Genomic DNA, 72089 nt, shown 5'->3' on the forward strand with positions numbered 1-72089 from the left:
GAACCCACTTCACTCCCATCCCTTCCACCAAACATACCCCAACCGGGCCCGCACTCCAATCAGTAGCTTTTGGTAATACTCGAGTTTACCGGAATCAAGAGTCTCATTACTACAAGATTCCCCAGTACAGTCCCCGTGGCATGTCAATTTTCACGACCAAGCCCTCGCCGGCTCGATTCAATTGACAACCAACGGGGTTGAGCTCAGTAGTACAGTAAAGCCGTTGGATACTCGTCCAAACGACACCAAATCAGTTTTTCATGAAGTGAATTCAATATCTCATATAGCAAGTGCAGTATATCAGTGAAGCGGTAAACAGTCATTAACGCTATCACAAGGGGTGAGGGCGGTCAAGTACACCCTCACCTCAATCCATTCCAATAACCAAATAAGCCTTCAAGGCATCAAAATCAAATATAGCAAAGCCACATTGTAACATTCAAGTGAGTAGTATACTCACCAATCAAGTAGGTGATGTTTCATGCACCGTCGTTAAAAGGACGTCGTGAACCCCCGTCACGTCCTAAAACATACAAACAAATACAATGAGACTCGATAACGAGTCATAAAGCCATGCCAATCACAACCCCAATAGGGTTTCATATGCATATATCAGCATTATAGCAAACCAGAAAATCAGGAAATGTAACTAACTTGGCCCTAACAACAAAAACAGTTTTGTCCTCATTATGCGGTAATGGCACAAATTACGGTACGCTTATCGGATGAGGGTGAAACACCCACCATATCGAAGCTAAAAGACAGGGCTACAACAATGTAGAAGGCCACTCAGTCCAAATCCTAGCACAACTAGGTCAAATATGCAAAATACCAAACCAGAACCTTAATTACAGGTTTACAAATTAGTCTATGCTGTAATTAGTCCAACTCAGTCTGTACAAGTCCAAATTCATTGATTCCAAAGGAATACGGTAGCTAAGATATCAAGATACATTTCATCAGAAGACCTCAACAACTAAATCCAAAGCAATTACAGTCAAAACAGCCGATTACAGGCGCAGTTCGGCCATCCTGATGAACCCAGAACAGCAATAGTAATTTCGACATTTATCACTCTACACTACTCCAAATGATTTGAAATTTTACAGGCACCTCAAAAACATCAATACCTAAAACTTTCATGTTTTAAGAAAAGGCCAATTCGGCCTCTAACCATGCGATATAAAACCGGCCAGATCCAAAAATTGGTTACAATTATCTATCATATACACCTACTAGAGTCATTAAACATCAATTCCCATCATCAAGGATAGCCACAACATCACATTCATATGAAACCAGAAAATTCATCAATAAATTGAAAACTTCACCAATTCATCTCAAACCAAGAAATAAACCACAAATTTCAGCACTTTAGCTACCACTAAGCACAACTTAAGCTTCATTAAGTGTAGGAGGAAGTTCAATCACCACTTACCTAGAACACAAGAGAGGGAGAGTTGTAGGACACCTTAGCTTCCTTGGACACTTCCACAAAATCACTTACTAGCACCAAATGGAGGGATTTTATGGGGTAGAAACAAATTTAAGCACTTGGTTTGGATGATTTGCACTAGATGGAGAGTTTTTCTTTGAAGAGTTTTTCTTTCTTCCTTGCTAGAGAGGGCCAGCCACAATGGTGAAGAAATGGTGATTTTTGTGGTAATTTTGAGATATTTAATCAATGGGTCAATTAAGTCAAAAAAATGAATAGTTGTCATCCACTCTTAAAGTGACACTTGTCACTTCATTTAAAGCATTTCTATCCTTTTGTTTCCTCTCACATCAATCACATCACATCCTCTACTTATCTCTTAACACCCGATAAAGTTCAACCAGTATCCGAAACTTAACCTTATAGGCCGAATTTTTCTGAACTTTTCGCACTAGTGGGTCCCACGTCCATTATATATTCTTAATTTTTCAAAAACTATCCAATACTAGAAAAATCATCTAAAAACTATAATTACTCATAAAATTCACCAGGAAAATTTCCTAAGCCAGAAAATGCAGAAAACATGCCATTAAAGGGGAAAAACCCTAGGAAAATTATTAGGGAATTTACGGGTTCTCACACTCTCTCCCCCTTAAAAGAATTCCGCCCTCGAAATTCCTTATCATTGGCTACTCCGGGATTAAATTGAGCATTATACTTAGCAAACAGATCTGTACCCCTTCACTGGCCAGGTTCAGTAAATTATTACCTTCCACATTCTCTAATAGGTCAAAGACTTGATGTTGTTCTAAGGAGTACACCCGAGAGGACACTTTCGATCCATCCTTGTCCCCCTTCGGCTGGTCAGGGTGGGTCGTGGTTGGTGGCAGAGTCCCTCTCCGCTCAAGCAGGCGAGCTGGACAGTTAGCAATCTGATGTTCGGCACTTCCACAGCGCAAGCATTTTCCTCCTTTCTTCCAGCAATTGTCCTCCGAGTGGTTTAATTTTACGCAATACCCGCAGGGTCCGCGTGCTACAGAAGCCGAGCCTCCTCTTGACGAGCTCTCTTGTGACACTCCCGGCATCCTTACTCCTCCCGTTCCCCGCCCAAACTTGGGAAGGGTACTTTCATCCGCCTGCCCCGAACTACTTGCAGGAAATCCCCTCTTTTTCGCCTGAAAGTTTTTCACCTGGAGCCTAGCATTCTCTACTCGTTGTGCCTTCTCCACTGCTTCGCTGAAGGCGTTAATTTGGGCTGCCGCGAGGTCCTTCTGGATTTCTACGTTCAGGCCCTGGACAAATCGCCGTATTATTCGTTGCTCGGTCATGATGAGTTCGGGCACAAATATGGATAGGCGGGTGAATTGGCTCTCATATTCCGCCACAGTTTGAGCTCCTTGGCGGAGTCGAATGAACTCGTCTTCCTTCCTCTCCTGAACTAGAGGAGGGAAAAACTTCGCATTGAACTCTCTGATGAAGTTCACCCAAGTCCTAGGTATCTGTTCTCGTTCCCACTTCTGCCGAATTACGTTCCACCAAGAACGGGCTGCCCCCTCAAGCTGGAACACGACAAAAGTCACCTGCCGTTCGTCAAGGTAGTGTAAGGCTGCAAATATATCCACCATCTTTTCAAGCCATCTTTCGGCAACGTCTGGGTCGGGTCCCCCAACAAACTTTGGCGGAGCGAACTTTTGAAATCGTTCGAGAGCTCTGTCTTCGCTCTCGATATGGTTACCAGGGTTTCCAGGGTTAGGGTTTGGGTTCTGGCCTTGTCGTTGCACTACTTGTGCTAGTAAGTTTGTCATTTGCTGCATAGCAGCAGCTATTTGCACATTAGGGTTTACTTGCGGTTCCAGATTGGGTCCAGTAGAGGTTTCCCCCATACCCCTAACCGGTGTCGGTTGTCTAGTTCCGCGCCCACGTCCCCGACCACTCCGTGTACCTTCCATGAGTTTTGCTTGGTCTAGGCAATAATACTAAACCAAAATAAGCACGATGCATGTGAGTAACACTCAAAACTTTTATAATAACACACATTTATACATTCCAAACAAGACCAAAACATATATATACAAGAGAGGGAGAGTTACAATTCCTTCCAAATCCAAAATTGGTTACAATTATCTATCATATACACCTACTAGAGTCATTAAACATCAATTCCCATCATCAAGGATAGCCACAACATCACATTCATATGAAACCAGAAAATTCATCAATAAATTGAAAACTTCACCAATTCATCTCAAACCAAGAAATAAACCACAAATTTCAGCACTTTAGCTACCACTAAGCACAACTTAAGCTTCATTAAGTGTAGGAGGAAGTTCAATCACCACTTACCTAGAACACAAGAGAGGGAGAGTTGTAGGACACCTTAGCTTCCTTGGACACTTCCACAAAATCACTTACTAGCACCAAATGGAGGGATTTTATGGGGTAGAAACAAATTTAAGCACTTGGTTTGGATGATTTGCACTAGATGGAGAGTTTTTCTTTGAAGAGTTTTTCTTTCTTCCTTGCTAGAGAGGGCCGGCCACAATGGTGAAGAAATGGTGATTTTTGTGGTAATTTTGAGATATTTAATCAATGGGTCAATTAAGTCAAAAAAATGAATAGTTGTCATCCACTCTTAAAGTGACACTTGTCACTTCATTTAAAGCATTTCTATCCTTTTGTTTCCTCTCACATCAATCACATCACATCCTCTACTTATCTCTTAACACCCGATAAAGTTCAACCAGTATCCGAAACTTAACCTTATTGGCCGAATTTTTCCGAACTTTTCGCACTAGTGGGTCCCACGTCCATTATATATTCTTAATTTTTCAAAAACTATCCAATACTAGAAAAATCATCTAAAAACTATAATTACTCATAAAATTCACCAGGAAAATTTCCTAAGCCAGAAAATGCAGAAAACATGCCATTAAAGGGGAAAAACCCTACGAAAATTATTAGGAAATTTACGGGTTCTCACATAAATCCAATTCAACATTCTAGGACAAAACATATAGATATAAAGCACCACTTTATTCGCGATCTTGTTCAAAAAGGTGAAGTTTGTATGAATTATGTTTGTTCTAAAGATTAAATTGCTGATATTTTTACAAAAGCTTTGCCATTGGATCAATTCATTCATCTAAGATCAAAACTAGGGATAATCGAAAAATCATCTTAAAATTTTTTTTTTCTGTTCAAAGCTTTCGGACGTCCGAAAACAGATGAACGGACGTCCGATAATGTTCTTCAGCTGCTTTCCCAGAAAGCACCTGTTCGGACGAAACTGTCGGACGCAAGACTTCTTTCGGCCGTCCGACAGTGCAACGGTACACTTTTTAAAGTGACTTCCCTCCTCATTTGCTTCAGAACTCTCCTCTTCTCTTCTCACTCGGACGGAAACCTCTATCCTTCTCACACTCAATTCGTGCTGTTCTGAAGCACTCATTCCAAAATTGACTCAACCAAAAACTTCTCCTGATCATTGCGAGTTCAATTTTCGGATCTTTTCACCAAATCTCATCACATTTCGAAAGTTTCCAAATTTCCCTCAAAACCCTACTTTCTCATAACCGCTCTGCTCAATCATCTTCAAGGCTTCTTTAACCCAAAATTCTTGTGTGATTCACTCCCATACTACTGTGTGCATCATTAGCATCATACATCTCACGCATTTCACACAATGGTGAAACTAAGAGGAGGAAAGGTGACTGCCGGACGCAAACACACACTCAGGGATAAAGATGCTGATTCTTCTAGGGCCAAAAGATCATCCAAACGTGTCGAAAAGGGGGCAGTAAAGGTTCAAATTTCCCAGCCTTCCGCTCAGCCAGAATCCGGACAAGGAACTTCTTCTCAACCGACCTCCAAATCAACCACTGTCTCCCTATTCTTTGATGACGCTGCCAAAGAAAAACACTCCTGGATATCCCAAAAAGGTTTCATTCCTCAACGTACCGTAAATCCCTCTGAGTTTCACAAAATAGGTTTAGAGTCCATTCTGCGTCTCTTTGAATTTCAGAAATAGTCACATATCATTTCCATGCCTAACGTTTATTACCCTGAAATGCTATATCAATTCTTTGCCAATCTTAGGAAAGGCACTGATCACACTGAAATTATGTCCAGGGTAAATGGGGTAGACTTAGTATTTGATCCTGAAACTGTGAATGCCATTTTAAATACTATTATTGAACAGGATGCAAAAGTAAAATTGCCAATTTCTTTTCTTATGAAGAGCATCCTACTGCTGATAATCACTTTGATAATGCTAAAATGCTAACCTATTTTCGAAAGAAATTTTCTACCCCTGCTGATGCAAAACTAAATGACCTTGCCCCTGTGAATCTTATTGCTTTCTCAATCATTTCAAATCTGCTTGTGCCTACTGACGGTCTTAGAACAGATGCAAATAAAATGGAGCTGTATTTGTTTTATTGTTTTCAAGAAAAAATTCGCATTGACTTTGGCTTTGTCATGTGCAAGTTTTTACTTCGCTTCACCACTGATTCTCGTAGAAAACTGTCTTATGGAAAATTTCTTCAGAAGATCTTTGAGTTTTACAAAGTACCCATCCTTGGTGTTTGTCCCAAAGAAACGTTTTCTTCGGCCTTTACTAAGGCTTATTTTGAGCGCAAGAATCTTGTCTTTAGAGATAATTTGTGGGCTTATAATGGGGCTATGTCTAATGAACCTAGATCTAAGGCTGAACATGATCCCCTTCACACTCTATCCTCTATTGCACTGACTTCTATTCATCCTAGGAAGACTACCACTAAGGCATCTTCTTCTTCAAATTCTGAAGTGGTTGAGCTCCTTCGTGATCTTAAACAACATGTTCTACTTCTTGAACATGGTCTCATGCTCACCATGTCATCTGAGCAATAAGCAGACTTTCTGGATAAAAAGAGTCTTCTCTTTCCCCCACCTGTGGTTGAGGAAGTTCCTCATGGCAAAGAGCCACGCTCTAATGATCCAAGTTCATCAGCTCCTATTCGCTCCATGAGTCCTGCTCCCATCGATCTCACCTCTACTCCGGTGGCACCTCATGATCCTTCCACATCTGACAAAGGCAAGAAACCAGTTGGTGAACATGCTGAAGATGATGAAGACACTGAGGAGGAGGATCTCTCTCAGTATCTGCTTACTCGAAGGACGCCTGGGTCCACTTAGTTTACCATTTAGGATCTCTAGCCATATTAGGATCATTTGCATTCTGTTTGACTGTTTTCTATTTGCTAGGTGTTAGATGGTTGTCTTGATTTTTTTTGTTGTTTTCTTGGATTCTGGTGCTTGTAATGTTCAAAACTGGATATGTGGATGTAATGGTGCTTGTAATGTTTTGTGATGCTCGTAAGCTATTCTGTTAAGAATGTTTAGTCCTTTTTTTATGTTACTGATTCTTGACATGTCTCTTTACTTTTGACTTTTGTGATGACAAAAAGGGGAGAAAAGATATGAATTGACTGGATATGTGGATAACTCTGTGAAGTAGCCAAGTGAGGGGGAGTTTCTCAATTGCTTAACTATTTTTGGATAAATCAGTGAATAAATTGCTTAACTAAGTGAGGGGGAGTTTTTCAATTGCTTAACTATGTTTGGATGATTGAATAAATCTGTGAAGTAGCCAAGTGAGGGGGAGTTTTTCAATTTTTATTCTTCGATTGACTGAGAAAGGGGGAGCCTATTTGTAATCATCAAATTTCATTTCAAATCATTGTTTTGTCATCATCAAAAAGGGGGAGAATGTTATTCTTGATTTTGATGATCACAAAAGCACTTTGAAATGTTTATCTAAGTCTCTTCAAATATAAGTGTTTTGCTTTTTAGAGAATCAGGTACAAAGGTGTCAAGGAAAGAAAATCAACCAAAACAAGAAGCAAAAACAGGGCACTCATGTCGGACGTCCGAAAGGAAACTGTCGGACGTCCGAAAGGATGAAGAACATCAAGAAGGAAACTCCTTCGGACGCTCGTGAGGAAGCATCGGACGTCCGGGAGGATCGGACGCACTCTTCGGATGCATATCGATCGTGTTGGACGTCCGAAAAATTTCGCAAAGTTTTGATGACTCTCTGGACGACATTCGGACGCAGATGCTTTCGGACGATAAAATCCCATCGGACGTCCGAACGACAACTTGGTGAGTTTCGGACGATGGGATCGGAAGATGATTAATCTGTTGGACGTCCGATAGCCCAACGGCTAGCTGACTCTTCATCTGTCTTCTATCCGTTGGAAGCATTAATGAAGCCCATTTTTGGTCCCCTTCAAATACAAACGATTCTGAACGAAAAAATAACTTTTGCACACTTTGACTACAAGATCTAAAGAGATATTTTAGCTAGAAAATAGTCTCCCAAGCAAGATTTGTTCTCCTAGTTGTGTGAAGTTCTTGTAAGCTCTTCTCTTGTGTTTGAAATTTTCAATAGTGTAGCTTTGTTGAGGGTTATCTGAGTGATAGTAAAACTTCCTAGCTTGACTAAGTGAGGCTTGGGGCAAGGAGGAAGTGATCCCTCCATTGTACATTGAGTTGATTATTGTTCATCAAAGAGAAGGTGCTCATCTTTGTGATTGGTCTTCAAGTTTGAGGAAAGCTTGGTAGACAATCGGTTTGATACTCTATCTTATTCTTTTTGTTTAATAAAATTCTCATTGCATTTATATATCCTTATTTCTGATCAACATTGTTCTATTCTTTAAAATTACTTGATTGATCTCTACTAGAAAAGAAGGTAAATTTTTATTAAGTAAAAAGTGCATAAACTCAATTAAGTTTTTAATCAACCTAATTCACCCCCCTCTTAGGTTGTCTTTGGGTCTTACAATATCTACCTGTAAAATTTCAGCTCAATCGGAGCACCGTATCTTGTGAAATTACTAAAATACCTCTGACTGCCCAAATGCCCAGTTTAACCTACAGTTTTCTGTTTTCACTGAGAATTCACTTTTTGACCTTGAAAATGCAAGAACTGGGTGTCGATGTCTCATAGGAAATGTAGGTCTTTTCTTAGTTTCGAAACGCCATAAAATTTACCCCAATCCGATGAGCGTAGCTTCAGTTGTGACCGAAACGCCGGAAGATGTCAAACCTGTTACTTAGCTATTTGTCTTTAAAACTAGTTTCCAGCTTTGATCTTGGTGGTTTCATTGTTAGAATTGACTTGTAATTGGATGTTATTGAGCATAGTTGAAGAGATATTGTGTTAAGCTTACTTATGTGTTGAATTTGGGTTGAGTTGAGGAAAAAAAAATGAAGCCATAAATGGCTGGACAATAGCGAAATACAAAGGGCATGCTGCCCAAATTTTCACATAAGGGTTAGGCGAGCGAACTTGAGACTTGAGCGACGACTCAAGGTTGAAACGAACTTCACGTGTTATGGTATTCAAGTTTCATTAGTAAGAGGTATATGAGCTGATTTTGGCCAACACTCGTACCCTTTAAAAGGTGAAGGTAGCGACCAATAGAAATACGTTTTCCTCGTCTTTTAGACTCAAATGCGAATTTCGAAGTTTTAATCGCTTCTTTACCAAAACTAAAAGAGCGAGCATGAGTTTTCTAGGGTGTGATAAACAAAATGAATACTATTTCAATGAGTTTCAGTTACTTGATTTTCTTTAAGCGAAACTCTTAAGTTTCGAACCTTAGTTGATTTCAAACTCTTAAATGATATTTTATCGCAGATTTGGAATCCAAACAAGGAGTTGTACCTGAACGTGAATCTAAGAAGTACTAAGTTTTGGTGAGTGCTTCCAAATACCTGATTGAACTTGACGCTTGTTTTCAATAATCGAATGATATTTGATTGGTGTGGTCGGGCAAGGGTGTACTTTATCGTACTTGCCCTAATGTGATATATTCTTGTTCATTGGTTGCCATTGACTTGATATACATGTATATCTTGTCTGGAATTCCAAAAACCCTAAGGCTAGTTAATCTAGTCGAGCAGGCAAAGGGCCCGGTCGATTAGATAATGAACCTTGGGTCTCTAGTTTGTCGAGTGGAGTGTTATCTTCTCGACTAATCAGTATACTCGAGTATTACCACCAGTGTTTATCTTGGAGTTCGGGCCCGGTTAGGGGTTTGGTTGGTGGACGGAGATTGGAGTTAAGTGGTGTACTACTGGACTAGTCATCTTACTTGAAAGTTGACGGAGTGTCAACTACTACTTGATCAAGTTATGGTGGAGCTAGTTTACAAAAGCAACTGTATTCTTTTACTTGAAATGATGAATATTTAATGTTTGGCCATATGAAGTGTTATTGTTCATTTTCTTGACTTGTTATACTCGCTACTTTACTATTCTGATATTTTCACTTTTAATTAATGGTCAACTTGCTATTTGGAACCTCACTGAGCTTTAGCTCACTCTATTAGTTTTGTTTTCCTTACAGGGGGTACGAACGAGGCGTGAGGCTTGTACAGGCTAGCGTAGTCTAGTTTTTGGATTTTGTAATTGTACTCACGCTAGCGCTCGACTAGGGTTGATTGTACCTGGATTGTAAACACTTTGTATAAGCCTTGTAACTGGATTTGAGCATCAATGTATATGTTAAGCTTGGAATTGTTGTTTTATTTCTTTTCTATGGTTGTAAGTTCCTTTCTCGAGTTAAGCGTGAACGAGTCATGACGAAAGTTGGGTAGGTGACTCGCTAAACCCTAAGGTACGCCCTAGGGAGAGGTGGGGTTGTCATAGAATCCTTACATGAGCGAGTTGACAAACTTGAACATGTGCAAAGTTCTGTGAAGCAAGGCCGAGGGAAGACCTCCACCAAGGGGTCCGAAGGGAGCTCAAATGAAGACGAACTCGAGGATGACTCAGACCTTGATGAGTATAATGGCCGAAACAAAAGGGGAGGAAGGAGACACAGGCAAAGTGACGACTCCATTAAGGGCATCAAACTTAAGATTCCTTCATTTCAAGAAAAATCCGACCCCGAAGTCTATTTGGAGTGGGAGAGGAAGATCGAGATGATCTTCGAATGCAGCCACTATACTGAAAGCCAGAACGTGAAACTTGCAGTCATTGAGTTCACTGACTACGCTGCCATATGGTGGGATCAACTACGCACTAGTCGGAGGAGGAATGATGAGCGCCCAGTACGAACTTGGGATGAACTAAAGAGGTTGATAAGAAAGCGCTTTGTACCAGCTTACTACCATAGAGACTTGCACAACAAGCTGCAAACTCTCACTCAAGGTAGTCTATCGGTTGAAGACTATTTCAAGGAAATGGAAATGGCCATGATGAGAGCCGATGTTCGTGAAGACCTAGAAGCAACCATGGCTCGATTTCTAAGGGGTTTGAGGAACGACATTGATGACATAGTGGAGCTACACCACTACCTTGATTTGAATGAATTGCTAGACAAAGCCATCAAGGTAGAAAGGCAACTCAAGAGGAGGGGTAATGCTCATACAACCCCTACTTTCCAACCCAGCAATTGGAGAACCCTGCCACCAAAAAGAGAGGAAAGGGGCTCCGCTTCACCTACTCCACCCAAGCCGAGGGGAGCCTTGGCAAACCCGACCCAAAAGAATGATCCGAAGGCTGCCAAGAAGGGTACCAAAGCTAGGAGCCGAGACACTAAATGTGTGATACCCCAACTTTTAGGATACTATTGTTGTTTAGCCTCAAAGAGAATATTACGGTTTCTTTATTTTATTGTTTTGTTTTACAGACTAGAAACCCTAAATTCTAGAAATAAAGTCTAATCAAAACCCTAGTTTCATTTGTGACTGACCGTTTTCTCAAATTTCTCATATTTCAACCGAAACCCTAAATTCAATTTATGGAATTGTAAAATCCCTCACGTTTTCTTAAAAATGCCCTTTTAATTGGAAATTATGATTTTATAATATCCCTACCACCCAATCACCCCACAATAAGTGCAAATGAACATGAAAGTAAAGGTTTTCACTTTTCGTTTTCAAGTTGGAGCAAGTTAGGGTTTTCATGTTTTTTCGTAGGGTGATTTTTCGGTACGGAGTGAGGATCAAATTTGGTAGGTACGAGTGACTTTTGGATGAGGAAATATTATATGATTTGAAGTGATAATAATAACTTAGTGATTAGAAGGTAAAAACCCTAGTATACGCGATTTAAGAAAAATCGGCTCAAACCGACGGGTATCGATCACTACCGATTGAACCCACCACTTGATCACCACTTCCTTACCACCACATACCCTTGATATTTTTGCAAAATATCCCCCCCTCATCTTCAGCCATGTGACCGAAATTTGTGGCCAAAATACAAGGAAAAGAAAGAGAATTTTTGGATGGTTTTGGTAGTGCCAAGTGTTGGCAATTTGTGGCTTTGACTAAACTTAATTTTCTTACCTTCTTATCTTGCAAATTAGCTCTTTCTTCCTCATTTTTTATACTGTTTGGCCGAGAGAGAGAGAGAGAAAAACCCAAGGGAGAGCTTCACCATTTCATCTTGAGTTTGAATCATCCAAGTGAGGAAACAAAATTCTAAACCGATTAAATTGTGAGTTGTGACTTTGGGAAGCTAGGGGAACCAAAAATTTCAAGAGTAGGTGAAGTATTACTCTTGCAAGCTCTTTTTGTTGAGGTATAAGGTCTGACCATGGCTTTGGTTCTTTTATTTTTGTTTAAGTTGTAATATAGCTTATGTTTTGGTTAGATTAGTAGTTATACAAGTTGTTGTTATGATTTTGAGGTGATGTATGTGAGTTAGGGTTTGATGATTTTCTGCCTAAACTTGTTGTATGGATAATATATGTTGTATCTAAGCTTATATAAGTGATTGTGGTAGTGATTGAAGCAAGAAATGAAGAAAGTTTCCTTTGAAATCCCAAAATTCCAGATTTCTGGAAAATTTGACTTCAGTTCTGTCCGGTTTCAGTCCACTATGTTAGAGGCTGAATTAGGCTTAGCATAAAACATAAAAGCTGTAGAGAATGATATTTTATAGTTGTCTACAATATTTCAACTCAATCGGAGCAACGTAACCTGTGAAAAGACCAAAATACCCTCGCTGCCCTAGGATGCATTCCAGTGATCCGTTTTAGACAGTTCATCCAGTTGACCGTGTCTATTCACTATGATCCGTACTGATTTAGCCATTTGCCAAAACATGGAAGTTTTAGTACTCTGTCTTATATTTTTAACGCCTCAAAGAACACCTTAAACGGACTTTGGTAGCCTGAGATATGGCCATTTAAATGTAGTATGGTTAATCAGCCGATTAGTTGGAATTTGGTTCTGTAAATTGGGAATTTGACTGGGTTACACTGGAAATTTGACTAAGTGATCTTCATGGAAGTTTTAGGCCTTCGACTTAGCTTCGAAATGGTTTATGTTGCACACCAATCCGATAAGTGTAGCCTCGGATGTGTCCATTCCGCAAAACCCTATCAAATCTGTCTTTTACTAAAGCTCATTTCTGCACTTGTTGTTAACTTGAATTTTTGTCCTTGTTTTGTCTTGAGCCTATTGGACGGCTATTGAAGTTAGATTGTTGTGTGTGTACCTTTGGATTTGAATGAGAAAAATAATGAAGCCAAAATGGCTGGAAAATTAGGTAAACACAAAGGGCATGCTGCCCAAATTTACGCTCGAGGACTAGAGAAATATACTTGCGACTTGAGTAAGGGTTAAGAGTGACTACTACTTGAACCATCTAGGATTATTTGCGTCTTCTTTTACCGAGGTATATAAGTGAGGATTTGGCCGAACTTATACCCTTGAGAAATACAACTATGACTACTAGGAATACGTTTTCCTTATACTTTCGACTCAAATGGCATTTCCAAGTATAAATGTTACAAAGTTATATAGTTTGAAAAACGAGCGAGTGTTTCACGAATATTCTTCAAGTGAATTTTCATGTCTTGATTCTTATTGAACTAAACGTCTAAGTTTCGAACCTTAGTCGATTTTTAAAGTTCTGAAACAAAGTTTTATCGCAGATTTGGACTCCGAACCCGGAGTATAACCCAGACGTGATTACTAGGGGCACTTCATTTTGGTGAGTGCTTCCAAATACCTGATTGAACTGGACACTTGTTTCCAATACTTGATCAATATGATTAAATGATATATGATTGGCTTGATCGGGCAAGAGTGTACTTTATCGTACTTGCTCTTATTTGATATATACTTGTTTATTGTTGAAATTGAATTGATATACTTGTTCATGTTGTGCGTACTTCCTGAAATTCCAGAAACCCTGCGGCAAGTTAGTCGAGTCGAGCCGGCAAGGGCTTGGTCGATTGGGTAACAAACCCTGGGTCTCATGTTTGTCGAGTGGAGTGATATCTCCTCGACAAATCGGTATACTCGAGTATTACCACCAGTGTTTATTAAGGATTTTGGGCCCAGTAGGGGGTTTGAATGGTGGACGGAGAGTAGCGTAAGTGGTGCTCTACTGGATTGGTTCCTTTACTTGAAAGTTGACGGAGTGTCAACTATTACGTGATCAAGCTTCTGGTGATGCAATGGGAATTTGGCTCCTGAGAGCCATCTGTATCCTTATACTTTGGAATGATTATTGCTTATTGGATTATTGACTCTTCTGAAAAACTTTTACACTCGCTCATTTTGAGATTGCTACTTGACGTGTTATTGCTCACTTTTATGAACTCTTCATGCTCGTTACTTTGCTATATCAAAAACATGTACTTATAAATAATGGTCAATTTGCTATTTGGAACCTCACTGGGCTTTTAGCTTATTCCACTCCATTTGTTTTCCTTACAAGGGTACGAGCGAGGCGTGAGATGTGTAAAGACTAGCGTAGCCTAGTTGTTTTTTACTTTTGACTTGTACTCGCGCTATCACTCGATTAGGATGATTTGTACTTGGATTGTATACACTTTAAACCAGTTTGGGTATGTAGAGGCTTTGAATCTTGAATGTGCATCGATGTAAGTTGTAAGTGTGAATTGCGAAGTTATTTATTGTCGACGGTTGTATGCACGTGATACGAGTGAGTGAGTCCTGGCGAGAGCTGGACAAGCGGTCCGCTAAACCCTAGGGTACGCCCATGGGAAGGTGGGGCCGTCACAGATGGTATCAGAGCTCCTATCGAGCTCGTGCCGGGAGAAGGTTCTTGGACTGTGGGAATTGGCTTGTTAAGTGTGAAATCAATGTTTATTGTTGGGGACCTTAGATATGTATGTTGGGTAGGAATCTCAAAAGTGGTTGATTTCCTCTTGAGCGTAGCTAACTCGAGTGGGGAATGATCATATTTTGGATTCTTGTACCCGAATACCAAAGAGTGATACCTTTATGATAAATCAATATTTCGAGTACTATTAGGATAAGGTTGGATGGCGAAAGCCAAGGCACGGGGAATGCAAATAATCTGGACTTGGGATATATTGAAGATATTAGTGAGAATTGGAACCCTTGGAATGCAAGTGTACGTACTTGGTTGTACTTCTTCAAGTTTTGATTAAGTGTAGTGCCTGACCAATACCTAGAGTTAATGTCCCGTAGGATGTGTGAATTGCTATGATATGTATATAAAGAAAGTTTGTTATTTTCAATGTGTTTTGAAAATGATTTTATTGACCCTTATAGCTATTTTATTTTGCTTATACTTATTTACGAATAATGAATGAATTTCGAGGACGAAATTCTTTTAAGGAGGGGAGATTGTGATACCACAACTTTTAGGATACTATTGTTGTTTAGCCTCAAAGAGAATATTACGGTTTCTTTATTTTATTGTTTTGTTTTACAGACTACAAACCCTAAATTCTAGAAATAAAGTCTAATCAAAACCCTAGTTTCATTTGTGACTGATCGTTTTCTCAAATTTCTCATATTTCAACCGAAACCCTAAATTCAATTTATGGAATTGTAAAATCCCTCACGTTTTCTTAAAAATGCCCTTTTAATTGGAAATTATGATTTTATAATAACCCTACCACCCAATCACCCCACAATAAGTGCAAATGAATATGAAAGTAAATGTTTTCACTTTTCGTTTTCAAGATGGAGCAAGTTAGGGTTTTCACGTTTTTTCGTTGGGTGATTTTTCGGTACGGAGTGAGGATCAAATTTGGTCGGTACGAGTGACTTTCGGATGAGGAAATATTATATGATTTGAAGTGATAATAATAAGTTAGTGATTAGAAGGTAAAAACACTAGTATACGCGATTTAAGAAAAATCGGCTCAAACCGACGGGTATCGATCACTACCGATTGAACCCACCACTTGACCACCACATACCCTTGATATTTTTGCAAAATATCCCCCCCTTATCTTCAGCCATGTGATCGAAATTTGTGGCCAAAATACAAGGAAAAGAAAGAGAATTTTTGGATTGTTTTGGTAGTGCCAAGTGTTGGCAATTTGTGGCTTTGACTAAACTTAATTTTCTTACCTTCTTATCTTGCAAATTAGCTCTTTCTTCCTCATTTTTTCTGCTGTTTGGCCGAGAGAGAGAGAGTGAGAAAAACCCAAGGGAGAGCTTCACCATTTCATCTTGAGTTTGAATCATCCAAGTGAGGAAACAAAATTCTAAACCGATTAAATTGTGAGTTGTGACTTTGGGAAGCTAGGGGAACCAAAAATTTCAAGAGGAGGTGAAGTATTACTCTTGCAAGCTCTTTTTGTTGAGGTATAAGGTCTGTCCATGGCTTTGGTTCTTTTATTTTTGTTTAAGTTGTTATATAGCTTATGTTTTGGTTAGATTAGTAGTTATACAAGTTGTTGTTATGATTTTGAGGTGATGTATGTGAGTTAGGGTTTGATGATTTTCTGCCTAAACTTGTTGTATGGATAATATATGTTGTATCTAAGCTTATATAAGTGATTGTGGTAGTGATTGAAGCAAGCAATGAAGAAAGTTTCCTTTGAAATCCCAAAATTCCAGATTTCTGGAAAATTTGACTTCAGTTCTGTCCGGTTTCAGTGCACTATGTTAGAGGCTGAATTAGGCTTAGCATAAAACATAAAAGTTGTAGAGAATGATATTTTATAGTTGTCTACAATATTTCAACTCAATCGGAGCAGCGTAACCTGTGAAATGACCAAAATACCCTCGCTGCCCTAGGATGCATTCCAGTGATCCGTTTTAGACAGTTCATCCAATTGACCGTGTCTATTCACTATGATCCGTGCTGATTTAGCCATTTACCAAAACATGAAAGTTTTAGTACTCTGTCTTATATTTTTAACGCCTCAAAGAACACCTTAAACGGACTTTGGTAGCCTGAGATATGGCCATTTAAATGTAGTACGGTTAATCAGCCGATTAGTTGGAATTTGGTTCTGTAAATTGGGAATTTGACTGGGTTACACTAGAAATTTGACTAAGTGATCTTCATTGAAGTTGTAGGCCTTCGGCTTAGCTTCGAAATGGTATAAGTTGTATACCAATCCGATAAGCGTAGGCTCGGATGTGTCCATTCCGTAAAACCCTATCAAATCTGTCTTTTACTAAAGCTCATTTCTGCACTTGTTGTTAACTTGAATTTTTGTCCTTGTTTTGTCTTGAGCCTATTGGACGGCTATTGAAGTTAGATTGTTGTGTGTGTACCTTTGGATTTGAATGAGAAAAATAATGAAGCCAAAATGGCTGGAAAATTAGGTAAACACAAAGGGCATGCTGCCCAAATTTACGCTCGAGGACTAGAGAAATATACTTGCGACTTGAGTAAGGGTTAAGAGTGACTACTACTTGAACCATCTAGGATATTTGCGTCTTCTTTTACCGAGGTATATAAGTAAGGATTTGGCCGAACTTGTACCCTTGAGAAATACAACTATGACTACTAGGAATACGTTTTCCTTATACTTTCGACTCAAATGGCATTTCCAAGTATAAATGTTACAAAGTTATATAGTTTGAAAAGCGAGCGAGTGTTTCACGAATATTCTTCAAGTGAATTTCCATGTCTTGATTCTTATTGAACGAAACGTCTAAGTTTCGAGCCTGAGTCGATTTTTAAAGTTCTGAAACAAAGTTTTATCGCAGATTTGGACTCCGAACCCGGAGTATAACCCAGACGTGATTACTAGGGGCACTTCATTTTGGTGAGTGCTTCCAAATACCTGATTAAACTGGACACTTGTTTCCAATACTTGATCAATATGATTAAATGATATATGATTGGCTTGATCGGGCAAGAGTGTACTTTATCGCACTTGCCCCTATTTGATATATACTTGTTTATTGTTCAAATTGAACTGATATACTTGTTCATGTTGTGCGCACTTCCTGGAATTCCAGAAACCCTGCGGCAAGTTAGTCGAGTCGAGCCGGCAAGGGCTTGGTCGATTGGGTAACAAACCCTGGGTCTCATGTTTGTCGAGTGGAGTGATATCTCCTCGACTAATCGGTATACTCGAGTATTACCACCCGTGTTTATTAAGGATTTTGGGCCCAGTAGGGGGTTTGAATGGTGGACGGAGAGTAGCGTAAGTGGTGCTCTACTGGATTGGTTCCTTTACTTGAAAGTTGACGGAGTGTCAACTATTACGTGATCAAGCTTCTGGTGATGCAATGGGAATTTGACTCCTGAGAGCCATCTGTATCCTTATACTTTGGAATGATTATTGCTTATTGGATTATTGACACTTCTGAAAAACTTTTACACTCGCTCATTTTGAGATTGCTACTTGACGTGTTATTGCTCACTTTTATGTACTCTTCATGCTCGTTACTTTGCTATATCAAAAACTTGTACTTATAAATAATGGTCAATTTGCTATTTGGAACCTCACTGGACTTTTAGCTCATTCCACTCCATTTGTTTTCCTTACAGGGGTACGAGCGAGGCGTGAGATGTGTAAAGACTAGCGTAGCCTAGTTGTTTTTGACTTTTGACTTGTACTCGCGCTATCACTCGATTAGGATGATTTGTACTTGGATTGTATACACTTTAAACCAGTTTGGGTATGTAGAAGCTTTGTATCTTGAATGTGCATCGATGTAAGTTGTAAGTGTGAATTGCGAAGTTATTTATTATCGACGGTTGTATGCACGTGATACGAGTGAGTGAGTCATGGCGAGAGTTGGGCAGGTGGTCCGCTAAATCCTACGGTACGCCCAGGGGAAGGTGGGGCCGTCACAAAATGCTTCAAGTGTCAAGGCTATGGACACATCGCATCTCAGTGTCCTAGCCAACAAACCATGCTGGTACTACCGAATGGAGAAGTATTGACCGATGAAGAAGATGAAAGAATGCCGTTCCTAGTTGAGAAGGACGAAGAGGAGGAAATTGAGGAGCAACCAACGGCCAGAATGGTTTGATTGGTAGCATGACGTGCGCTCACTACTCAATCCAGTCGAGAGGAGCTTCAATGTGAGAATATCTTCTACACTCGTTGCCAAGTCAAGGATAAAACGTGTAGCTTGGTGATTGACCCGGGGAGCTGCACCAACGTCGGAAGCTCATTGATGGTCGACAAACTAAGTCTATCAACAAGCAACCACCCACATCAATATAAATTGTAATGGCTCAACAATAGCAGAGAGGTACGTGTTCTTAAACAAGTACTCGTTTCTTTTCGCATAGGTCGTTATGAAGATGAAATTTTATGTGATGTTGTGCCTATGCAAGCTGCCCATATAATATTAGGCCAACCATGGCAATTTGATAGACGAGTCATGCATGATGGTTTCACTAACAAATATTCCTTTGTCTTAGGTAATCGAAAGATAACACTTGCACCTCGAACTCCACATCAAGTGCACGAAGATCAAACTAGACTTCAAAAGGAATATGAACTTCAGTGTGACAAGAGGAAAAGTGTGAATGACAAAATGAAAGGGGAGGCCGAGAGTACAAGTAAAGGAAAGGAAAAGGTAGTTTCGGCTATAGAGGGTAAGAAAGTGAGAAAACAAAGCGTGATTGCCAAGATTAAACATGTAAGACAAGCTTTATTCTCTAAACAACCTCTTCTCCTACTTTGGTGCAAATCGGTTTTAGTAACTACTAACGAACTTGATTTGTCTTTGCCTAGCAGTGTTGCTAGTAGTGTTGCTAACCTTTTGTAGGAATACCAAGATGTCTTTCTTCAAGAGATTCCAAGCGGCTTGCCACCTATACGAGGCATTGAGCACCAAATCGACCTTGTCCCTGGTACATCACTTCCAAACAAGCCGCCTTATCGAACCAATCCTGAGGAGACCAAAGAAATGGAACGACAAGTTGATGACCTTTTGAGCAAGGGATGGGTGCGAGAAAGCTTAAGCCCATGTGCAGTACCCGTCTTGCTAGTACCAAAGAAAGATGAAACCTGGAGGATGTGCATTGATTGTAGAGCCATCAACGCCATAACAGTAAAGTATCGCCATACTATCCCTCGTCTTGATGATACGCTTGATGAACTGCATGAAAGAATGAAAGAAGGGCATGAGTGGAAAACCGTATTTAAAACCAAACATGGACTATATGAATGGATGGTCATGCCTTTTGGCCTAACCAATGCCCCTAGCACATTCATGAGACTGATGATGTGACAGCCCCACCTCCCCCTAAGGCGAACCAGAGGGTTCGGCGGACCGCCTGCCCAGCTCTCGCCGGGACTCAGTCGTTCACTACATTCCTCATTTAAAATCGGAATAAAACCACAAGAATAAATAGGACAATGATCCAAAACTTAAAGCGAAATTTATAAACATTGCTATCCCAAAAATGAGTATCAACATCGAATATACAAAGGTTCTCAATCCTTCATACGTCCAGCCCGTGCCAAGTACTAAGGTGAGAACCAAAACAAAAGAAACAAAAGAACTATACTGGCTAGTCTATATCGAGCTCACGTCCTTGCTCGCCTTTCCCTGTTAAGGAAAACAAACTAAAGGGGTGAGCTAAAAGCTCAGTGAGGTTCCGAACACATATTCAACAACAAAGCCAATACATTAACCATCGATAATCAATAATTCAAGAAACATTTACAATGGAAAGCGATAATAACACATACATTAAAAGGATACGGGCTCACAGGGAGCCATTTGTTCGTTCGTTCGTTCGTTCGTTCGTTCTCCTGTCATTCCCCTTATTCCTCCAATCATTTGAAAATGCATTTTTGTAAGTAAAACCCTCGTTCGATCATTCATTTCATTCAACCCCTCCTGGACGTTGGCCAGGCTCCACCAACCTACAAGGTAATACTCGAATATACCAACGTTCACACCCAGGGTCACCATATCGCCCGATCGAGTCCGCTTCTGGCTCGAGTCGATCGGTAACGAAGGGCCGGGCCCAGTTCAGCCAAAAGGCTTACATCATGCACAACTAATGTATCAATCATTAAATCGTTGAAAATTTCACGTTTCATTTAGGTCGAGCGCGATAAAGTACACGCTCGCCTAGAAAATTCGTTTTGAAAATCATTGGAAACACTTAACACATTATCAAACAATAACAACAAGTCATGAAGTCAAGGAGAATATAACAAACAAGGAACACTCACCTATGTACGCAAAACAACGTGCAAAATATTCTTCCGGATATTATCCTTAGTCACCGAGAAAACCTAAGATTAAACGAGAAAGAATATTACAGCTCATCTAGCACAAATAATTAGGTGAAATCAAAGAAACTCAACAATTGATGAGTAGAACGTATAAAAAAACTTTAAAGTGAAACGAGGACATTTGGACCCGTGGACAAGAATAATTAGGGTTTCGTAGACCAAACGTAAAACCAAACTAAAGACAAGTCGGAATCCAACTAGATAGGCTAAGAAATACTGCTTTCGGAATCGTTTATATGGTTCAAAATCATCTCATATTCAAGTAGATATTATACACTAAAGGTCTTAATGAAATTCATGAAAAAAAGAGGTCAAAATACCCAAGAAAATCCTAAACCACTCCTCTTTATTTGGGTAAGAGTAAGTACACATTTGGAGTTTCCAATTGAAGAAGGATCATGTTTTAAGATGGAAAACGGTCATAGTATTTGCCAAACGAAAAATATACAAGTTTAAATAGAAACTTAGCTCTCGAGCGAAAATTTGGGCAGCACGCCCTTTGTATTTACCTATTTCCCAGCCATTTATGGCTTCATTATTTTCCTCAATCAATCCCAACATTACACACAACATAAATAGCCACTCAATAGGCTCAATGTCATATGGTTACCAAATCAAGCTAGGACATGTGCGGAAATGACGTTTAGGTTGGAAAACAAAAGGCAGATTTGCTGTTGCTTAGCGGAACTAACACAACTGAAGCGACACTAGTCGGATTGAGGTGCACTTTACATCATTTCGAAGCTAAGAGAAAGGGCTACAATGTTGAAGAAGGCCACTCAGTCCAGTTTGCAATGTATCTAGGTCAAATTTACCAAAACAACCCCAGATTTTCCAGTTCGCAGTTCAACTAGCAGTCCTGATTCATTCAATCATATCTCAGCACATACAACTCCAATTCAAGTGATTCTAAAGCCATCTGAAAGCTAAGATACCAGGATATATTTTTTAAGACGACATCGACAACCAAATTAGTAGTATTCCCGGTCAAACTAACCAATTACAGAAGCGGATTATCAGTTTCGGACACAAACAGGGCAGCAGGGGTATTTCGGTCTTTTCACAGGCTACGTTGCTCCGATTGGGCTGAAATTTTTCAGGCAACTATAAAACATCATTTTATACAACTTTTATGTTTTAATCCAAGGTTAATTAGGCCTATAACTAGGAGAAACAGTACCGGGCAGAATGGGGTTAATTGAAACCCTAATTCCGAAATTTCCTTTCAAAGCGGAAATTTTCCGCAAATAGCCACAATTTGCGCACCCTAGCTTCATTCTGGATCATTCCCAACCATCATCCATGGCCAATAAATATTAAACATATAAAAACAGAAAAATCATGAATAAATAGAAAAATTCACCAATCTCAACCAAAATCATGAAATAGCCCACAAAATCACCTCTTAGACTACCACAAGCCACTAATTAAACATCATTAGATAGAAAAGAGAGGTTCCTTAGCTACTCACCTTATCAACCAAACAAAGGAGACAACTTAGTACCTTAGTCTTCCAAACCACTTCACTAATCACCTCACAATCACTAAACTAAGGGTTTTTATGGAGAAACTTCAAGATTAATCGGTTGGTTTGTTGGATTGAGCAAGATTGGAGCAAGAAATTTGGAGAGGTTTTCCTTTCTTTTCCCTTGAAGATGGCCGGCCACAAGAAGCTTGAAATGAAGATGATTTTTGGTTTATTTTGTACAATGGTGAATAGTGATCAAATGTAAGAATGCATCTCCAAGTGACACTTGTCACTCCAATTAATGCATGGCTATCCTTTTGTCCCTCTCACACCAACTCATTTAGTAACCTCTAGTTATCTCTTAACACCTGCTAAAATAAACCCGGTATCCAAAACTTAACCTAACTGGCCGAATTTTTCCGAACTTTCCGCACTAGCGGGTCCCACGTCCGGTATACGCTCTTAATTTCTCAAAAACTAACCGATACTAGAAAAATCATCGAAAAACTATATTTACTCATACAAATTACCTCGAAAATTTTCCTAATAAAGAAAATACAGAATAACATGCAATTAATTACCATAAAACCTAGAAAATAAGAAAATATACGGGTTCTCACACCCTCTCCCCCTTAAAAGAATTTCGCCCTCGAAATTTTTTCCTTCAGATGGTTTAGGAGTTTGTTAGTGGTCTACAGCATACACCCTTGTCGGTACTTTTGTTCGGTTCCCTCTTTCATTCGCTTGTTTTGATTTAGTGCCCTCCAGTTGCTGGGTACTACTTTCACGTGACTGTTTCCTCGGACAGTTGCTAACCTGGTGGTCACCACTTCCGTAAATCAAACACTTCCGGCCTTTCCTCCAACAATCACTCTCAGTGTGATTGGCCTTTCCACAGTAGCCACAAGTCAAGGAAGAAGCCACTTGTTGGCTTTTTTGAAAAATCTCCCCATGGCCTACTTGACTTCCTTTTGTAGATCGTTCATCTAACGCCCCTATTGTCCATGGTGGGTGGGACAAAAAGTTCACTTTCTGCACTTTGGAAGGGACTATTGATTCACTTGGTTCCTCAGTCACACTACCAGGTGTACTCCTTTTCCGATTTTGGGAGGCTTTTATCTGTGCTTTTGCATTCTCGATTCGTTGGACTTTCTCAAGGGCCTCCGTAAACGTATTCACTTGAACCGCTGCTAGTGCTTCTTGAATTTCCAGATTCAATCCCTGTATAAATCATCTTACCCTTCTCGGTTCCGTGGGAACTAATTCGGAAGCAAACTTGGATAGTTTGGTGAACTTCGTTTCATATTCGGCCACACTTAAGGTTCCCTGGCGTAGTCCAATAAACTCATCCTCCCTCCTTTCTTGGACTAAAGGTGGGAGATACTTTTCATTAAATTCCCTTAGGAAGTTATCCCATGTCCATACAGTTTGTTTTCTTTCCCACTTTGCCTTAATCACGTTCCACCATGCTCGGGCCGGTCCTTCAAATTGAAATACCGCAAAGTTCACTTGCCTTTGTTCGGTATAGTTCAAAGCTGCAAAGATGTTGATCATGGACTCCAGCCACTGTTCGGCTACATCCGGATCAGACCCTCCAAGGAATTTCGGAGGAGCAAACTTCTGAAACCTCTCAAGAGCCCGATCTTCTCCTATTTCAGGGTTCGAAGGTTGATTCACAGGTATTTGACGTTGTTGGTCCACCAACCTTGCTAAGATGTTTGTCATTTGTTGAATTGCCGTCGCCATTTGGTCCCCGGCTTCAACCCTCGGTCCTTGCTCTTGTGCAGCTGTTGTTTCCCTTTCCTCTCTTGGCTCTTGAGCTCGTTTATTCCAACGGCCACGTCCACGTCCACGACTACGTCTCCCATCCATATATATGTTTTCCCTCTCTCTTTTCTTTTCTTTTCCCCCCAAAAAGGTAATTTAGTGACTAAACACAGTAAATTGACTAAAGTAACAAATTCCAGCATACCAAATACACAATTAAACATATACACACATAACACACCATATATCAAGAAGACAGATGATCAAATACACAAAGGTATATCAAATTAGATAGATAATCATATGCACAAATACACCAACTAACGTCATGTGTAACAATAATATAAGGGCAAATCAAAAGAAAAGGCAATATCGTCCTAGTTTCAGCTGAATAACCCCGTCCGGTCTCTCACGTCACTTACTATCCAAACTAGATGTCCGCAGACCTCTTATACTCATTCTAGCCGGACAAAGCCTATTCATGTTTCCAAAATACAAGTCTCAAGTACCTAGTAGCTAGCATCGCCTCAACTCTGGAGTACTCGGGCACGAGAATCTGAAATAAGATAATTCACATCTCGAGCTGGCCAGTCCCAAGAGTAAACCATCTACAATCGAAATTCCTACCAGACGTACCTATCTATGGTCCTCAAATACCACAAGAAAATTTAAGGCCTATAACATCCACAATTCGTAGCTTATGCTCGAACGAGCACTTTCTCCTTCATACCTATTCACCACTCAGTCCAGACTCACTCCGCGCAGAGACCACGCGAAGCAGGCTCTGATACCACCTGTGACAGCCCCACCTCCCCCTAAGGCAAACCAGAGGGTTCGGCGGACCGCCTGCCCAGCTCTCGCCCGGACTCAGTCGTTCACTACATTCCTCAATTAAAATCGGAATAAAACCACAAGAATAAATAGGACAATGATCCAAAACTTAAAGCGGAATTTATATACATTGCTATCCCAAAAGGGAGTATCAACATCGAATATACAAAGGTTCTCAATCCTTCATACGTCCAGCCCGTGCCAAGCACTAAGGCGAGAACCAAAACAAAAGAAACAAAAGAACTATACTGGCTAGTCTATATCGAGCTCACGTCCTTGCTCGCCTTTCCCTGTTAAGGAAAACAAACTAAAGGGGTGAGCTAAAAGCTCAGTGAGGTTCCGAACACATATTCAACAACAAAGCCAATACATTAACCATCGATAATCAATAATTCAAGAAACATTTACAATGGAAAGCGATAATAACACATACATTAAAAGGATACGGGCTCACAGGGAGCCATTTGTTCATTCGTTCATTCGTTCGTTCGTTCGTTCTCCTGTCATTCCCCTTATTCCTCCAATCATTTGAAAATGCATTTTTGTAAGTAAAACCCTCGTTCGATCGTTCATTTTATTCAACCCCTCCTGGACGTTGGCCAGGCTCCACCAACCTACAAGGTAATACTCGAGTATACCAACGTTCACACCCAGGGTCACCATATCGCTCGACCGAGTCCGCTTCTGGCTCGAGTCGATCGGTAACGAAGGGCAGGGCCCAGTTCAGTCAAAAGGCTTACATCATGCACAACTAATGTATCAATCATTAAATCGTTGAAAATTTCACGTTTCATTTAGGTCGAGCGCGATAAAGTACACGCTCGCCTAGAAAATTCGTTTTGGCAATCATTAGAAACACTTAACACATTATCAAACAATAACAATAAGTCATGAAGTCAAGGAGAATATAACAAACAAGGAACACTCACCTATGTACGCAAAACAACGTGCAAAATATTCTTCCGGATATTATCCTTAGTCACCGAGAAAACCTAAGATTAAACGAGAAAGAATATTACAGCTCATCTAGCACAAACAATTAGGTGAAATCAAAGAAACTCAACAATTGATGAGTAGAACGTATAAAAAAACTTTAAAGTGAAACGAGGACATTTGGACCCGTGGACAAGAATAATTAGGGTTTCGTAGACCAAACGTAAAACCAAACTAAAGACAAGTCGGAATCCAACTAGATAGGCTAAGAAATACTGTTTTCGAAATCATTTATATGGTTCAAAATCATCTCATATTCAAGTAGATATTATACACTAAAGGTCTTAATGAAATTCATGAAAAAAAAGAGGTCAAAATACCCAAGAAAATCCTAAACCACTCCTCTTTATTTGGGTAAGAGTAAGTACACATTTGGAGTTTCCAATTGAAGAAGGATCATGTTTTAAGATGGAAAACGGTCATAGTATTTGCCAAACGAAAAATATACAAGTTCAAATAGAAACTTAGCTCTCGAGCGAAAATTTGGGCAGCACGCCCTTTGTATTTACCTATTTCCCAGCCATTTATGGCTTCATTGTTTTCTTCAATCAATCCCAACATTACACACAACATAAATAGCCACTCAATAGGCTCAATGTCATATGATTACCAAATCAAGCTAGGACATGTGCGGAAATGACGTTTAGGTTGGAAAACAAAAGGCAGATTTGCTGTTGCTTAGCGGAACTAACACAACTGAAGCGACACTAGTCGGATTGAGTTGCACTTTACATCATTTCGAAGCTAAGAAAAAGGGCTACAATGTTGAAGAAGGCCACTCAGTCCAGTTTGCAATGTATCTAGGTCAAATTTACCAAAACAACCCCAGATTTTCCAGTTCGCAGTTCAACTAGCAGTCCTGATTCATTCAATCATATCTCAGCACATACAACTCCAATTCAAGTGATTCTAAAGCCATCTGAAATCTAAGATACCAGGATATATTTCTTAAGAAGACATCGACAACCAAATTAGTAGTATTCCCGGTCAAACTAACCAATTACAGAAGCGGATTATCAGTTTCGGACACAAACAGGGCAGTAGGGGTATTTAGGTCTTTTTACAGGCTACGTTGCTCCGATTGGGCTGAAATTTTTCAAGAAACTATAAAACATCATTTTCTACAAATTTTATGTTTTAACCCAAGGTTAATTCGGCCTCTAACTAGGAAAAATAGTACCGGGCAGAATGGGGTTAATTGAAACCCTAATTTCAAAGCGGAAATTTTCCGCAAATAGCCACAATTTACGCACCCTAGCTTCATTCTAGATCATTCCCAACCATCATCCATGGCCAATCAATATTAAACATATAAAAACAGAAAAATCATGAATAAATAGAAATATTCACCAATCTCAACCAAAATCATGAAATAGCCCACAAAATCACCTCTTAGACTACCACAAGCCACTAATTAAACATCATTAGATAGAAAAGAGAGGTTCCTTAGCTACTCACCTTATCAACCAAAGAAAGGAGACAACTTAGCACCTTAGTCTTCCAAACCACTTCACTAATCACCTCACAATCACTAAACTAAGGGTTTTTATGGAGAAACTTCAAGATTAATCGGTTGGTTTGTTGGATTGAGCAAGATTGGAGCAAGAAATTTGGAGAGGTTTTCCTTTCTTTTCCCTTGAAGATGGCCGGCCACAAGAAGCTTGAAATGAAGATGATTTTTGGTTTATTTTGTACAATGGTGAATAGTGGTCAAATGTAAGAATGCATCTCCAAGTGACACTTGTCACTCCAATTAATGCATGGCTATCCTTTTATCCCTCTCACACCAACTCATTTAGTAACCTCTAGTTATCTCTTAACACCTACTAAAATAAACCCGGTATCCAAAACTTAACCTAACTGGCCGAATTTTTACGAACTTTCCGCACTAGCGGGTCCCACGTCCGGTATACGCTCTTAATTTCTCAAAAACTAACCGATACTAGAAAAATCATCGAAAAACTATATTTACTCATACAAATTACCTCAAAAATTTTCCTAATAAAGAAAATGCAGAATAACATGCAATTAATTACCATAAAACCTAGAAAATAAAACCTAGAAAATAAGAAAATGTACGGGTTCTCACTGGAACGCCATGTAACCTCACGACCTCGTCCATGTAAACCTGAGTGGAGTTAACTGGGGTCAACACATGACCTTAGTGGAGTTTACGTACAATAACAGCTACTATTCATCGATTCAAATGGCTCCATACGAGGCACTATATGGATGAAAATGCCGGTCACCGATCTACTGGGACGAAGTTGGCGAGAGAAAGGCACTGGATCCAGCAACTCTTCCATGGCTGGAAGAAGCTCGAGAAAAGGTCAAATTGATACGTCAACGACTCCAAACAGCTCAAAGCCGACAAAAGAGCTATGCGGACAATTGAAGGAAAGACTTGGAGTTCGAAGTGGGAGACCGTGTTTTCTACAAGGTTACACCGTTAGGAGCGTCACGGCGGGTAGAGGAAAGAAATTGCAACCGAGATTCGTCGGACCTTACAAGATCCTGCAGAAGATAGGTGCGGTAGCATATAGGCTAGAGCTGCCGCCAAGTCTCTCTAGAATTCACGATGTCTTCCACGTTTCAATGCTTAAGAAGTACTATCCCGATCCATCCCATATCTTACAGCCAGAGGAAATCGAAATAGATGAATCACTCGCTTACGAAGAGAAACCTGTGCAATTGCTTGACCGGAAAGTTAAAGAACTGAGAAACAAGCAAATTCCGTTGGTTAAGATCCTGTGGAGAAATCATGGGGTAGAGAAAGCTACTTGGGAAGTGGAAGAAGAGATGCAAAAGAAATACCCTGACCTTTTCGTGAGTTAAGGTGAGAAATTTTGAGGGCGAAATTCTTTTAAGGGGGAGAGGGTGTGAGACCCCGTAAATTTGCCTATTTTTTTAGGATTTAATTTTTTTAATTGCATGCTTTTCTGTATTTTCTTTATTAGGAAAATTTTCCAGATAATTTTTATGAGTAAATATAGTTTTTAGAGGATTTTTCTAGTATCGGTTAGTTTTTGAGAAATTAAGAGCGTATACCGGACGTGGGACCCGCTAGTGCGGAAAGTTCGGTAAAATTCGGCCAATTAGGTTAAGTGTTGGATACCGGGTTTATTTTAGCAGGTGTTAAGAGATAACTAGAGGATACTAAGTGAGTTGGTGTGAGAGGGACAAAAGGATAGCCATGCATTAATGGAGTGACAAGTGTCACTTGGAGATTAATTCTTGCATTTGACCACTATTCACTACTTTACCAATTTATCAAAAATTGACCAAAAATCCTCTTTATTTTCAAGCTTCTTGGCCGGCTCTCTTCACGAGGAAAAGAAGAAAAACTCTCTCAAATTTCTTGCTCCAAACTTGCTCAATCCAACAAACCAACCGTTTAATCTTGAATTTTCTCCATAAAACCCCTTAGCTTAGTGATTGTGAGGTGATTTGTGAAGTTGTTTGGAAGGCTAAGGTGTTAAGTGGTCTCCTTTCTTGGTTGTTAAGGTGAGTAGCTAAGGGACCTCTCTTTCTTCTCAATAATGCTTAATTAGTGACTTATATGAGATGAAGTGATGATATTAGGTGTTGTTTCATGGATTTTGGTAGAAATTGGTGAAGTTTTATATTTCTTCATGATTTTTCTATTTTCATATGATTAATATTGTGTGGCCATGGATGATGGTTGGGAATGGTTTAGAATGAAGCCCTAGGGTGTAAATTGTGGCTATTTGCGGAAAATTTCCGCTTTGAAAGGAAATTTCGGAAATTAAGGTTGCAATTGAACCCATTCTGTCCGGTACTTTTTTCCCTAGTTAGAGGCCGAATTAGCCTTGGGTTAAAACATGAAAGTTGTAGATAATGATATTTTATAGATGTCTACAAAATTTCAGGCTAATCGGAGCAACGTAGCCTGTGAAAAGACTGAAATACCCCTGCTGCCCTGTTTCTGTCCGAACCTAGTAATCAGCTTTGGTAATTGGTTAATTTGATTGGGAATACTACTGATTTGGTTGTTGATGTCTTCTTAATAAATGTACCCTGGTATCTTAGCTTTTGGATGGATTTGGAATCACTTGAATTGGACTTTGGTAGCCTGAATTATGGTTATTTAACCAGAATGCGGTTCGTTAACCTGTTTATACGGTTCTGGTTTGGTACATTGCAATTTTGACTTAGTTGCACTACAAACTGGACTGAGTGGCCTTCTTCAACATTGTAGCCCTTTCTGTTAGCTTTGAAACGGTGTATATTTCACCTCCATCCAATAATCGTAGTGCCGGTTGTGTCCAATACGCAAAATGATGTCAAAACTATTTTGGATTTTAGGGTTTAACTTTCATTTCCGGATTTTCCCTAGCTTACTTTGGTACTTATACGTTCTAATGGAGCCTTATTTTTGGTAGTATATGGATTTGGTTTATGACTCGTATTCGAGTCTCATTGTGCTTATTTAAATGTTTTAGGGCGTGACGGTGGTTCAAGACGCTCTTTGGGCGGAAGTGTATGAAATATCATTTACTTGCTTGGTGAGTGTACTACTCACTTGCTTGTTACTATGTGGCTTTTATACATTTGAACTTGGTATCTTGAATGCTTATTTGCACCATTGAAACTGATTAAAGTGAGGGTGTACTTGATCGCCCTCACCCCTTTTGTATTCTATGTAACTGTCTACTGTGGTACTTGAATGGTACATGAAATACTGGATTTAGTGTCATTTGGACGAGTATCCAACGGCCATTACTGTCACTACTGAGCTCAACCCCATTGGTAGTCGATTGAATCAAGCCAGCGAGGGCTTGGTCGTGAAAATTGACGAGCCATGGGGACTATTATATGGAATCTTGTAGTATGAGACTCTCGATTCCGGTATACTCGAGTATTACCAAATTTATACTGTTTGGAGTTCGGGCCCGGTAGGGGTATGTTGGGTGGAAGGAATGGAAGTAAAGTGGAGCCTACAGTTGGTTACTTGTAAACATTGACGGAGGGTCAATGAAGTCCGATCAAGAATACAAGCGAGGAAAGGGGCTCTTGAGAGTCGTCCGTATCCTTTAACCAATTTTATTAATGTGTGATCTTGGTTTACTTCTTTATTGAATGAATTGGGGTGAAAAGTCTTATGCTTATATGAACTTCGTTGCTTGAGTGATTGTATCTCATTGGGCGTAAGCTCACTCTATTCCTTTTGTTTTCCTTACAGGAATTTGAATACTTTTGGAATGGCTTTGATAGTTGGTTGCCGAGTTGAGCTAGTTGTAGATACATTTTGTGTAGCTCCTCAATGAATGAAACCCTAAATGTATTTTGATCTGTTTCCTCTTTTGATTTGTAAATTTGCAAACCGTACATGTATGAACTGGTAGGATCACTTTTGTATGCTATTTTGTCTTGTAAATGCTAAATTTCAAGGGGTATATGTTTGATTGATGTTTGGTTGGATTTCGGACAGATTTGGTTTTCAAACGGCAAAAGAAACATTTTTGGCGGGAAAAGCCAGAGGCAAATCCGGCCGAGAATCTGGCCAGAAATTGGCCGGATTGCTGGCCGGATTGCCTTGGGAATTTTTGAATCCGAGCAGTTAGCCACTGTCTGGTATCCGGCCAAGAATCCGGCCGGTAATCTGGTCGGATTCTTCAGTGCCTGGCACTATTCATGTCGGTTCCGATTTTTCATTTTTTTTTATTTTGTGATTTTGACTTGTTTGAGCGCGCTTTTATTTTCCTGGAACATTTTAGACCGCGTGTAATTGCTCGTTAGTCCTGGCGAGAGCTGGGCAGGCAATCTGCTAACCTCTTTGGTTCGCCTTAGGGGAAGGTGGGGCTGTCACAAGTCTAGTATTAATTCCTCAAATCTCCAATTAATTTGTATCGGCGCGTCTTTCGGAAAACTATCGACGCACGAGTGGTATGAGCTTAATTTTAACTCACTCATATCTCATCTCTCAATTAACTTTTCTTAGTCTACTATTGATCATTCTTAATTCTCCAAGATTATTGCACTCTCGAATTGAATTTTATCTCGAAAAATGTGTACTCGTTATTCCTTACTAAACGAGCCTCTGAAAAATAAATTTTGCTAACGAAGCGTTTTAAAAATGTGAGTAGGGCATTGTTCCATGTAAATGGATGTAAAATGGCTGAATTAAATTATTCGGAGAAAATGGGTGAATAAATAATTAAATAAGCCAGTAAAATAAGATAAAATAAGAAAATTTTCGGGTCCTCACAATGACTCTATTTATGTGGTAGTCGATAGATTCTCTAAGATGGCTCATTTTATCCCATGTCACAAGACCGATGATGCAAAACATGTGGCCGGCCTGTTCTTTAGGGAAGTTGTTCGTTTACATGGTTTGCCACGTACCATCGTGTCTGATAGGGATGTTAAGTTCTTGAGTTACTTCTGGAAGACACTATGGAATAAACTTGGAACTAAACTCCTCTTTTCTACTTCAAGTCATCCACAAACGGATGGACAAACTGAGGTAGTCAATAGGACCCTATCCACTCTCTTACGAGCCATTATCAAAAGAAATCTTAAGACTTGGGAAGACTGCCTACCACATGTTGAATTCGCATATAACCGCACAGTTCACAGCACTACACAATAGTCCCCATTTGAAATTGTTTATGGGTTTAACCCTCTCACACCACTTGATTTGTCTCCACTGCCTATTTCCGAGAGAGTTAACCTTGATGGGAAGAATCGAGCTGAGTATGTGCGCGAGCTACATGCTAAGGTAAGGGCAAATATAGAGAAACGCACCCTTCAATATGTCCAAAGTGCTAATAAGGGGCACCGCAAGATGGTCTTCGAACCAGGTGATTGGGTATGGATCCACATGAGAAAGGAATGATTTCCCGTACAAAGGCAAAACAAGCTCTTACCAAGGGGTGATGGACCATTCCAAGTCCTGGAGCGCATAAATGATAACGCATACAAGCTTGATCTACCAGGTGAGTATGGTGTACATGTTACTTTTAATGTCGCTGACTTGAGTCCTTTCCTTTCAGATGATGAGTTTGATTTGAGGGCAAATCGCCTACAAGAGGAGGGGAATGAAGAGAACCCCACAGCTCAAGGGAGTACTATTCAAGCCGTTTCAAGAGGTCCGATCACTCGAGCACGTGCTAGGAAGCTTAGAGAGTCATTTCAAGCCTTAGTTCGTGATATACAAGCTCAAGTTGGTGATACATGTAGTATTCAAGGCCTTGATCATGAAGATACAACACTTTATACACTTATTCAAGTCATAGATGCAAGTGAGAATGGAGATCAAGGCACTGGAGCCGAGGATTAAGGAAGTTCGAGTTACTTGGTCGAATAAAGCACGATGTCTTGTTTAGTTAATATTTTCCAGATTGTTATTCGGATTTTAGTTATTAGTTTAAGGGTTAAAACAGTCATTGAGTTAGGAAATAACGTCTAGGTCATGTTGACCAAGACCATAGTCAATTAGGTTTAGGGAAGTAGCATCCGGTTAGGATTTTTGCGTCTTGTAAAAGGCTATAAATATAGCCTTTAGCCACCTTATTTTTTCAGTTTTTGAATACACGAACTTTCTAGCCAAAACTTGTGAGTTTTGCACTCTCTTTTCCTAGAGATCTTTGCTTGAATACTTGAGAATTGCTCTTAGGTGTTCTCGGACTTATCAACCAATAAACCACTATTGGTTGTGGCGTCTTCTACCTAAAACCTTGGTTCACTCTCTTGTTTAGTTGTGGGTTGAGACTAAGTTCAATAGGTTCTCAACTACGCGGGTTTGAAGGGTCAAGGACACCGCATCCAACTTGAGTCTTCATCTAGATCCGGGGCTACGTGGGATACGAGTTCATGCCAATCGTGGTGGGTTCGTATCAAATGGGGTTCTTGTCAATGCAACAACATCAATGATACGAACCTGCCCGAAGGTTTGAACTCGTATCCCACGTAGTCCCAGATCTAGATGAAGAAAATCAAGTTGAATTGCAGAATAACACTTGACCCTTCTAACCCCTAGATTGCAAACCTTGAATTGAATCTCAACCCGCAATCGAATGATCTAGTGAACCAATGTTAAAGGTAGAAGAACACCACAACCAAGGTGTGTACTTGATTGATAAATTTGATGAATAATTCAAGAAAATTCTCAAGTATTCAAAAGAAGCTTTCTTGGAGCAAGAGAAAAGTGATAACTCAATAATAATAAACATTGAAAAGACTAGGCTATTTATAGCCTTACAATTACTCAAACCCTAATGTGATTTGGAACCACTTATTTCCTAAAATTAATGACAAAAGTTGGCCCACTAAAAACCCTAATCTTGGCCGAATTTATTAAAGCAATTAACAACTAAATTTAGCAAGGCAATTTAACATTAAAACCCTTGCTTAAACAGCACCAAGACAAACGACTCAAATGCTAATGGACTAAACCAGAATTGAACGTTTTAATTTTTGAGCGAATCTTCCAACTTTGCCTTACTTGACTCGACGACTTGAATGAGAGTATAACGAGTTGTTTCTTCCTCATACTTTTGAATAACATTTGCATGGCCAATTCTATCATGTATAGCACAGACTAGGGCTTGCATTGACTCCTTAAGCTTCTTGGCATGAGCTCTAGTCATTGGACCATCTAGCTCAACTTGGACTCCACTCGAAGTGCCTTGGTCAGCCGTCCCTCTTGCATCAATCAAGCTTTTCAAGTACTAAAGATAATAATCCAATTTTAAGTGACATGGCTTACTATGGTATTTCGATGAATATCCTTGAGTTAAATTACACTGAAGGCCGAACTATCACCTTATCTGAATGTGATTGGATATCAAAAGGCAAAAGATTAAAACAAGATGAGGATGGATTCACATTCGCCAACTTCAAGAATGTAAAGCCTCACCCTGAGCCATATGTGATAGCAACCCAAGTTTTGCAAGTTTTTTATGTTGAAGACCCCTTAGCTGAAGGCTAGAGTGTTGTTGTTGCTACATCTCCTAGGAATGAGTTTATGATCAACCCCGTATATGATACTGAGATGTTTTTGCAAAGCACAATTACCTCAATAATTCAAATGGACAATGAGAATGAACACATTCAATGGGTTGAAGAAGATGATGGAGATGAAATCCTCCATTAGCCCAAATTGTTGAAATGTTTAGTTTTTGCTATTAAAACTGCAAAAGTTGTAACTATAAACGTGTTTGCAATTTGACATGCATTTTTTTGTAGATGCAAATTCAGATTATCTTTGTTGTGTTTTTGCATTCTATTAACCTACGTACTTGCACTTTAAAATTGATTTGTTTGTAGATGGAAAATTTCAGTCTAGTTATAGCCTTGCTATTATCATATTCGTTTGTGATTTTGCTATCCTTTTCGCATTTGTGTTCTTTCATTTGTTAAATGTTTCATTTGTAGGAATGGCAAGGACTAAAGACAGAAGATTAATGGAAATACACTTGTTGATCAACACGAGGATATAGCTGAAAATCAGATTCACATTGAGGAGCCTATGTGAGAGCCCGAAATTTATTGTGTATTTCATGCTTCTGTTTTAGAATTGAACGTGTTGTGTTTACTTGTTACTTGTTACTTGTTTCTTGTGATTAAATAACTTGGATGTACCCTATATTAGTGTTGGATCAACCTTTATAGAAATTAACACTAGAATAAGAAATTAGTAGGAACATAACATGAGAATATAGAAGTGAGCGGTAATTGTTAGAATAACTCTTGACAACTCACATATGTTTGACAAGCAAAAATAGACTTATGTTGCAATTTTATTCATTTAGCTATCTATTTGTTTATTTAACAATTTGATAATGATTTTGTCTGAAAGCTTTTATTAAATTTTACATGTGGGAGTTTAGTGGGGGAAAATGCGATTTTCTTTTTGTGGGGTGTGAAAGGAACTTTCGGGAAAAAAGAGAGGGTTTAGTGCAATAAGGAAGAGGTAGGATACTTGGAGCTAGAAACATCTAGATGGTGACATGTGTCACCATAGCCATCAAGTGTTAACTTCTTTGACCAAGCTTTCTTACCAATTATCCTTTCATTACTTGTCTTAAACCTAATAAACCAACACAAGAGAAAGAGAATAGAGAAATTGGAAGCTAGAAATCACAAGGAAGTGACACTTGGCGAAGTAGGGACCAAGTTTTTGTTATAAGACACCTTCGACCAATCTTGTCTTACCATTTTTCTTTCCTTTCTTGACTTAAGACCAAACAAAATAAAAACCAAGAGAAAAAAAAATGTGAGGGCCGTGAGCTTGAGGAGAAAAAGGGAAGAAAAAAATCCATTCCGACTAGCTTCAATTTTGCTTGGACTTTAAGGGGAAAGGAAGAAGATAGCTTGGGGTTTCCACAAACCTTTGCTTGAGCTTGGAAAAGGGAGAAGATTGGGTGAGTGGATTAAGTTTCATCTTGATTGGAAGGCCAAAGAGGTAAAGTGTTAGGTTGTTCCTCTTTCTTTAACTTATGTTGGAAACAAGTTGAATTTTTGGATTCAAAGCAAGAATTTATGGTGAATCTTGAAAGATTATGAGTTGATGATTATTATGCCTTATATTTGAATTCTAGGGTTTGATTATGCATATGATTGTGGTGTAATTATGATGGCTATTTTGTTATAATTATGGCTACATATGTATCTATGGTTATGTTGGTGATGAAACCCTATAGAATTACTAGATGTTTTGGGCTGAATTTGGGACAATGAGTTGGAGGAAAGTTGGAAAATTTGGGAGGAAAATTTCTGGTTGCTGGCCGAATGGAAGGGCTGCAATTGTAGCCTTTGTTTTGAAATTTTCTTGATGATTTAGGCTTGGTTTTACTCAAAATACGTTATACTACTTTACCCTACAAGTGTGTGCTGAGATTTGATCAAAATCATGCATTTTAAGTGGCTTAAACCTCACATTTTGACCAAAACCCATGGCTGGAAATTTTCGCGCAGGAGACTCTGAGCAGTCTTGGAAAATCTATCATATCTTGGTGTAAAAAAATCCAAATTGAGTTCTGATTGTTGAGTTTGAAACTAGTTCAGAGGACTTTCTACCGTGAATTTTCAGAATTTTTCTCAATTCTTATGAATATCTGTGATTTTCCAAAGTTGACAGAATTTCCATACCTGCTCTGTTTTTCTACTGGATGAAGCAGCAATTTGAGGCTGGAATTTGACTAACTTGTGGACAGAATCTTACAAATGTTTCTTCTGGGAAATTGTAATCCTTTGAGTCTATTTTCGAATAGTATAAAGTTATAAATTTTGGACTTAAGAAGCTTGAAATATGATTTTTCAAATAGCATCACGCAAAACTGAAAAAATTCTGTTTTCCTAAAACTGACCTTACTTTCATTTCCAACTTTAAGTTGGAGTTGTTAAACCATTTTAAGCTTGGTCTTACGATAGGAATGAGGAAATTCTTGGTTACACATGTCCCTTGGGTCTAAATGTTCTCTTTTTACTCCAAAACCGTATTGGCATCATTGCACTAGTAATTACTTGGATTTTCTTTGGTTCACCTAAGCTTTGAATGGTTAAACTATAATACTTTATCTTGGTTGTTCTTAGGGTTTGTTGGTGACCAAGGGCATAACCCGGGGGCGAACTTTTGACGTTATTTTGTTTAAACTGGTGAGTGTCAGTCAAGTGCGTGTTTCTTGATATCTTGATTTGAATGATACCATGTGTTATGCATTGAATATGGAACTTTATAAGGCGAGGATGTACTTTATCACACTCGTCCTCCCTTTCTTGAATGATCTTGTACTTGCTTGAACTTGATTGACCTGTATTTGTGGTTATGCTTGTGCTCGACTTGTAAGTGGTGAGTGGTAGCATATACTACACTCAATTCGAGTGGGAGGTGTCTCTCATCCCGTCTCAGTACTTTCATCCTGATTAAGTCGATTGGAGAGTTAACTCGTCGACCCTAGTGCTGAGCGACAGCATGTACCACACTCAATCCGAGTGGGAGGTGCCTCTCATCCCGTCTCAGTACTTTTATCCTGATTAAGTCGATTGGAGTGTTATCTCATCGACTATACTTGTTCTTGTTTGGGTATACTCGAGTATTACCACCACTATTTCTATTTGGCGTTCTTGCCCGGTAGGGGGTGAAACGGTGGATGGGGATTCATGTCAAGTGAATTCTACGGACTTGTTATTTGTGTGGTTGACGGAGTGTCAAGAAAAGAAATGACATCCAAGATCGTGAACTGGCAAGCTTGTGGATTAGCTCCTGAGAGCTCCTGTATCCTCTTAATGACTGTGTTTTAGTCCTTTGTGGCTTTACGTGAAACCATTATGTGCTACTTGAGTTGAATTATGGTACTTGTTCTACTTGCTTGCTTGATATCTTGGCCTCACTGAGCGTCCGCTCATCGCTTTAAGTTGTTATTCCTTAACAGGAATTTGAAGTGAAGAATTGGAGGCGCTAGACTAGCAAACTTTTGTCTAGAGTTAGTGTGATTCCCTAAGCGACTTTTGGACATTTGGAACTGTAGATTTCATTTGTATTTGAAATATCATGGTTGTAATAGTTAACGTTATTGCCTAAGGATTGTGGCTGTTGTTATTCAAGTACTTTCTTGATTTTAAGAAATTGTTTGGTTTGAAAATCGTGATTTGGTTCGAGTGAGTGCATGAGTCCTGGCGAGAGTTGGGCAGGCCGTCCACCATACCCTTGGGTTCGTCCTAGGGGGAGGTGGGGCTGTTACAGGTGGTACAGAGCTTTAGGTTTTAGATCACTGCAGTGCATCCTAGACTAGATGTTTAGGATGTCGGACTATGGGGCTAATGTGACATGTAATTGAAATACTAAGCCAAAGGATGATTAGTAGAAGCTTAAATAAGACTTGAACCATGATTGGAATTATAGGAATGGAAGAAATTGGTGTGATTATGAGATGATAGATTCTTTATCTTGATGGTGTGGTGCTAGCTATTGGCAATACGAGGCAAAGGTTACCAAGTATATGAACTAAAAGAATATTTTGAGGATGTAAAATGACAAAACCTAAGAGCTTGAAATTGGTGTGGTTAAGGAGTAAGAGTGGATTAACGCTATTCGTGAGCAAGTACAAGAGACCAATACTCGCCTCGCCCAAATGGCAAGATAATGAGGGATAGAATTGAGAGGATAAAGTTTAGTGGTGAAGGTTAAGACACAAAGGATCCTAAGGTTAGACCTGAGGCTGGACCGATTGAGGAGATTGGGTTACGAGTGTTGATATGAATTAGTCTAAACAATACCTGGTTGTACCTCAATAACAAGGGGTTAGACTCGAAATTTGATGCGTGTCTTGAATATACAATGTGCTAGCACTGCAGACCTGTTTAATTCCTCTTTTGAATGTTTGGACTTGCTATATGTTTACTTGAACTTGTTGTGATATAACTTAAACAAAGTATGCATTACTCTGGTGAACCTAGAGGACCATCTATTGGCTCCTAATTGTCTATCCTTACTTATATAATTAAGTGATTCATGCCTTATTGATTTTGTCTTTCTATGTAGATCTATGAACTTAGACTTGTGTGAGAATGGAAGCTGGGGATGGCTTGGGGACATCCATGTAAACCTAGGTAACCCTAGACTTAAGAAAGTGATCGGGAACCTGTGGTTTACCGCATCAAAAATCAAAGACCGAGTTAGAGGATCTAGTAGTAAGGGTTATCATGGTATTCCAGTTTAAAGGAGTGGCTTGTTTGTGGAGAAACATTGTAAAGGTTAAGTAGAATTTGGTACATTAAGTTTAATCGGTGTGACACTTTTGTGTTATTGGTTAGTGCATTAGCAAGAATTTCAAGTTGTAAATGATCTGGGGTTAAGGGTTTTAGCTTAGTTATAGAGGCTTAGTTGGGAAATGGAAAGGGTTACTAAAGGGAGCAAGAGACTATAGATTCTTCATAAACATGCTTTGTGGAGATGATTGCAAAATAAGGCGAGATAGGGTGTGGAATTTTGGAACTTGTGAACTCGTGAGTAATTTCATGAAATTAGGAGATAGGACTTTAACATATGTAGAAACAAGCATAGTTATTGTGACGTAAGTACTGAGAATAGTAGTTAGTATCTTTGGGTAATGCTCTACTCGAGTTGAGAATTCGCTAAGACTCATTTTCCGTGGGAGTTAGATAACTTTATATTGGATCCTCAAGAGCTTAAAATTATATGGTTAGAGTCTTCATTGGTGATGAGATGCTAATTTAGGTACTTGATTTGTTTAGCAAGTTGTCACTTGAGATCAAGTGAACTAGAGCTATGACGACTTTGGAAGATATGTGCAAGGAAAGAGAGGTTCTTTAAAAGAAGGTAGAGTTCCAGAGAATATTGGGAAGGACGATGGAAGTAAGAATATGTTGAGAACACTGAGCTCATGAGCAAGTACGTGGAAAAAAAAATATATGAAGGGATCTAGTGGAGCTGCAAATAAGAATGAAATGATGCACCTAACTATTCAGATGGCATTTCTAAATACTCCTAGCAACCAAGTTAAAAATGGTGAAGGAAGCTCTCGTGATAAAAAGGGGAAATGCAAAAAGATGGGTGGAGTCAAATGGCGATTAAGAAGGATGAAAAGAAAGAAGAGATTGATAGCTATTAAGTGTGAATGTTGTAACTAAGACTGGAATGTGTTATTGGATAACTGGTGTATATTTTAGAAGTGGCAAGTTTGAACACCAAGTGAGGAATTATCCAAACAAATCGATTATGCTATATTTTGTCTAGTGAGAGTCAATGTTTGTCTTTGCTTGGAGATAAGTCCTTATCAGTGTCTGATTATGTGTGTTGTGCATTGCTATTCTTGGGGTTGAACGAGGACTCTCACTTGTACTTCATAAGTAAGGACCGATGGATGGTAAACCTGGGATATGATTGGGATATTTGTACCTAATAGTGAGTGTGAGATAGGTTAGGACCACTCTCAAGAGACATTCTGTGAGGACCTATAATTTTATTATTTCAAAATATTGTTAAATTGGTCATTTTAAAAATATTTCGTACTCGAGTTACCCAAAAAAACAAAATACTAAAGTACATGAATTTCTCGAAAATAAATTTTACCGATTGGTTCTTTACGCGCATATTATTTTAATGCCCAAATTTATTCAAGATGAATTGCTTATCGTGATTTTTTTATTGTTATATATATATATACTTGGATTATCATATTTTAGAGTTTTAGAATCGAATAAGATGAATTTCCAAGTTCAAACGAGAAAACCCTTAAGTTTGACCTTTATACGCGCGCGTGCCGAAAAGGCCCCGACAGGCACATTAATTTGATTAATTGGAGATTTTAAGAACATGATATTAGACTACTAGTAATGTACTATTAATGTACTAGGGAAATTACCTCAGAGGTTTAGTGCACAAAAGTTGCAACGAGCGCGAAAATTGGACACGCGAAGACCCTAAACGGACCTAGCATGAGTTGACACTTAGACTTAACCATTAAGTCACCAATTCTCTCCACTTTCATTACAAAATCTAATTTCACTCTCTCGCCTCTCTTCACTCTCTCTGTTTGGCCGAAAATAGGAAGAAGAAAAGGGAAGAAAAATCTAGCCAAAATCCTTACAAAATTACTTCAATCCACTTCCAAATTTCATCATCCATTAGAGGGCTTTGATCCTAGCTTGGAAGAGGGGGCTGTTCATCGGTTTTCTTGGAGGAATTTCGGTCAAGATTTCTACCCTAAAGCTGTCCAACTAAGTTCTTGAGGTAACTCACTCACCCACACTTTAATCTTGCAAAAGTATAGCTCAAATGGAGCAAAGGAAGCATGGGTTTTCAACCTATGGTAGAATTTGGGTTGATTGGTTGAGTAATTATGTTCTTGCAATTCCATGACATGCTCGAGGGTTTGAGGATGTTTATTGGTGGCTGATGTGATGAATTAACATGTTGTGGTTGCTGATATTGTGCTATGTTGCATGTATATAGAATGATTGATGGAATGAAGTTGGAAGAAAGTTAGAAATTTGGAAAAGGTACTGTCTGAAATTTCTGATTTCTGCCCGACTTTCTTGTTTGCTGCTGCCCTGTAATTTCGAAAATTTTCTGGTGTTAATTGAGCTTCCAAATTGGTGTAGATATGTTGTGCTATGTGTATTGTGGTTGTCTACCAAAAATCAACCCAAATGGTTGGTTAAATTTTGAGTTACAAGTAAAGAAGCAAAACTGGAACAAGCTCCAGAATTTTCTGACCAGCAACATTTGTGTAGCTATAACGTTTTGCTCGTTGATCGAAATTGAGTGCCGTTTGTGGCATTTGAAAGTAGACTCTTAGATCTTTAAAACTGTACCAAGCTCATTTTCTAGTTCGTCCCGAACGATTCGTGGCGAGTTTTGAAATTTGGCTGTCTGTTTATTACTGTTCATCCGAGACTGTCCAGAAAATCCATTTTGTTGCTTGATTTTGAACCGCTTATGTCTGGATTTTGGAAATGATTTATTCTACATAAATATATCCTTGTGAACCTAGTTTCTAACACCACCAACCGTTTTCAATATCACTGAGAATCGAGTAAGATACGGCCTAATTAGCGAAGTGCATTAAATCTGGAAATTTTCTGGAAAGGCCAACAGTCCAGGAATTTTAGTGAACTTCAACTTTTTATTTCTTGAGCTAGGAACATCGGAATCGAGTTCCGTTTTTTTCATTTGAAATCTAGATTGGTACTTTACATGCATATCCAATTTCAAAGGCTGGTTTTGATTCTATGATTTTTAGCGAAATTCCAAAATTATTGGAAAAACTTGGACTGTTTTGACCTATCTTCAATGAATAGTAAACTTTCTTGGAGAAATTGACTTGTTTCTGATTTGATTCTTGGAAAGTGACCTTCTACAAAGTTGTTATGCTTCAAATGAAGTTTTTGACGGTGTAAAATTTGCCATTTTTAGACTTTCCGAACTTCCGGACTGATATTTCCAAGAATGACTCGAAAAGTGAAAATTTCCAATTTGGACCTAAATGTTCTTTTAAGGGCCTAGGTTACATTTTTAGAACTCTTAGAGCATTTCAAACCTATTTTCATGGTGAACTTGAGTTCACCTATCACTTGAGACCTCATTTGAAAGTCGGTTCCTTATGAACTGAAATACTTTGGAAACTTGAATTTTGGAGTCAAAATTGACTATTTCTTTTCTTTACACGAATACTGTATGGCCTGGAATTTGAGATACAATGCATTATTCCATACTTTCAGGATCTCAAGAGGACTTCGAGGGAACTCCCGGCGAAGCGTCTTAGAGCTAATTTCTCAAACTTTGACTTTTGATACTTGGTGAGTATCAAGTGCATGTGAAGTGTTTAAATGAAATGATTCTTGTACTTGCTAGTTAATGAGGCTAGGGCATACTTTATCGCCCTTATCCTCTCTTTCATGAAATTGCTTGCTTGATAAGTGATACGTGTTACATGTGAATGCAAATGAAAGTATTTTTCGTGAGCATTGAGCGGCAGAATGTATCATGCCCTTTAGGGTAGGAGGTACCGCTCATCCTGTCTCAATGCTATGACCAAATCTTGTCGATTGGAGCTTTGTCTCATCGACCTAAAAGTGAATGGGGGGGACGCCCCAACCCATTGGCAAGCCTTGTAACTCGAGCCGGCAAGGGCTTGGTCGAGAAACTTGGTGAACCTTGGGAAGTGTTATAGCTTGATCCAAATAAGAGGTCTTGCTAGGTATACTTGTTAAGTGATACCACCTACATGCTTGTTTGGTTACGGATCCAAGAGGGTGTCATGGTGGCTGGAGGTAGTAAGTGGAGTTCTACATGGATAACTGCGAAAGTTGACGGAGGGTCAACTACTTGAGCTTGGATCGCGCGTGGATTAGCTCCTGAGAGCTCCCGTATCCTTTTATTGTGATCAAATTTCCTACTTGCTCAATGTTTCGCAATTACTTGTTACTTGAGTTATTGCTTTATATTGTGTCTTTGCTCGCATGCTTGCATGTTTTTCCCTTGGCCTCACTGAGCGTTAGCTCACCCCAATTTGTTTTCCTTAACAGGTTTGGAAGTGGAAGTTCTGAGGCTTAATTAGTGACCCCCAAAAATAATTTTTCCCCACAGGGCTCGAGGCCAAAGAAAGCGCTTGTATTGAGTTATTAGTGCCTGAAGGGATATCTCAAATATAATTTGAATTCGATTCACTTGATAAGTATTTGATGTAATTATTTGAGAACTGAGGACTTTTGTCTTATTCGGGGAATGATACCCTTACTTGAGATTTGTAATGTATCTTATCTCGTTCTAAGTTTGAAAAATGTTATTTCGTTTATTCTTGAGGTTGTACCCTATGTTATTGGATGTGAGTGATGTATTTTATTTGAGGACTGTAGTGAGTCCCGGCGAGAGCTGGGCAGGCGGTCCGCCGAGCCCTTTGGTTCGCCTTAGGAGGAGGTGGGGCAGTCACACATTCCAAAACGATTATGAAGGCATGTAAGAATTTCGAGAATGAAATTCTTTTAAGGGAAAGAGAGTGTGAGAGCCCGAAATTTATTGTGTATTTCATGCTTTTGTTTTAGAATTGAACATGTTGTGTTTACTTGTTACTTGTTACTTGTTTCGTGTGATTAAATAACTTGGATGTACCCTATATTAGTGTTGGATCAACCTTTATAGAAATTAACTGTGAGAACCCGGAAAACTACGTTATATTTATTGCATGTCTTCGCATGCATTTTCTTTACTTTACTTTATTATATGAATTTTCCAGAGATTTTATAAGTGAGTATAGTTTTTAAATCATTTTCCTGGTATAAATTAGTTCATGTCCAGTTTGGAATGTATTAGGGGCGTGGGACCCGCTAGTGCAGTTCGTGCGATAAATTTTTGACGATTAGTTAAAATTTTGTAAAAGGATATTGTTTTACAAGGTGTTAGGAGATAATTAGAGGTTAGCTAGATAGATTAACCATTGGGAGGAAGAAGATAAGCTTAAATCATACAAGGCGCCAAGTGTCGCGACCCGATTAGAAGATGGACTTTGACCAAGACCTTCTTAACTTTCCTAAAATCAATTTTGACCCATTTTTCATCCATTTTTTCTTTGTCTTGGCCGGCTCTTGAGGAGAGAAAAACAAGGAAAAGTTCTTCATTTTCTAGCTTCAATTCTTGCTCAAATCTTGGGTTTTAGCCAACCAAATTTGAATCTACTCCATACAAGTGCCCACTAAGGAGGTTTAAAAGTATTGGTGGAGTTATTTTGGGGGAGGAAAGACTAAGCTATCATTTTTCTTGAGGATTCAAGGTAACCTTGGCTAGAATTTTCTCTCTACTTCAATTAATTGTCAACTAGTGGTTTAAGGTTGTGAGTTTTGTAGTATTATGGGAATTAGGCTTGGTACAAAACATGAAAGTTGTATAGAATGATGTTTTATAGATTCCTACAAAATTTCAACCCAATCGGAGCAACGTAGCCTGTGAAAAGACCGAAATACCCCTGCTGCCCTGTTTCTGTCCGAAAATGAAAATCAGCCTCTGTAAGTGGTTAGTTTGACCAGGAATATTACCGAATTGGTTGATGATGTCTTCTTAAGAATTATAGCCTTGTATCTTATCTTTCAAATGGCTTTGGAATTACCTGAATTGGAGTTGTGTGTGCTGAGATATAAGTGAATAAAGCAGGACTGCTAGTTGATTTCTGCAGTGAATTTCGAACTGGAAAATCTAGGGTTGTTTTAGTAAATTTGACCTAGATACATTGCAAACTGGACTGAGTGGCCTTCTTCAACATTGTATCCCTTTCTCTTAGCTTCGAAACGGTGTACATTGCACCTCAATCTGACTAGTGTAGCTTCAGTTGTGTTAGTTCCGCTAAGCAACAGTAAATCTGCCTTTTGTTTTCCAACCTAAACGTTATTTCCGCACATGTCCTAGCTTGATTTGGTAATCATATGACATTGAGCCTATTGAGTGGCTATTTATGTTGTGTGTAATGTTGGGATTGATTGAGGAAAATAATGAAGCCATAAATGGCTGGAAAATAGGTAAATACAAAGGGCGTGCTGCCCAAATTTTCGCTCGAGGGCTAAGTTTCTACTTGAACTTGTATATTTTCGTTTGGCACATACTATGTGTGACAACCCCACTTTCCCCTAACGCGAACCAAAGGGGTTAGCGGACTGCCTGCCCAACTCTCGCCAGGACTAACGGTTCAGTTTAGAGCGATCTAATATGTTCCGGAACATACAAACGCGCGTAAACAAGTCAAAATGTCAAAATAAAAAAAAATGAAACCGGAGTCGGCCATGAATAGTAACCGACACGTCAAAACCCAACCAAACGTCAAGCAAATATTTACATGTTGAACTTAAGCATATACAATCCAAAGTGGCATACAAAAGTTATTCAAAAGTGGATACATGTACGGTTTGCCAAATCAAAAGAGAAACGGACCCAAAAGTACACTTAGGGTTTCAATCAAGGAGCTATACAAAAGATATGTCCATCTAGCTCAATTCGGCAACCAACTATCAAATCCAGTCCAAAAGTATTTATTTTCCTGTAAGGAAAACAAAAGGGAATAGAGTGAGCTTACGCCCAGTGAGATAATACCACTCAAGCTACCAAGTTCATATAAGCATCAAGCTTTTCATTCCAATACATCAAAAGTAAGTAAAGGCATACATCAATAGTGGTGATAAAAGGATACAGGCGGCTCTCAAGAGCCCTTTTCCTCATTTGCATTCTTGATCGAATCTCATTGACCCTCCGTCAATGTTTAAGAGTAACCAACCGTAGGCTCCACTTTACTTCCATTCCTTCCACCCAACATACCCCTACCGGGCCCGAACTTCAAACAGTAGCAATTTGGTAATACTCGAGTATACCGGAATCAAGAATCTCACTACTACAAGATTCCATATAACAGTCCCCATGGCTCGTCAAGTTTCACGACCAAGCCCTCACCGGCTCGATCCAATCGACTACCAATGGGGTTGAGCTCAGTCGTATCAGTAATGGTCGTTGGATACTCGTCCAAGCGACACCAAATTCATGAACCAATTCAGTATTTCATGTCTCATTCAATCATTACAGTAAAACAGTAGACAGTCATATGAGATACCAAATGGGTGAGGGCGATCAAGGACACCCTCACTCAATTAGGTTCAACGGAGCAAATAAGCCTTCAAGGCATCAAGTTCACATATACCAAAGCCACATTGTAAACAGCAAGTGAGTGGTACACTCACCAAGCAAGCAAATGAGATTTCATCAACTTCCGCTCAATGAGCGTCTTGGACCACCGTCACGTCCTAAAACATTCAAATAGGCATAATAAGACTCGATTATAAGTCATAACCAAATCCACATACCACCAAAATAAGGTTCCACTAGAATGTATAAGCATTAGAGTAAACCAGGGAAATCCGGAAATGGAATTTAAGCTCTAATCCAAAAAAACAGTTTTTGACGTCATTTTGCGGTTTTGGCACCATTGGCACTACAATTATCGGATGGAGGTGCAAGATACTCTGTTTCGAAGCTAAGAGATAGAGATACAATGTTTCAGAAGGTCACTCAGTCCATTTTCGAGTGTAACCAGGTCAAAAATGCAATATACTACACCAGAACCGCAAAAACAGGTTCACAAACCGCATTCTGGTTCAAACATCATAAGTCAGGCTACCTAAGTCAAAATCAAGTGATTCCAAAGCCATCCGAAAGCTAAGATACAAGGTTACAATTAATCAGAAGGCACCAACAACCAAATCAGAAGCATTCCCAACCAAATTACCCAATTACAGACGCAATTATCAAATTCGGGTAGAAACAGGGCAGCAGGGGTAATTCAGTCTTTTCACAAGCTACGTAACTCCGATTGACCTAAAATTTTGTAGGCATCTCTAAAATATCATTCCATACAACCTTCATGTTTTAACCCAAGGCCAGTTCGGCCTCTAACTATGAGCTACAGTACCAGGCAGAATGGAAGAACATGAAACCCTAACTTTCCAACTTTCTTCCAAAACAGAAATTTCCTACAATTAACCACTTTTTCCACCTTCTAGCTTCCTTAAATATCATTTCCAATCATCATACATGACTCCATAATAATAATCATATGAAAACAGAAAAATCACCAATAATTATAAAACTTCACCAATTCAACCAAAATCAAGATATAATCCATAAAATTACATCTTAAACTACCACAACTCATGAATTAAACATCATTAGATGGAGGAGAGGGGTCCTTCACTACTCACCTTAGCAATACAAGAGAGAGAGCAACTAATCACCTTAGCCTTCCAAACAACTCCACTAAACACCTCACAATCACTAAGTGAAGGGGTTTTATGGAACAAATGCAAGATCAAATGGTTGATTTGTTGAATTTGAGCAAGATAGAAGCAAGTGTTTGAAGAGCTTTTCCCTTTCTTTTTGCTTGAAGTGGCCGGCCAAGAAGAGGAAGAAAAATGGTGAATTTTTGGTAATTTTTTGATTTATTTGGTCAAATGGTAAAAGGTGAATAGTAGTCATAAAGCACAACCAATCTCTAAGTGACACTTGTCACTTCATTAAATGCATAGCTATCACTTTGTTTCCTCTCACACCAATCCACTTGGGTAACCTCTAATTATCTCTTAGCACCCGATAATTTAAACCCAGTATCCAAAACTTAACCTAGTTGGCCGAATTTTTCCGAACTTTCCGCACTAGCGGATCCCACGTCCGGTATACGCTCTGAATTTCTTAAAACCTAACCAATACTAGAAAACTCACCAAAACTATATTTACTCATAAACAAATTATCTAGAAACTTTTTGAATAAAGAAAATGCAGAAAACATGCCAGTAACCCGAATAAAACCTAGAAAATGGGAAAAATTACGGGTTCTCACACTATGACCGTTTTTCCATCTTAAAACATGATCCTTCTTTAATTGAAAACTCCAAATGTTTACGTACTCTTACCCAAATAAAAAGGAGTGGTTTAGGGTTTTCTTGGGTATTTTGTCCTCATTTTTACATGAATTCCATTAAGACATTTAGTCTATAATATCTACTTGAATATGAGATGATTTTGAACCACATAAACAATCCCGAAAACAATATTTCTTAGTCTATATAGTTGGATTCCGACATGTCTTTGGTTCAAGTGTTTTTTGTTGGAAATTTTATACCTCTTTTTGTTTGGTTTTGTGTTTAGTTTATGAAACCCTAGCTATTTCCGTCCACCGGTCCAAATGCCCTCGTTTCACTTTAAAGTCATTTCTATACGTTTTATTCATCAATTATTGGGTTTCTTCGATTTCACCTAATTGTTTGTGCTAGATATGTTTGTGCTAGATAGACTGTAATATTCTTTCTCATTTACTCTTAGGTTTTCTCGGTGACTGAGGTAATATCCGGAAGGATATTTGCACGTTGTTTTGCGTAAATTGGTGAGTGTTCCTTGTTTGCTATATTTTTCTTGACTTCATGACTTGTGTTCTTGTTTGATAATGTGTTAAGTGCTTTCAAGGATTTCCAAAACGAGTTTTCTAGGCGAGCGTGTACTTTACCGCGCTCGACCTAAATGAAACATGAAATTTTCAATGATTTAATGATTGCTACATTAGTTGCGCATGATGTAAGCCTTTTGGCTGAATTGGGCCCTGCCCTTCGTTACCAATCGACTCGAGCCAGAAGCGGACTCGGTCGGGCGATATGGTGACCCTGGGTGAATTTGGTATACTCGAGTATTACCTTATAGCCTGGTGGAGCCTGGCCAATTTCCAGGAGGGGGTGAACGAAACGAAAGAACGAACGAGGGTTTTATTTACCAAAAATGCATTTTATTTAAATGACCGGAGAAATAAGGGGAATGACAGGAGAACGAACGAACGAACGAATATATGGCTCCCTGTGAGCCCGTATCCTTTTAATGAATGTGTTTATCGCTTTATTTTGTATTTGTATCTTGAATTATTGGTTATATGTAATGAATGCATTGAACTTCTTGTTGCCTATGTGTTCGGAACCTCACTGAGCTTTTAGCTCATTCCTTTAGTTTTATTTTCCTTAACAGGGGAAAGCGAGCAAGGATGAGAGCTGTGTATCGACTAGCCTAGTCTAGTTTCTTTTGGGATGGCTCTCGCCCTAGTGCTCGGCACGGGTTGGATGTATGGTGAATCGAGAACCTTTGTATATTCGATGTTTGTACTCCCTTTTGAGATAGCAATGTATATAAGTTTTACTTTAAGTTTTACTTTAAGTTTTGGATCATTGTTATGTTTAGTCTTGTGGGTTTATTCTGGTTTCGATTGAGGATTGACGTGAACGACTGAGTCCCGGCGAGAGCTGGGCAGGCGGTCCGCCGAACCCTTTGGTACGTCTTAGGGGGAGGTGGGGCTGTCACACTAGATATCCCTGATATTCTCCCACCACCAACTCCTCTACCCACTTTAGGGGGTGGCATACCCCGATCACCTTGTCCCTGCCCTTGGCCTCCACTAGGCGCACCTCTCTTTCTTGCATGAAAAGCCTTTACCTGCACCCTTGCAATTTCAATCCTCTGGACTTTCTCCAGAACCTCCGTGAAAGTATTAATTTGTGCCACTGCCAAAGCCTCTTGTATTTCTACATTCAACCCTTGTACAAACTGCCTCACCCTCCTTTGCTCCGTAGCTACCAATTCAGGGCCAAATTTGGATAACTTGGTAAACTGAGTCTCATACTCAGATATACTTAAGGCTCCCTGACGTAGCCTAATGAAATCGTCCTCCCTTTTCTCCTGGACTATGGGTAGAAGATATTTCTCATTAAACTCTCGTATGAAGTTTGCCCAAGTCCATGTTGTTCGTTCTCTCTCCCACTTAGCCCTAATCACATTCCACTAGGCTCTGGCTAATCCTTCAAACTGGAATACGGCAAAATTCACCTGCCTTTCCTCCGTGTAATTTAGGACAGTGAAGATATTGATCATTGTCTCCAGTCATCTCTCCGCTACTTCCGTGTCTGGCCCTCCAAGAAATTTTGGAGGAAAAAACCTTTGAAAGCGCTCTAGGGCCCTATATTCTCCTATTTCAGGGTCTCTAGACTGGTTAACAGGGGTTTGACCCTACTGCTCTACCTACCGAGCTAAAATATTAGTCATTTGCTGAATTGGCGTTGCTACCTGATCTCCTCCTTCAGCCCTAGGTTCAGGTTGTTGCTCGGCCATCACGTCTCTTTCTTCTCTCGGTTCTTGTACTTGTCTAACCCCACGTCTATGGCTCATACTACGGCCTTGACTAGTCCCACGTTCTTGACTTCGCCTACCTTCCATACCTCTTTTGGCAAATAGACTATATAGGTATAAGCAAAATAAAATAACTATAAAACTCAATAGAAGCATTTCCAAGTCATAAAATGAAAATAATGAAACACACTCAAAATAAAACACTCTATTTATATATATACCATAACAATTCACATTATAAAGTACTGTACATATCAACCTAACAAAGTCAAGTACTTATAGCTACCAAAGGACATAGAACGAAAGCAGGCGCTATATACATCAACCTTAACACGTCAATATCAAAAATAAAACAAGAAAGGTGACGTGTCATCCCAACTACCTACACTATGTCCTCGCTACCATGCACAACCCTCAAACCCTAGATCTCTTGCTTAATTCGTCACTGACCCAGCCGATTCCACCACCTCTTTAGGTGCAGCTGGCTCCTCCTCAAGGTCCTCCTCAGGTTCTAGGTCGAATTCATTAGGGGTCACGTTCCCTTGACCTCCCCCGGCAACTTTCACTTGTACCACTTCCTCCACGAGCTCCCCACACTTAGTTAAAATGCTATTGGTTTGATCCCTTACTTCCCTCACCACTCGAACAAGGCGAACATTAGCCTCCTGTGCTTGCTCTCGAAAGCATTGGTTTGCTTCTGTTCCTGAAGAATTGAAGTCTCAAGCTCTCGAATTCTATCCCCTTGCATTCTTAGCACCGCCCTCAGGCGCTCAATCTCTGTCTAGTCTCGGCGATTGCCATTAGCCAACCTCCTCCTCGCATCCGCTATGGCGAGGACCACCCTATCGGGATATGAGTAGGTCCGCCAACAATCACAGTGCCTGACCCTAAGCCCTAGAGCCTACCGAAATACCGGTCCTCCTGGACGTTCCTGATAGCTAAGCACCCGTCGAGGTCATTCGGAACTTCCATTCTCACCATCTCCTTCCATTTCCTACATTACCAGCAGCATCAGGAGTATAAGCAATTTAAACAAGTAAAACTAAGTTAGTCGCCTACTCTTTAGGGTTTCACACTTAGACATTCGTACATAAGCCATATCAAATACAAATCACTCAATCCGTCCAAGCCAATTCAAACCTAGGATCTAATGCCATCTGTGACGACCCTACCTTTCCCTAGGGTGTACCCTAAGGTATAGCGGACCGCCTGCCCAACTCTCGCCAGAACTCACTCACACAACTTCAAGAAAATAAATTAAAACTTCAAAAGTACATGAAACAGTAGTTCCCAAACTTAGAATGTACATCCATACACATGTCTATCTCAAATGTTCATACATACCCTGACATATAAAAAATGCAAGTTCTAGTTGCACTTTTAACCCTAATCGAGCACTAGCACTAGTATAATTACAAAAGTCAAAAGTCTAGCCAAAACTAGCCTGTTCCCGCCTCACGCCTATGCTCGCACCCCCTGTAAGGAAAACAAAACTAATGGGGTGAGCTAAAACTTAGTCAGGTTCCAAAATTTCATGCAAAACAAGTAGTAAGTTGGCCATTATAGAACACTTGAAATCTCAAAGTGAGCGAGCACAAAAGTTCATGAAAGTAAGCAATAACACTACAAGCAACCAGTTAATCAGGGATTCAACATTTCCAAATATAAGAATACAAGTCACTCTTGTGAGCTAATTCGGCCGCAACTTGCCAAGAAGCAATTGACCATCCATCAACTTTCAAAGTTGTATAACAAGTCCAATAGAGCACCACTTAACTCAAATCACCATCCACCAATAAAACCCCCTACCAGGCTCGAATTCCAACATTAACTGTGGTAGTAATACTCGAGTATACCGAATCCAGTGGACCATATCCAATGGATTATGAAATAAACAATAAACAATACCTATGGTTCGCCAGTCTCCTCGACCAATCCCTTACTGGATCGATTCGACCAACTAACCAATAGGATTGGGATCCCAGGCAGTATTCAAGTTATACACATGTACATCAAACCATTTGTAACTAGTGCACAGTAATAAATCACATTAGGGCAAGTGCGATAAAGTACACCCTTACCCGACCAAACAAGTCAAGAAATATCCAATCACATTGTAACAGCCCCACTTTCCCCTAAGGCGAACCAAAGGGGTTAGCGGGCTGTCTGCCCAGCTCTCGCCAGGACTAACGATGCAGACTAGAACTATCTATTGCGATCCGGAACTTACAAACGAGCGTAAAGAAGTCAAAATGGAAAAATAACCCAAAATAAGAAAAATGAAATCCGGAGTCGGCCATGATAGTAACCGACCCGTCAGAACCCAACCGAAAGAGCACGCAAACATTCACATCTGAACTTTAGCGATTACAATCCAAAATTTCAATCCAAAATGACATACAAAAGTTTTCAAAAGTTAATACATATACACGGTTTGCCAAATCAAAAGAGAAAACGCCCCAAAAGTACACTTAGGGTTTTAATACATGAGCTATACAAAAGATATGTTCAACTAGCTCAATTTGACAGCCATTTGTCAAATCCAGACCAAAAGGGTTTATTTTCCTGTAAGGAAAACAAAAAGGAACAGAAAGGGGTGAGCTTGCGCTCAATGAGGTACCAAACATATAGCAGAAAAATCATGGCATTTCACATTTAACAAATCAGATACACATGCCAGATGTAAAGCAAAGGAACCAATGATTCAAATCAGAAGGATACGGGTGGCTCTCAGGAGCCAAATTTCCAGCGCAGTACTTGATCCAAACCGGTTGACTCTCCGTCAACGTATATAGAACAAAACGTCCGTAGACCCCTCTTTACACCGAATTCCGTCCACCAAACACCCCTTTACCGGGCCCGCTCACCGTAACCGAACAGAAATGGTAATACTCGAGTATACCGGAATCAAGGGTCTCAATACCCAAAAATCCCCGAACAGACTACCGTGGTTCGTTATCTAATCGTCCAGGCCCTTGCCGGCCCGACTCGAATAACTTAGCCACAGGATTGAGCTCATAGGTCATAGAAATCCGAACAGATGCAGACACAGATAACGGATTCAGATACAGATACAAAATAGCAGATTCAGATAGCAGATTCAGACGGCAGATTCAGATAGGCACTTAAAATTGGCATATGAACAGATAGAAGAACGAGTGTGATAAAGTACACCCTCGTCTCAAACAAATTTAACAGATTGCAGAGCAGAAATCAAGTTAGACAGCAATGGAGGGGAGTGGTACACTCACCGGCTCAACTTCAAAAGTTTTTACTTCAGATTGGCCTTAATCGCCAAGAAACCCTAAAATAACCAAAATAAACCAATTGAAGGTTTCACATCCGTAATCGAGTAAACGCAATGCACATGAGGCTCGACTACTAGTCGTATGCCTCGCCAAATAATTACTAATGCAAGGGTACAAAACATGATTTTTGGGAACAAAAAGATAGCATAAAGACCTAGGTTCAATAACCCAAAAGCCCTTTTATTTCTACCAAAAGGCAAATCCAACTTAAAAGAACCAAACGGCCTAGAAAATCGGGCAGCACTTCCCCTAAATTTCTTACTTTTCCAGCCATTAAGGCTTCATTATTTCCTCGAATCAGTCCCAACATCTCACACAAAATTCACCTCATTTCCAAAAGCCATTCACTAGGCCCAAAGTAAAAGTTAACTAGGAAATGACCGGAATAAAAGTAAGCCTTAAAACATACAAACAAGTACAATGAGACTCGATAACGCGTCATAAAGCCATGCCAACCACAACCCCAATAAGGTTTCATATGCATATATAAGCATTATAGCAAGCCAGAAAATCAGGAAATGTAGCCATCTTGGCCATAACAACAAAAACAGTTTTGCCTTCATTATGCGGTAATGGCACAAATTGCACTATGCTTATCGGATAAGGGTGTAAGACCCACCATCTCGAAGCTAAAAGACAGGGCTACAACAATGTAGAAGGCCACTCAGTCCAAATCCTAGCACAACTAGGTCAAATATGCAGAATACCAAACCAGAACCGAAATTGCAAGTTTACAAATCACACTATGCTGTAATCAGTACAACTCAGTCTATACAGGTCCAAATGCAGAAATTACAAAGGCATATGATAGCTAGGAGATCAAGATACATTTCATCAGAAGACACCAACAACAAAATCCAAAAAAATCCCAGCCAAAACAACCCATTTCAGACGCAGTTCGCACATTCTGATCATCCCAGAACAGCAACAGTAAAATCGATATATCTCACTCTACACTACTCCAAATGACCAGAAATTTTACAGGCACCTCAAACACATCAATACCTACAACTTTGATGTTTTAAGAAAATGCCAATTCGACCTCTAACCATATGATACAAAACCGGACAGAAAAGGGGGTTATGAAACCCTAACTTCCTCAAATTCCTTCCAAACCCAAAATTGGTTGCAATTATCAATAATTCACACCTACTAGAGTCATTATAGGCCATTGCCAATCATCATACAAGGCCACAACATCATGATCATATTAAACCAGAAAAATCACCAATAAATTGTAAACTTCACCATTTCATCCAAAAACAAGAATTAAATCACAAAATTCAACACTTTAGCTTCCACTAAGCACAACTCTAGCTTCATTAAGTGTAGGGGAAAGTTCATATACCACTCACCTAGTAAACAAGAGAGGGAGAGTTGTAGGACACCTTAGCTTTTCCAAAAAACTTCACCAAATCACTCACTAGCACCAAATGGAGGGATTTTATGGAGTAGAAACTAGATCAAGCAAGTGTTTTGGAGGATTTGAGCTAGATAATTGCCAAACTTTGAAGAGGTTTTTCTTCCTTCTTTGCTAGAGAGAGAATCGGCCAAGAGGTTGAAGACAAGAATGAATTTTGTGTGATTTTTTTTGAGATATTTAAGCAATTGGTCAAAAGTCAAGAAAATGAATAGTAAGTCATAAGCTATTTCCAATACAATGGTGACACTTGTCACCTCCATTAATGCAATCCTATCTTTTCTTTTTCCTCTCACATCCTCTACTTATCTCTTAACACCCGATAAATTTCACACAGTATCCGGAATTTAACCTAATTGGCCGAATTTTCCCGAACTTTTCGCACTAGTGGGTCCCACGTCCATTATATACTCTTAGTTTCTCAAAAACTAACCGATACTAGAAAAATCATTTAAAAGCTATATTTACTCATAAAATTTATTTGCACAATTTTTCGAATAAAGAAAAGGTGGAAAAACGTATAATTAAAAGAAATTAAAACCTAGAAATTAAGAAAATTACGGGTCCTCACACACATCAAGAAGATATTGCATTCAAGTATCAAGTTCGGTCATGCAGTTGGAGACACTCACCAATGATTTATTGCTTATCCAAATCAAACCCAGGTCCAGCACCCTAGCTAGAGTCAAAATCTGTGATAAAATATCGGGTTGCAACTTGTAATCAAATAGGGTTTCAAAATATACAACTTTCGCTTATTAATATCAAGGATAAACCAAGTAAATAAAACTCATTTAAATTGTGAGAACCCAAAAAATTTACCTATTTCAAACTCTTATTACTGGTTTATTTAAATATTTAATTATCCGTTTGCTCCGAATAATTTATTTCAACCCTTTTGTGAGAACCCGTAAAACCCTAATATTTTTTTCCGAGGGTTTATTTCCCCTTAATTGCATGTTTTCTGCATTTTCTGGCTTAGGAATATTTTCTTGATGGATTTTATGAGCAATTAGAGTTGTAAGATGATTTTTCTAGTATTGGAGTAGTTTTAGAACAGTAAGAATATATATTGGACGTGGGACCCACGAGTGCGAAAAGTTCGGGAAAATTCGGCCAATACGGTTAAGTTTCGGATACTGTGGAAAATTTGTCGGGTGTTAAGAGATAAGTAGTGTGTGTGAAGTGATTGATGTGAGAGAGAAAAGAATGATAAGAATGCATTTAATGAGGTGCCATGTGTCATGTTCCCATTGGGTGGACTTTATGGTTTACTATTCTATTTTTTTGACCTTTTGACCACTTGTTTAAATATCTTAAAAATTGAACAAAACTTACCATTTCTTGCTCCTTGATGGCCGAACCTCTCATCCAAGAAGAAAGAAAAACTCTTCCAAGTTTAAGCTTCCAACAAGCTCAAATCACCCAACTCAAGTGCTTAAACTAGAATCTACTCCATAAAATTCCTTCCTTTGGTGCTCTTGAGTGCTTAGTGAAGTTTTTTTTGGAGAGCTATAAGGTGTCCACACTCCCTATCTCTCTTGATTACTTGGTAAGTGATACTTGAACCTCTACTACACCTAATGATGGTTATCTTATGCTTAGAAGTGGCTTGAGTGTTGGAATATATGATTTATTTCTTGGTTTGGCTTGATTTGGTGAAGTTTTCCATTTTATGAGGAATTTTCTGGTTGCATATGATCTTGATGGTGTGGTTGTTTTTGATGGTTGGTAATAAGGGGCTTTGACTCTAGTAGGTGTGACTAGTTGATAATTGCAATCAATTTTGGATTTGGAAGAATTTCTGGAAAATTAGGGTTCTTGAAGCTACATTCTGTCCGAAATTTTAGGTCATAGCTAGAGGCCGAATTGGACTTTGATCAAAACATGAAAGTTGTAGGTATTGGTGAGTATGAAGTGCCTACAAAATTTCAGGGAATTTGGAGTAGTATAGAGAGAGTTATGCCGTTTTTACTGTTGCTGTTTTTGGTGAACAGAATGTGCGGAACTGCGATAGTAATTGCCTATTTTGACTGGATTTGGTTTGGATTTTGAAGTTGGTGTCTTCTGATGAAATGTTACTGGATGTCTTAGCTATCATATTCCTTTGGAATTTCGGCATTTGGACTTGTATAGACTGAGTTATAGTAATTACAGTTTTGTGTGATTTGCAAACCTGTTTTGGGAATTCTGGTATAGTATTTTGCATTTTTGACCTAGTTGTGCTAGGATTTGGATTGAGTGACCTTCTGTGATGTTGTAGCCCTATCTTTTAGCTTCGAAATGGTGGGTCTTACACCTTCGTCCGATAATCATAGGGCATTTGGTGCCATTACCGCAAAAAGGAAGTCAAAAACTGTTTTTTTTAGGGCCAAAGCTAATTGCATTTCCGAATTTTCTGGTTTTCTCTAATGATTGTATATGTTTATGGAACCCTATTGGGGTCATATTTGGCATTGGTTTACGACTCGTTATCGAGTCTCATTGTACTTGCTTGCATATTTTAGGGCTTGACTTTCCTTTCCGGTTAATTTCCTAGCTAAATGACTTGAATGACTTGAAGCCTAGTGAACGGCTTTTGGAAGTGAGATTATTTTTGTATGAGATGTTGGGACTGATTTGAGAAAATAATGAAGCCAAAATGGCTGGGAAATTAGGTAAACACAAAGGGTGTGCTGCCCAAATTTTCACTCAAGGACTAAGTTTTTATTGGAATTTGTATATTTTCGTTTGACAAATATTATGACTGTTTTATCATTCCCAAACATGATACCTCTTCGATTTAAAACGCCAAATGTTTACTTACTCCGTACCCAAAATATAGAAGTGTGAGTTAGGGTTTTATCGGTCACAAGTGAACTACTTTCAAGTACGATTTTAAGAGTCTTTTTGTTTTTCCATATGTTTTTCATCCTTGGTTCCCAACAACCCTCTTCTTACTTGGAAGTCATCTTTACACGTTTTACTCCTAATGAGTCGGGTTTCTTTGTTTTGCTCGATAAACTATAATGTGTTCTCTTGTTCAATCTTAGGTTTTTTTCAGTGACTGAGGGTTATCCGGAGGGATATTTTACACATTATTTTGCGTGCCTAGGTGAGTGTTCCTTGTTTGCTATATCCCTTGACTTATTGGCCTGTTATTATGAATTGATAATGTGTTACGTGCTTTCAATGATTGTTAAAACGCGTTTTCTAGGCGAGTGTGTACTTTATCGCACTCGACCTAAATAAATATGAAATTTTCAATGATTAATGATTAAATGCTAGTTGTGCATGAATGTAAGCCGTTTGGCTGAACTGGCCACTGCCCTTCGTTACCGATCGAATCGGGCGATATGGTGACCCTGGGTGAATTTGGTATACTCGAGTATTACCTTGTAGTCCGGCTACGTCCGGATGGGAGGAGTCCGGTCAATGTCCGGATGGGTGGAGTCCGGCCAACGTCCGGAAGAAAAAAAAAAGAGATGAACGAGGGATTCTACTTACAAAAAAATATATTGGAAACGATTGGAGGAATAAGGGGAAATGTCAAGAGAACGAACAAACAAATAGCTCCATGTGAGCCCGTATCCTTTTAATGAATGTTACTATCGCTTTCCATTGAAAATGTTTCTTGAATTATTGATACTCCATGTGCGATATATTGAATTGTTTGTTTGATTACCTGTTCGGAACCTCACTGAGCTTTTAGCTCACCCCTTTAGTTTTGTTTTCCTTAACAGGGGACGGCGAGCAGAATGAGAGCACAGACTAGCCAGTTTAGTTCTTTTGTTTCTTTTGTTTCTTTTGTAGTGGTTCTCGCCTTGTGCTTGGCACGGGCTGGACGTATGAAGGATTGAGAACCTTTGTATATTCAATCTTTACACTTCCGTTTGGGTTTGTCAATGTATATAAGTTTCGATGTTTGCTATATGAATTCTTGTGGTTTTATTTCGAATTTGATTAAGGAACGACTGAGTCCCGGCGAGAGCTGGGCAGGCGACCCGCCAAACCCTCTGGTTCGCCTTAGGGGAAGGTGGGGTCGTCACAGTTGGTATCAGAGCTTAGGCTTTAGATCTCTGTAGTGTATCCTAGGCTTGAAGTTTAGGATGCCGGACTGTGGGATTTGATTTGACTTGAAAGTTAAGTGATTGGGCAATAAAACCTATAGCTGCTTCGCGTGGTCTCTGCGTGGAGTGACCCTGGACTAAGTGGTGAATAAGTATGAGGGATTAAGTGAAGCCTTGAATTGCGAATGTTATAGGCCTTAAATCTTTCTCATGGTATCTGAGGACCACAGATAGGTATGTCAGGTAGGAATTCCGATCGTAGATAGTTTACTCTTGGGACTGCAGCTCGAGATGTGAATTATCTTATTTCGGATTCTCGTGCCTGAGTACTCTTGAGTTGCGGTGCTGTTAAGTACTTGAGACTTGCATTTTAGGAACATGAACAGGCTTTGTCTGACTAGAATGGGCACAAGAGGTTAGGGCCATCTGGTTTGGATAGTAAGTGACGTGAGAGACCGGACGGGCTGATACTGGGACGACTTCACCTTTTCCTTTTGATTTACCTATATATTGTTACTACATGACGTCAGTATACCTGTGTGTACATGATTATCTGTCCAACTTGATATGTAGATGTGTATTTGCTTATCTGTCTTCTTGATATGGCGTGTTATGTGCGTATATATTTAATTGTGTATTTGGAGTGCAAGAATTTGTTATTGTAGTCAATTTCCTTTGTTTATTTACTCAATTACCTTTTTGGGGGAAAAGAAAAGAAAAGAGAGGGGGAAAAACATATATATGGACGGGAGACGTAGTCGTGGACGTGGAGCTAGTCGCGGCCGTGGAGCTAGGCAAGCTCAAGAACCGAGAGAAGAAAGGGAAACAGTGGCCGAGCAAGAACAGGGACCGAGGGTTGAGGCTGGAGATCAAATGGCGACGGCGATGCACCAAATGACAAATATCTTAGCACGACTGGTAGATCAACAAGGTCAAATGCCAGTGAATCAACCCCGGAATCCTGAGATCGGAGAGGATAAGGCTCTTGAGAGGTTCCAAAAGTTTCTACCTCCGAAATTTCAAGGAGGGCCTGATCCGGATATAGCTGAGCAGTGGTTGGAGGCGATGATTAATATCTTTGCGGCTTTGAATTATACGGAGCAAAGACAAGTAAATTTTGCTGTATTTCAATTCGAAGGACCAGCCCGCGCGTGGTGGAATGTAATTAAGGCCAAGTGGGAAAGAGAACAGACGATATGGACATGGGCGAACTTTGTAAGGGCATTTAACGAAAAGTATCTCCCACCTTTAGTCCAAGAAAGGAGAGAGGACGAATTTATTGGGTTGCGTCAGGGAACCCTAAGTGTGGCCGAATATGAGACCAAATTTACTAGACTGTCTAAATTCGCTTCCGAATTGGTGGTTACGGAGCGACGGAGAATACGACGATTTATACAAGGACTAAATTTGGAAATCCAGGAGGCATTAGCGGCAGTCCAAGTTAATACCTTTACAGAGGCTCTTGAGAAGGCCCAAAGAATTGAGGATGTGAAAGCCCAAGTAAAAGCCTGTCAAACGCGGAAAAGAGATACATCCAACAGCACACCTGAGGAATCCAGAGAAAAGACAATGCTCTCCAAAGTGCAAAAAGTGAACCATTCACCTCGCCCACCTTGGACATTAAGAGCATTAGATGAAAGGTCTATGAAAGGAAGTCAGATCGGATCGAAGGACATTTCTCGAGAAGATCCAACAGTAGCTCCTCGATTGGCCTGTGGATACTGTGGAAAGGCAAATCACACTGAGAATGATTGCTGGCGGAAAAGGGGAAAATGTTTGATTTGTGGGAGTAGCAGTCATCAACTTATCAATTGCCCGAAGAAACAGCCACGAGAGGGTAGTGCTCAACAAGTGGAAGGAACCAAACTGAAACAAACCCATGAAAGAAGGAACCGAATGAATGGGCCAGCAAAAAGTTATGCGTTAGGCAACCAAGCAGTTCCGGACTCGTCTGAGGCAAATGAAGGTAAAAATTTCGAGGACGAAATTTCTTAAGGGGGAGAGAGTGTGAGAACCCGTAAAACCCTAATATTTTTTTCCGAGGGTTTATTTCCCCTTAATTGCATGTTTTCTGCATTTTCTGGCTTAGGAATATTTTCTTGATGGATTTTATGAGCAATTAGAGTTGTAAGATGATTTTTCTAGTATTGGAGTAGTTTTAGAACAGTAAGAATATATATTGGACGTGGGACCCACGAGTGCGAAAAGTTCGGGAAAATTCGGCCAATACGGTTAAGTTTCGGATACTGTGGAAAATTTGTCGGGTGTTAAGAGATAAGTAGTGTGTGTGAAGTGATTGATGTGAGAGAGAAAAGAATGATAAGAATGCATTTAATGAGGTGCCATGTGTCATGTTCCCATTGGGTGGACTTTATGGTTTACTATTCTATTTTTTTGACCTTTTGACCACTTGTTTAAATATCTTAAAAATTGAACAAAACTTACCATTTCTTGCTCCTTGATGGCCGAACCTCTCATCCAAGAAGAAAGAAAAACTCTTCCAAGTTTAAGCTTCCAACAAGCTCAAATCACCCAACTCAAGTGCTTAAACTAGAATCTACTCCATAAAATTCCTTCCTTTGGTGCTCTTGAGTGCTTAGTGAAGTTTTTTTTGGAGAGCTATAAGGTGTCCACACTCCCTATCTCTCTTGATTACTTGGTAAGTGATACTTGAACCTCTACTACACCTAATGATGGTTATCTTATGCTTAGAAGTGGCTTGAGTGTTGGAATATATGATTTATTTCTTGGTTTGGCTTGATTTGGTGAAGTTTTCCATTTTATGAGGAATTTTCTGGTTGCATATGATCTTGATGGTGTGGTTGTTTTTGATGGTTGGTAATAAGGGGCTTTGACTCTAGTAGGTGTGACTAGTTGATAATTGCAATCAATTTTGGATTTGGAAGAATTTCTGGAAAATTAGGGTTCTTGAAGCTACATTCTGTCCGAAATTTTAGGTCATAGCTAGAGGCCGAATTGGACTTTGATCAAAACATGAAAGTTGTAGGTATTGGTGAGTATGAAGTGCCTACAAAATTTCAGGGAATTTGGAGTAGTATAGAGAGAGTTATGCCGTTTTTACTGTTGCTGTTTTTGGTGAACAGAATGTGCGGAACTGCGATAGTAATTGCCTATTTTGACTGGATTTGGTTTGGATTTTGAAGTTGGTGTCTTCTGATGAAATGTTACTGGATGTCTTAGCTATCATATTCCTTTGGAATTTCGGCATTTGGACTTGTATAGACTGAGTTATAGTAATTACAGTTTTGTGTGATTTGCAAACCTGTTTTGGGAATTCTGGTATAGTATTTTGCATTTTTGACCTAGTTGTGCTAGGATTTGGATTGAGTGACCTTCTGTGATGTTGTAGCCCTATCTTTTAGCTTCGAAATGGTGGGTCTTACACCTTCGTCCGATAATCATAGGGCATTTGGTGCCATTACCGCAAAAAGGAAGTCAAAAACTGTTTTTTTTAGGGCCAAAGCTAATTGCATTTCCGAATTTTCTGGTTTTCTCTAATGATTGTATATGTTTATGGAACCCTATTGGGGTCATATTTGGCATTGGTTTACGACTCGTTATCGAGTCTCATTGTACTTGCTTGCATATTTTAGGGCTTGACTTTCCTTTCCGGTTAATTTCCTAGCTAAATGACTTGAATGACTTGAAGCCTAGTGAACGGCTTTTGGAAGTGAGATTATTTTTGTATGAGATGTTGGGACTGATTTGAGAAAATAATGAAGCCAAAATGGCTGGGAAATTAGGTAAACACAAAGGGTGTGCTGCCCAAATTTTCACTCAAGGACTAAGTTTTTATTGGAATTTGTATATTTTCGTTTGACAAATATTATGACTGTTTTATCATTCCCAAACATGATACCTCTTCGATTTAAAACGCCAAATGTTTACTTACTCCGTACCCAAAATATAGAAGTGTGAGTTAGGGTTTTATCGGTCACAAGTGAACTACTTTCAAGTACGATTTTAAGAGTCTTTTTGTTTTTCCATATGTTTTTCATCCTTGGTTCCCAACAACCCTCTTCTTACTTGGAAGTCATCTTTACACGTTTTACTCCTAATGAGTCGGGTTTCTTTGTTTTGCTCGATAAACTATAATGTGTTCTCTTGTTCAATCTTAGGTTTTTTTCAGTGACTGAGGGTTATCCGGAGGGATATTTTACACATTATTTTGCGTGCCTAGGTGAGTGTTCCTTGTTTGCTATATCCCTTGACTTATTGGCCTGTTATTATGAATTGATAATGTGTTACGTGCTTTCAATGATTGTTAAAACGCGTTTTCTAGGCGAGTGTGTACTTTATCGCACTCGACCTAAATAAATATGAAATTTTCAATGATTAATGATTAAATGCTAGTTGTGCATGAATGTAAGCCGTTTGGCTGAACTGGCCACTGCCCTTCGTTACCGATCGAATCGGGCGATATGGTGACCCTGGGTGAATTTGGTATACTCGAGTATTACCTTGTAGTCCGGCTACGTCCGGATGGGAGGAGTCCAGTCAATGTCCGGATGGGTGGAGTCCGGCCAACGTCCGGAAGAAAAAAAAAAGAGATGAACGAGGGATTCTACTTACAAAAAAATATATTGGAAACGATTGGAGGAATAAGGGGAAATGTCAAGAGAACGAACAAACAAATAGCTCCATGTGAGCCCGTATCCTTTTAATGAATGTTACTATCGCTTTCCATTGAAAATGTTTCTTGAATTATTGATACTCCATGTGCGATATATTGAATTGTTTGTTTGATTACCTGTTCGGAACCTCACTGAGCTTTTAGCTCACCCCTTTAGTTTTGTTTTCCTTAACAGGGGACGGCGAGCAGAATGAGAGCACAGACTAGCCAGTTTAGTTCTTTTGTTTCTTTTGTTTCTTTTGTAGTGGTTCTCGCCTTGTGCTTGGCACGGGCTGGACGTATGAAGGATTGAGAACCTTTGTATATTCAATCTTTACACTTCCGTTTGGGTTTGTCAATGTATATAAGTTTCGATGTTTGCTATATGAATTCTTGTGGTTTTATTTCGAATTTGATTAAGGAACGACTGAGTCCCGGCGAGAGCTGGGCAGGCGACCCGCCAAACCCTCTGGTTCGCCTTAGGGGAAGGTGGGGTCGTCACAGTTTAATCATCTAAGGAGGTAACTAATGATCAAACCCTTGAATCTTAGTTTATGTAAGTTATATTACACTTGGAAGCTTGTAGCTTCATGTGGGTACCTCTATATTGTTGAAAATCTTGTGAGTGGGCTCTATGAAATCCCACAATGGATTTGATGAACTAATGTGATGATGTTGGGTGTTGTTTATGTTGATTTAGTGCTTAAACTAGTGATTATAAGTTGAAAAGTGGAAAGAAAACTCAAAGGAAGTGAAATGGAAGAAGGGCCGGTTCTGCCCTATTGTTACCGTGCCCCCCGGTGCAATTTTTTGTGGTTAAATTGACTTGATTTTGATGTAGACATGTTGTATAGGTTGTGTGGAAATTTTTCACCAAAAATCACTTGATTTGGTTGTCCAAAAGTTGAATTTCGAATTTAGTTTATGGCTGGAAAACTGTCCAGAGTTGCTCTGGCAGCGATTTTGAATCGACCATAACTCTTTGCTCTGATGTCGAAATCGAGTGCCGTTTGTGGAATTAGAAACTAGACACTTCCAGTTTTCTAACAGTATAAAATGAATCCCCTGATTCCACTTGAGTGAACCGTACCAGCCTTTCAAAGTCACCTGCCCTGTTTCTCGGCTGTGTTAGAGAGCCTTTTAAGTGCTGCGAATTGTTACTTGAATTTGATCTAGTTATGGACAGAATTTCAAAATGATTCCTTCTGTGAAATTGTATTCTTATGAATTTAGTTACCAACGCCACCAACCACGCTCAATTCCAAGTTGAATTGAGTGAGTTATGGCCAAATTACAGACCTGCCTCATTGCTCGAAAACCCTCATTTTTGGACTGATCAATGGCCAATCTTGATTGGGACTTGGTATTTTGACACTCTTGGTGTTAATCACCTACCAAACACATTTTGGATGTTTCTTAAACCTTTTCTTCATAAATGAACCATGTTTGAGATGATTTCATTGACCCAAAAGTTAGAAAAGGGAAAACGGAAGTACAAGGCAGATTTGCCTTGGAAATTCTTGGAAATTTAGTGGCTTTGTTAACGGACTTCCCGTACGAATTTTTATATGAAATTTCACATAGGAATAGCCTTTATATGGTAGGGTAATACTACCAAATTTGGTACCATTCCAAGTCCATTTCGATGCCCAACCAAAGTCTCAAAGTTCATGTTTCAAATCTGGAAAACCCTTGTACAGTGAGAAATTTTTCAGCAACTTTGAGCTGCAATATCTTGGCGCTCAAAACTCCGATTCTTGTTCTGCTTGTTATGTTTTAAACTTTGATTGTAAATCTAATTGAGTTCCAAATTTCAGAGGCTAGTTCTCATTCTGTAAATTTTGCCGGATTTCCAAAGTTTGCCAAAAATCAGCCCCAAATCTGTCTCGATAGTCCAAATCAGCAACTTTGAGCCAAAATTTGAGTGTCTTCCATTTTGAATCATGGAAAAGTGTCTTCTAGGAACTTTTAGTACTTTGAAAGTAGTTTCTAACGGTACCACTTCCAATTTTGGACCTATAGAGAGTGAGATACGATTTTTCAAAGATTCCTTGTCAAATCTAAAATTTTCAAACTTAAAGGAAATTGAGTTCCTAGAACTCTCCATTTTTCTTCGATATCACTTGACCGTTTTACACTTGATTTTAAAGATGAAAATCAAATTTCTCGTGTTATTAAACCCCACTTTTGAGCCTCGATTTACGAGTAATTAAGGCTCATTTTCATGATATCTTCTTAGATTGTACATGAGTGCAATCTTTCTTGATAATTAGGGATTTTAAGCGATAGTATGTAATAGTTAATTATTAATTGCCCAGGCACTCAAGAGGACCTTCAAGAGGATCTCACGGGAGACGCCTAAACAACTGCTTGTGCTTTACTTCTTGAATTACGTGGTGAGTGTCAAGTGTATGTGAACGTGTTACGTGCTTAATCGTTATTAGTGATTGAATATTTGTGTACTTTACCGCACTCATTCTCATTTAAGTGAAGTGTACTTGAATTGCTGGACATGAAATACTTGAAGTGAATATTTACATGAAGTGTACTTGAATTACTTGAAGGGAATTGCTTGAAGTGACTTGTTAAGTGAATTAAGTGAAGTGTTTCAGTGATTAATTATGCAATGGTTGCATAAGTCGATTGGAGCGATGCCTCATCGACCACTGAGCGATAGTAAGTACCACACTGATTCGGGTGGAAGGTACCTCTCGTGTCGTCTCAGAACCATAAACTATTCTAAGTCTATTGGAGCGATGTCTCATCGACCACTGAGCGATAGTAAGTACCACACCGATTCGGGTGGGAGGTACCTCTCATGTCGTCTCAGAACCATAAACTATTCTAAGTCGATTGGAGCGATGTCTCATCGACCACTGAGCGATAGTAAGTACCACACCGATTTGGGTGGGAGGTACCTCTCGTGTCGTCTCAGAAACATAAATGGAGTAAGTGAAGTGCTACGAATTTAATTACCTACCCGGGTGACGAAGTGTCGTCGCGAGGAGGCATTTGATTGAACTTTGGCAAAGCAAGTGGAAATGAGCTCCTGAGAGCTCTTGTATCCTACTGAAGTGTGTTTGTGAGGACTTGCAAATTCCTTATATATTTCTTGAAAATTTCCTTTTATTTGAAAATTATTTGGAAAATACTATTCTATACCATCTTACTACTCAATCACCCTAGAAAAAGTGCCAATGATCATAGGAAATTAGGGTTTTCCTTTCCGATTTCAATTCGAAGTGAAATAGGGTTTTTCGTGTACCCGTAGTGTAATTATCCGGTATGGAGTAAGGATCAAATTTGGTGCTTAAGAGTGACTTTTAGGTGAGAAATAATATGTGATTAGAAGCTATGATATAAAGTTAGTGAATAGGAAGTAAAAACCCTAGTACGTGTAATTTAAGGAAAACGGTTAGAACTGACGTGTACCGTTCGTTGCCGAGTGAGTGCACCGATTAAACCCTACTTTATTTCTTTAATCTCCTCATTCTATTTTGACTAATTAACCCTCAAAATATCTTATACATGAGTCACCATGGTGGGCCAAAGGAAGAAGGAAGAAAACTCTAGAAAGGACACATGTCAAACCCTTATTGGAAGGAGCTTTGACTAATTTGTATCAACCATCATAAAACAAGAATTTAACCAAATCTTCTCCATTTCTTCACCACCTTGGCCGAAAATAGAGAGAGAAAAAGGGGAGAGAAACTTCATCTTCATCAACTAAATTTCTTGCCTACTCTTAAACTCCAACCATAAATCTTGTGAATCACTTCACCAAAACTACTCTTTAGGGAAGATTAGAGCTTTGTATGGCAAGATTTTGAAGGAAAGGTTGTGGTCTTCTCCTACAAGCATCCTAAGAAGGTATCATGGCTTTTCACCCTTTTCTTTTTCCCAATTTTGGTTAAATATGGCTAGAAGCTTTTAATTTTGAGTTACAACGGTTAATTAGTGAGTTTTGTTGGAGTTGGGGGGATGATTAGCTAGGGTTTTATTTTCAGCTTTGATTATGATCAAAGATCCTTTAATTGATGTTATGAAGTTACTAGTTGGAGGTTTTGATTTTTTAAACCTAACAAACATGAAATTCTAGCAACAAAGTTCTAATTCCAGGTTTAAATTCTCACAAAACACCATTCTGCCCGTTTTTGTTTTGTCATGATAGAGGCTGAATTAGACTTCATATAAAACATGAAAGTTGTAGATAATGATGATTTATAGGTGCCTACAAAATTTCACCTCAATCGGAGCAACGTAACCAGTGAAAAGACTGAAATACCCCTGCTTCCCTGTATTTATCCGAAACTGATAATCAGCTTCTGTAATTGGATGTTTTGACCAGGAATACTACTGATTTGGTTGTCGATGTCTTCTTAAGACTTATAGCCTTATATTTTATATTTCAAATGGCTTTGGAATCACTTCAATTGGAGTTTTAGGTGTTGAGATATGACTGAATAAGTCAGGACTGCTGCAGTACACTGAACTGGAAAATCTGGGATTGTTTTGGTAAATTTGACCTAGATACATTGTAAACTGGACTGAGTAGCCTTCATCAAAGTTGTAGATCTCTGTCTTAGCTTCGAAACGGTATAGGTTTCACACCAATCCAATAAGCGTAGCCTCAGATGTGTCCTTTCCGCAAAACCCTATCAAATCTGTCTTTTACTAAAGCTCATTTCCGCACATGTTGTTAACTTGATTTTGTACTCATATGACTTTGAGCCTATTGAATGGCTATTGTGATGAATTTATATTGTGTATAACTTTGGGATTGGCTGAGGAAAATAATGAAGCCATAAATGGCTGGAAAATTAGGTAAACACAAAGGGGGTGCTGCCCAAATTTATGCTCGAGAACTAGAGAACTATACTTGCAACTTGAGTAAGGGTTAAGAGTGAATATCACTTGAACCATCTAGGATGTTTGCATCTTCTTTTACCGAGGTATATAAGTAAGGACTTGGCCGAACTTATACCCTTGAGGAAAAAATTAATGATTGTTCGGAGTACGTTTTCTTTGTCACTTCGACTTAAATGGAGATTTCAAAGTTTTCCGAGCAAATATAAATTTTACAAATATTTTACTCATAGCCTTTGGTTTAAATGTACTCTTTTCACTTCCAAAACTATACTTATATTATGTACTAGTAGTTATTCGGATTTTCTTGGGTTCCCTTAAACTTTAGAGGGGTTTAACTGTAATATTTTCTCTTGGCTATTATTAGGGGTTCTTGGCGATTGAGAGTGTTATCTGGGAGGATACTTTGGACATTATTTTGCTTAAATAGGTGAGTATTCCTTGTTTGCTATATTTTTCTTGACTTCATGACTTGTGTTATTGTTTGATAACGTGTTAAGTGCTTTTAATGATTATCAAAACGAGTTTTCTAGGCGCGTGTGTACTTTTTCGCACTCGACCTAAATGAATGTGAAATTTTCAATGATTTAATGATTGAAACGTTAGTTGTGCATGATGTAAGCCTTTTGGCTGAATTGGGCCCTGCCCTTTGTTACCGATCGACTCGAGCCAGAAGCGGACTCGGTCGGGCGATATGGTGACCCTGGGTGTGAACGTTTGGTATACTCGAGTATTACCTTGTAGGTTGATGGAGCCTGGCCAACGTCCAGGAGGGGGTGAATGAAATGAACGATTGAACGAGGGGTTTACTTACAAAAATGCATTTTCAAATGATTGGAGGAATAAGGGGAATGGCAGAAGAACGAACGAACGAACAAACAAACAAACAAACAAATGGCTCCCTGTGAGCCCGTATCCTTTTAATGTATGTGTTATTATCGCTTTCCATTGTAAATGTTTCTTGAATTATTGATTATCGATGGTTAATGTATTGGCTTTGTTGTTGAATATGTGTTCGGAACCTCACTGAGCTTTTAGCTCACCCCTTTAGTTTTGTTTTCCTTAATAGGGGGATGCGAGCAAGGACGAGAGCCCAGTGTAGGTTAGCCTAGTCTAGTTTTGTGTTTTGTAATGGTTCTCGCCCTAGTGCTTGGCACGGGCTGGATGTATGATGAATTGAGAACTTTTGTATATTCGATATTTGTCTTCCTTTTGAGATAGAAATGTATATAAGTTTCGCTTTAAGTTTTGGATTGTTATTTCATTTGATCTTGTGGTTTTATTTCGGATTTGATTGAGGTTCGACTGAGTCCCGGCGAGAGATGGGCAGGCGGTCCGCCGAACCCTCTGGTTCGCCTTACGGGGAGGTGGGGCTGTCACAGGTGGTATCAGAGCCTGTTTCGCGTGGTCTCTGCGCGGAGTGAGCCTGGACTGAGTAGTGAATAGGTATGAAGGCCTAAGTGCTCGTTCGAGCATAAGCTATGAACCCTGAAGTGTTATATGTCTTAAATCTTTCTCATGGTATTTAAGGACCATAGATAGGTATGTCGGGTAGGAATTTCGATTTGTAGATGGTTTACTCTTGGGACTGGCCAGCTCGAGAGGTGAATTATCTTATTTCGAATTCTTGTGCCTGAGTACTCCAGAGTTGAGACGGTACTAAGTACTTGAGATTTGCATTTTAGGAATATGAACAGGCTTTGTCTGGCTCGAATAAGTATAAGAGGTTAATGGACATCGAGTCGGATAGAAAGTGACGTGAGAGACCGGACGGGGTTATTCTAACTGGGTGTGGGACGATATATCCCTTTTCTTTTGATTCGCCCGTATATTGTCACTACATGCCGTCAGTTGTGTATTTGTGTATATGAATATCTGTCTGACTTGAGACGTATTTGTATATTTGATTATTTGTTTCCTTGATATGTTTATGTGGTGTGTTATGTGTGTATATGTTTATTTGGGTATTTGGCGCCCTAAATTTTAGTTACTTTAGTCACCTTATTGCGTTTATTCATTAAATTATTTTTTTAAAAAGAGAAAAGAGAAAAGAGAGGGGAAAATATATATGGAGGGAAGACGTAGTCGAGGACGAGGTCGTGGCCGTGGGACTAAGTGAGCCCAGGAGCCAAGAGAAGAAAGGGAAATCAGAGTTGAACAAGAGCAAGGACCAAGGGTCGAAGCCGGAGACCAAATGGGGACGGCGATGCAACAGATGACGAATATTTTGGCACGACTGGTGGATCAACAAGGCCAAATGGCCGTGAATCAACCGCAGAACCCTGAAATCGGAGAAGACAAGGCTCTTGAAAGGTTCCAGAAGTTTGCTCCTCCAAAATTCCTTGGAGGGCCCAATCCGGACGTAGCTGAACAATGGGTAGAAACCATGGTTAACATCTTCACAGCTCTAAACTATACAAAGCAAAGGCAAGTGAACTTTGCAGTGTTCCAATTTGAAGGACCGGCCCGAGCATAGTGGAACGTGATTAGAGCAAAGTGGGAAAGAGAACAGACCGTATGGACATGGGCGAATTTCATAAGGGAATTTAACGAGAAGTACCTCCCTCCTTTAGTCCAAGAGAGGAGAGAGGAGGAGTTTATTGGGTTACGCCAGGGAACGTTAAGTGTGGCCGAATATGAAACGAAATTTACAAGACTATCCAAGTTTGCTTCTGAA

At 39.3% G+C, this 72089-nt stretch overlaps 1 long non-coding RNA gene across 2 annotated transcripts; it reads left to right on the forward strand.

Annotated features, from left to right (window-relative positions):
- The first annotated feature begins 41645 nt into the window (after nt 1–41645).
- On the forward strand, nt 41646–44070 carry LOC113711674 (uncharacterized). 2 transcript variants are annotated; one of them, XR_003453131.2, is made up of 3 exons: nt 41646–41680; nt 43171–43248; nt 43978–44070. It is a non-coding gene; the product is annotated as an uncharacterized lncRNA (long non-coding RNA). The 2 variants fall into 2 exon arrangements; XR_003453129.2 differs by lacking the exon at nt 41646–41680 and adding an exon at nt 41813–41949.
- Nucleotides 44071–72089: the final 28019 nt, after the last annotated feature.

This window comes from Coffea arabica, chromosome 10e (genome assembly GCF_036785885.1).
Source record: "Coffea arabica cultivar ET-39 chromosome 10e, Coffea Arabica ET-39 HiFi, whole genome shotgun sequence".
Lineage (NCBI taxonomy): Eukaryota > Viridiplantae > Streptophyta > Magnoliopsida > Gentianales > Rubiaceae > Coffea > Coffea arabica.